This window comes from Mauremys mutica, chromosome 14 (assembly GCF_020497125.1).
Source record: "Mauremys mutica isolate MM-2020 ecotype Southern chromosome 14, ASM2049712v1, whole genome shotgun sequence".
Classification (NCBI taxonomy): Eukaryota; Metazoa; Chordata; order Testudines; family Geoemydidae; genus Mauremys; species Mauremys mutica.
Genome location: NC_059085.1, coordinates 24,664,740 through 24,736,828, shown reverse-complemented (window position 1 = coordinate 24,736,828; position 72,089 = coordinate 24,664,740). Strand labels below are relative to the sequence as shown.

General features: G+C 39.8%; 1 protein-coding gene and 1 long non-coding RNA gene across 3 annotated transcripts in view; both read right to left on the bottom strand.

Moving 5' to 3' along the window:
* Nucleotides 1-16,272: 16,272 nt before the first annotated feature.
* LOC123349552 lies at nt 16,273-58,855 on the bottom strand. The gene is made up of 3 exons (XR_006573581.1): nt 58,806-58,855; nt 32,618-32,729; nt 16,273-16,342 (listed from the first exon to the last, which is right to left on the bottom strand). It is a non-coding gene; the product is annotated as an uncharacterized LOC123349552 (long non-coding RNA).
* Nucleotides 58,856-62,593: 3,738 nt separating this feature from the next.
* URI1 (URI1 prefoldin like chaperone) overlaps nt 62,594-72,089 on the bottom strand; it is a 60,372-nt gene continuing 50,876 nt past the window's right edge. For both annotated transcript variants that reach the window (XM_044986996.1, XM_044986997.1), the window contains 4 exons: nt 70,439-70,700; nt 68,723-68,865; nt 66,272-66,530; nt 62,594-63,403 (listed from right to left, as the gene is read on the bottom strand). In XM_044986996.1, coding sequence (XP_044842931.1) covers nt 63,218-63,403; nt 66,272-66,530; nt 68,723-68,865; nt 70,439-70,700 — 850 coding nt within the window. In that variant the 3' untranslated portion in view covers nt 62,594-63,217. The remainder of the gene's footprint in view (nt 63,404-66,271; nt 66,531-68,722; nt 68,866-70,438; nt 70,701-72,089) is intronic.

Below are 72,089 nucleotides of genomic sequence, written 5' to 3'. Positions count from 1 at the left end.
AAAGTTAGATACAGTTGCAGCACTCTATCTGCTAAAATCTACATGGAAGCTCTTCCAACACAATGATTAGGGCCCTACCAAATTCAGGGTCCATTTTGGTCAATTTCATGGTCATAGGATTTTAAAAATCATAAATTTCATGATTTCAGCTATTTAAATCTGAAATTTCACAATGTTGTAACTGTAGGGGTCCAGACCCAAAAAGGAATTTGGGGGGGGTCAAGGTTATTGTAGGGGGTGTTGCAGTATTGCTACCCTTACTTCTGTGCTGCTGCTGCTGGTGGGGCGCCGCCTTCAGAGCTGGGCGCCCAACCAACACCCACCGCTCTGGCCACCCAGCTCTGAAGGCAGCACAGAAGCAAGGGTAGCAATACCGAGACCCCCACACACTAAAATAACCTTGTGACCCCCCTGCAACTCCCTTTTGAATCAGGACCCCCAATTTGAGAAACGCTGGTCTCGTCTGAGAGATCTGCATAGTATAGGGTGAAAGCTCACAAAAGACCAGATTTCACGGTCCATGATGGTAGGGCCCTGACAATGATGTCTATTGTCTTATAACTTATGTATACCTCCACTGGGAGTGGCAATACTCATGTGAGAGTAAGAGGTTTAAGGAAAGAGACGGGACAGCAGAAGTTCAGCTTCGACTTGAAAACCCCTATTCAGGTGATACGGAGAGAGGGTGATGCACAGACGGGGACACTCCCCTCACACCCCTTCGACGGTGTGCCGTATCAGCCCCTGCTTATGCCAAAAAAGTGATGGTGTAGAAGGAGCAGGGCTTATGGTCTCCAATAAACACATAAGGCCAAGGATTACAGGTATGAGGTGCCAAACCCTATGGATTTAGGTATTATACATGTAACTGCTCCAGATCTCACATCAATGGCAGCATGACTAGTTTAACTGCCACATCATCCTTGGTCTCCCAGCAGCCACCACACACATACTGCAGCCAAAAAGGTGACCAAGCATGTAAAGAGAATTAGCACTGAGTGAGTCAGAATTAACTTCCAGAGCAAACTGCAGTGAAAGTTATGCCCCTTTGCCACAAGAGAATGCTCTAGAAATAAGCTGCCCCCTTGCTAGCCTCTCTGAACTCCATTAACCACACAGAACAACAAAGGAACAGATGTCCCATGCTGCTGCCTGGCTGGAGCATGCCCTATAGTCACTGCTTCCCCATGGAGAGGGCTCCTGCCCCCTTCTGCATGAATAGGATCATAGGGCCCAAATATCATTACAGTTAGTGGAATATTATTGCACACAGCACCATCCTTTTCATCAACCAAATTTTGGTTCCTAGGTTAACATTAACAAAAAATATCAGCAGTGGAGACAGCATACACAACTTTTAAGTACTATAACCGGTTTCAATAAAATCTGTTTCCTTCAGACCATGTACAGAGCAAGTGGTACACACCCCAGGAGGCACAGCTCCCCCAGCTTCCCAGCGTGAGGGACCAGGGCTGAGTGTCTCTCCCTGTCCCTTATACAAAGGCCAGTGACAATAACCTATAATGAGTATATTAACCACTTCCAGATTATGGTGGGGAAAGCCTCTCTCAGTTCTGAGCCCCTGATGCAAATTTATTTGAAATTATCTTTCCCAGGACATATTGCACAATCTTCAGTTCCTGAAAGGAATTTGCTTCTAACCAGCCATAACAAAGACAATATGTTCTGGGGAGTCCAGGGGCTGCATCCTTCTAGAGACCCAAAATGTCTTAGAGAATTTTCAGAAAATGACCCCAAAGCCCTTTCCATAGGGATTTTAAACCATCCTCCAGATGGTTTAAACTCACTCTCCGAATTCTGAAAGTCCATGTAAGTAAACAGTCAGGCAGGACCATGGCCAGGTCTCCTCCTTTGGGGTCCTATGGGAAACATCCTATAGATTTTAATGGGGTGAAACCAACAGGGAGCTGTAAAAATTATTCTAAAATCTTACAGAATCTAACAGAGAACCTTTCCCATAGAATTTATGAAGCATTCTATGGATTTCAATAGCAAGGATAGAATTCTCTTGAGTTGACTGTTATTGTCACTGGCCTTTGTACAAGGGGCGGGAGACAGACATTCAACGCCACTCCTTCACATCTATACTAGGGCCAGACACAACCTAGCCAAACCTTTATTAAGAACTGTAGCTTTCTGTTTCATTACATGGGCTTGTGTATTGCAGTAATCGATCCTGCCTGGCCATCAAGCATGGTAAAGGGTTACCACTATTCATTTGAGAACTTAACAGGAGGAAACAAGAATGGGTGACTATTCTTCATTCTTATAAATACCATAATAAAGCAACCCTTCTCCAGGGAGAGAGGACAGGAAGTCCAGCACCATGAAAGGCACAGTACATTCCCTACAGCATTTCCCCAGCAAACTCTACCACAGGTAGTTGCCACAAATCAGAGGAACACTGGGTGCAGAAGTAACTTAGCATTCCAAGTGCATTTCCCCCCATTACATATATTGCAATGGGCTTCCTTCCCACCCAGCCGGGTTGCAGGTGGTTGGGGTTTGAGAGAGAGACTGTGGGGAAGGGAGCTGAATGAGTGGTGGGAGGCACTGCCAGTCTCCAGCTCTAGGTGAGGCAGGTGCTGCCATGGGAGAGCTCTGGCTGCATTAAAACTTTTTAGAAAGTGTGATCTGGCCACATTCCGCCACACCCCCCTGCTGCTACAATATTAACCACGTTTGGAGTAGAATCTGCCGGGGACACAGATGATTAATAAAGGGATACTGAGCCTTTCACCCCTAGGGGGTCAGTTCAAGTGCACCCAGGCAAGTAGCAATGGAAGTCACAGCTGTGGCTGTTTGGAGGCCTGTATGCAACAAGGTGGTAGGTATCATGAAGCCATGATTATGCTGGCAGTCCCGGCAGATGGGCCCAGGACTGACTGGAGGCAGCTATTCCTTTTCTCTGCTAGCAGTGTTTCCCCTCCAGGTTACATATGAATCATATTGGAGGCGGGGAGGGGAAGTGTGGGGAATATATACAGCTACTGATCAGAACATATTTACTCTGTGGAGTAATACAAGAACCCGGTCTTCAATGCTATTAAGCCAGCACCTTCCATACCTGCTATATAAATTAACACCTCAAAGGAAAAAGGAAATTTCCCATTATACCATAACAGGGCCCCATATAACACAAACCATAGAATTCCTAATACAGGGATAGGCAACCTATGGCACGGGTGCCGAAGGCGACACGCGAGCTGATTTTCAGTGGCGCTCACACTGCCCAGGTCCTGGCCACTGGTGTGGGGGGCTCTGCATTTTAATTTAATTTTAAATGAAGCTTCTTAAACATTTTAAAAACCTTATTTACTTTACATACAACAATAGGTTAGTTATATATTATAGACTTATAGAAAGAGACCTTCTAAAAACGTTAAAATGTATTACTGGCTCGCAAAGCCTTAAATTAGAGTGAATAAATGAAGACTCGGCCCAGCACTTCTGAAAGGCTGCCGACTCCTGTCCTAGTAAGACCAAATGATCTAATGATCCCTTCAAGCCTTAAAAAAACGTATTAATGAATACATAGGGCAGGGATAAGAAAAGGGTTACAGTCAAGTAGAGAAATCATTCATGGCATATACAAAAGAGAGGAACAAACATGATTTTTCTGCAGATTGAAAGCCAACAAGACTCTTAGACTCAATATTATACAGTGATTGTTCTGGGCAAAGAAAGTCAGAAGATACAGGGCCAGCATTACTGAGGCCTACAGAGAAGCTAGTCCTCCATCTTCCACCCACCAGGAATCCCAGTTAAACATGCCCCCATTACAAAAGTTATGATGTAGGGTGATAAATCTGCATGAGAGTTGACTGTAAACTGCAGAGAGAGATCCATGATCTGAATAGTGTGTAAGTTGAGAGAGAGAGAGAGAGAGAGATGCATTCTATGGTATTATAAGGCAAATGAGCAATAACTATACTGTCAGAGTGGATTGGAATATATAAAGTTTGGGGATGGTAGCTACAGAATTAAACACAGATACACAGAAAACATGTTTCATTTCTAATACAGATCAAGAGAACATCAAATTCAATCCTAGTGTAAGCTGACGCAACACCACTAATTTCAATGCAGTTCCACCAGAGTTAATTTGCCCCAGTATCTCTAAGGCTATCAACTTGTTTGTTTACAGTATTAGTAGTATGTGTATGATCTAGTTAAGGAGAGAAATAATAAGATACTGGACTTAGGTTTATCTAGCCCTATTGCTACTGAATGGAAAAAAATAATGCAAAAAACAATATGTCTGATATAGGTAGGTACCAGATATTTGGGGTGATGGGTTCTTTACAAATGCCATAGAGCTGATAGCTGGAAACTTTGGATTAAATACTAATGTGTTTGTAAAAGCTTTCCTCCCTGCCACTTCATATTGTACTATACGCAGGACGTGGCAATGGTCAGGCCTCAGCTGAAGTACCGTGTCCAGTTCTGGGTGCCACACTTTAGGAAAGATGTGGTCAAATTGGAAAGTCCAGAGGAGAGCAACAGAAATGACAAAAGCTTTGCTAACCCTGATCTATTAGGAAACGTTGAAAACCTGGGCATGTTTAGTCTTGAGAAAAAGAGTGAGGGGAGACCTAATAACAGACTGTTATAAAAAGAGGACGGTGATGAATTGTTCTCCATGTCCCCTGAAGGTAGGACAAGAACTAATGGGCTTCATCTGCAGCAAGGGAGATGTAGGTTAGATATTAGGAAAAGCTTTCTAACTAAAAGCATAGTTAAGCTCTGGAATAGGCTTCCAAGGGAGGCTGTGGAATCCCCATCACTGGAAGTTCTTAAAAACAGGTTGGACAAACACCTGTCAGGGATGGTCTAGGTTGATTTGGTCCTGCCACAGTTCAGTGTACTGGATTGGACAACTTCAAGCTCCCTTCCAGACCCACATTTCTATGATTCTGCTTAGAGCATATGTAAAATATCTGGCTCTTTCAACAGAATATTAGAAAAGAGGTTTTATAACATCTTTATTTCTTTTAAAAGGAAATTAAATGGGGTCAAGTGAAGCTAGATTCCAGCTTAGAAATTGTGTTTCGGAACAACCAGAGGTGTGGGGGGGAGGGGAGAAACAAAGAGAATGATTACAAAAGTCAGATCTCAAAATGTTAATCAGATTCAGAAACATAAAACACGACAATTTAATGGTGTTTGGTTAAAACTGGAAAATTTTAAAGTTCTAAGTATCTTACATTGAATTCTAATACTTTTTTAATTATTAGATATAAAATGCTTACAATTTTCAGTGAAAATTAGACTTGGTAATTTATATTTCTTGTTTATACAGTACAATTTGCTGATGAAAAAATGTGCTAAACTTATTGATTCATGACCATAATTGTTTAATTATTTATCATTGCAGAATTATATTAGCATTTATAATAATGCAGATGTGCACAAAGGCTAAGAAGTCATATACAGCTTTTGTTTTGTGTTTGCTATGCTGAAATTAGGTTGATCCAGGTTGTGTGTGCATACTGCATTTTGTAAGTGTTGCAGTTTTGTGTTTCTCAGATTTATTGGAGATCTAGTGGGTCTAACCGATAGCTGCATTGAAAATGCTCTGATATCTAATAAAACATATAAATCCAAAGCTAGATGCATCTCAAAAGAAGTCCCCTCTGAGACTGATTCTTTGTTATCCCGATGTACATTAAATTCAGTGCAACACATGGACAGCTGTTTCATACCACTCACAGTAAAAGAACAGACCTTGTGTGTTTTATACAAGAGAAATCAATAAGGCTGCACACCACAAATAATTACAATAAGATACAGAAGACTTCAGCCACCTTAAGATGCTGGTTGAAGAAGAACATCAGAACTTTTGAAATGACAAACTCGTGCATTTCATTTTAATCTTAAGAGATCATAAACCCTGGAAGAGAACGACAGATGCCTCATTCCAGTCTCTCCTCCCCTTCTGTATGTGGAACCTATTTCCCCATGGAACTACAATAAGACTGACGTGCATCCCTTTCTCAAAAGCCACTAAAATAGCTTTGCCATGGAATTTGTAACACTAACTGTGGCTTTCCAGACTCACCCTCTGGAAGCATTGAGAGAGTCAAGGTTTCCCTTGCCCTGCCTCTTCTGTGCTCTTTTCACCTAACGCTATTTACTGGGGCTACCTTTTCATAATTAGAGTCTGTATCAAAACAGTTGTAAAACCCTTTAAGCAGCTTTTCTGAGGAATCAAATCTAAATGAAAAGGCAAAGTATGAAAATGCCCCTTCTTCTGCTATGCATAACTGATTTGCTCTGCACTTTATCCTCAGGGAGGTGCGGATTCCAAAGACAGTGAGCCATTCATAAAGGCAGTACCATACCAACAGAGAAAAGAACCGCATGAGTATTTTTAAATCTATGTATGTTAAGGGTCTCTAAAAGCAGCATCCTGACTGCTCTGGCCATTTAGACTGGATTGTTTATCACTATTCACAGAAGTGAGTATTTAACCTAACGACTCTTGCATCCCATCATACATCTTTCTGAAAGACACCATGGGCTAAGTGGGCAAGGTATATGTTTCTTTTGGTAGATTAACGTTAGTGACAGAGTAACACACATTAATGGCAATAATGATTATATAGTGCAGTAGAATAACATTCTTCCAACATACTGTACAAAAGACCCTTCGATTTCATTAATTAATAAAATGTACTAAAGAATACAAGACAATCGACGAAAGCACATTTTTGTTAAGTAGCTTCTGAGATGCTGATCAGTGGCTCATTAACTTTAAACGTATCAACCTGTTACTGTAACACTATTTATGCCATATAGAATAATGAGCAACAATAGGGAGCACAACACAGACCACAAAGAAAGACTATCATGTGTTATCCCCTCTACGTACAGTATGCACAAAAACCCTTTAGTTAGACTGTAAGACGTTTAGGAAAAGAAACACTGAGAGAGAGAGACAACAGGATGAATAGTGTACCACGTACACACTAGTGTTGAGAAAGGGGAAAGAGATGCTGATAAGGATATACCACTCCTTCTGCTGTGCAGCCCTCACACTGAACTGCATACTGTGCTTTTAAAGCACTCTACATTTATTAACATATTAACCCTCATAACATCCCAGAGGTGCCGGATGGTATGTGTCCTCATTTTACAGATGAAGAAACAGGCAGAAGAAAGTATCTTGTTTGAAGCCATGGAGAAAGTCAGTGTCAGACCTAGGATTTAAAACTCAGGTGCTCCTGGCTCCTAGCATCATGCTCGTTCCACTAAAGCACACTGTTTCTCTGAATGTCCATTACTAGACCTAATTCTTGAATCTGACTAGCTAAAACCAAAACAGATATTAATAAAAGAATTTAAATGAAACTGAATACAGTGAAACAAAAACTAGCACCTGTTGGGTAGATGTCTGCATTTCCCACTTTTCTGTCTCACACCCAATTTGGTGGTTACATCAGCCAGTGGCATCTGTGCAATTTAAGCTGTTACATAAAATGAGTAGGTATTATTATTAAATTTCTATAGCATTTCCATCAGTAACTGAATCCTCGCAATACCCCTGTGAGGTAGGTAACTATGATGGCTGTTTTACAAATGGGGAAACAAAGTCACAGAAAGGCCATATAATGTTCTCAAATTCACACTGGAAATCTATGGAAGAGCAAAGAAGAGAACCCAGGTCCCAGTACTGACTCCCAGTATTACCCTTCAACAACCATATTGCTTCCTCTTCAGAGATCACACTGTTGTATGATCTCTACTTATTTCCAGATTTGGAATACATTTTTGCTGACTTTTTGAATCTGCTGACAGTCACTCAGAGGCAGGGTGAATGGGTGTCTGGTTTTCGACCAGAACACCCAGTCGAAAAGGGACCCTGGTGGCTACGGTCAGCACCGCTGACTGGGCCGTTAAAAGTCCGGTCAGTGATGCTGCAGGGCTAAGGCAGGCTAGTCCCTACCTGTCCTGGCTCTGCGCTGTGCCCCGAAAGCAGCCAGCAGGTCCGGCTCCTAGGCAGGGGTGGGGGAGCGCAAAGAGGTTCTGCATGCTGCCTCCCGTCCTGAGTACCGGCTCCGCACTCCCATTGGACGGGAACTACGGCCAACGGGAGCTTCAGGGGGGCGGTGCCTGCTGTGCCTCTGCCTAGCAGCTGGACCTGCTGGCCACTTCCGGGGCACAACGTGGAGTCAGGACAGGCAGGCAGCCTGCCATATCCCCCCCACTGCACTGCTGACCAGGAGCCGCCGGAGGTAAGTCCACACCCCAACCCCGAGCCCCAATCTCCTGCCCCAGCCCTGAGCCCCCCCAAACCCAGAGCCCCCTCCTGCAGCCCAAACCCCTCATCCCCAGGCCCACCCTTTAGCCTGCACCCCCAGATGGAGCCCTCAACCCCCTCTACATCCCAACCCCCTGTCCCAGCCCAGTGAAAGTGAGTGAGGGAGGGGAGAGCGAGCCACTGAGGGAGGGAGAATGTTGTGAGTGGGGGGCAGGGCCTCGGGGAAAGGGTGGGGCAGGGAGAGTGGTCTCAGGGAAGGGGCGGGGCTAGGGTGTTCGGTTTTGTGCAATTAGAAACTTGGCAACCCTACTCAGAGGTAGTACATGCGTGTTATACTGTGCATTCAATTCTTTAGTGATTTCTACAGGGAAACAAAAACAGAGGGTGAGGGAGGAAGGTTGGCCCAGTTGTAAGGGTGGTTGGGAGACCCTAGTTCAAGTCCTTGCTCCACTCCAGACTTCCTGTGTGACTTTAGGCAAGTCAGATACCCTGAGAGTCTATGTCTACACAGGTTTCAGAGTAGCAGCCGTGTTAGTCTGTATCCGCAAAAAGAACAGGAGTACTTGTGGCACCTTAGAGACTAACAAATTTATTTGAGCATAAGCTTTCGTGGGCTACAGCCCCACTTCATCGGATGCATGTAGTGGAAAATACAGTAGGAAGATAGATAGATATATAGATAGATAGATAGATAGATATACACACACACACACACACAGAACATGAAACAATGGGTGTTACCACACACACTATAAGGAGAGTGATCAGTTAAGGTGAGCTATTATCAGCAGGAGAGAAAAAGAACTGTTTGTAGTGGTAATGAAAATGGCCAATACCAATGTGATCTAGTGATTAAAACCCTGTACTGGGACTTAGACGACATGGGTTCTATTCCTGGCTCTGCTATTGACCTCTATAAATGGAGGTATTGATATTGATCTCCTTTGTAAAGTGCTTTGAGATCTATGGCGGGTCAGAGAGTAATAGACTAAGGGGTAAGTGCTGAAGGATGTACTATAGGAGCCTTATGCAACTGGAGGATTCCTACCTATATCCAGTGCTTTATTCTGCTAGGTAATAGAGTCACTTTGTACCAGTAGACTGGCATTACACAGTCATACTTGATCAGAATTCTGCCCCATTAAGCTGGAGTAATTTATAGATCTAGATTTCCCACAAAAAAGCCCAAGTTTTCCACTTATTTCCTATTGGGAACCCTAAAAATTTTTTGTCTCTCGCTTTTTTAAAATTTATTTATTACCACAGTGTTTTGTTCACACAGTACATAGGCAGCTCCATGGTCCTAATCAAGTTCTTGTTACACTAGCTCAGATACTCAACCTTCAAAATGTCTGCAATTTTTGCATTCAATAGCACAATGTCAAACTGTTGTCCTTCTCCCCTACAACATAAAGACTGAAACATTTTCACCGGGGCCACTGGTGAGAATCATAAAATCGAGCCTGCCCTGGCCAGAAGAGACTGTCTGGAACCTTCATCCACGTCAGTTCAATGACAAACAAGGACAACCCTCCATCCCCACCACTTTCACAGTAAGTGCACTTGCCACACACAAAGCAACATTTTAAAATAACCCCTGCATGAACTGGGAACGGAGAAATTACCCACCCACACAGAGCAGAGGAGAAGCCAGCCTCCTCCATCTGCTTGTTGGCGCCACTATGGTTTGAAAAGCAATAAAGATGAGGGCAACATCCAGACCAGGGAATGGTTTTTAACTCAGCCGTCAACTGCATTGATCAAGTAAAAATAATCCATCAACATGGCTGCAAATAAAAACAAATGGATCAGGAATGTATCTCCTAACAGGGTGGGCCAAAGGTTGACATCCTTACTCAGGGCCCGACATAGTCATTCACAGCAGTGCAAATCCCTGTGAAATTGGAATGGAAGCAATTTCCACTCAGTTTGTACTGGTATAAGTGACTGCCCAACACTACAGGGCAACAATGAATCAGGCCCTCGGCTTTCACTCAATCACTGCTTGAACAAAACTCCCAGTGGAACGTGCAGGATTTAGCCCAATAGTCCTATCATCACCCCATGCCTCAAGAAGAAGTGAAACTAAGGAGATGGAAGAGAGAACCATTTAGTAGATCAAGCATAGTTTTGTCTGAGAATAAAAAGGGTAAAACATGAGCTATCTTCATCTTTATCCAGTATTTATACATTTATAGCCAAAAAGCAAGTAACAATATCTGAAATGTTCAAAGAATACTATCCCGGCACTTATCTGGTGTCACTTGAGATGAAGAAGATAATTGAAAGGATGATTGCATTGGGCTTGTTGTACTCCATTGATAACAAAGGTTTTAGAGAGCCCATTCAGTATGCTCAGCCATGATACAAGATGCCGGGAGAAAACACAGTATTTCTCCACAGTGACAGTACCTCAGATCTATGAAACATTAAAATGAAAGATAAAGAAGGCACTGAAAGCAGCAACACTGGGCACAGTTCACTTGACGACAAACATTTGGACATGTGTCTAGACACTGGAATACCTCTCAATCACTGTCCACTGGTAGCCCTATGTTCCCATGCAAAAATCTGCCCATAAATTAGCAGCACTTGTTATTTCTTCCTTTGATAAAGGGCACTCAACAAACAATTTGGCAAGAGCCAAACAGTCAGATTTCTGCATGGCTTAATTCTCAGGATCTTCCATTGGGGCTGGGTCACCTCTGATATCAGGTCCAACACAGAAAATGCCTGAAGTGATCACTTGTTTTGCTCTTATATTGATTAAACAATTCTTCCTTCATAACTAAGCACTAAGTTTTTGCAATACTGGCAAAATCTGTAACCATCTGTATAGCTCTCATGGCATTCTAAGCTAACTTGAGACCCTGAGCAATTTACCAGAACTGCAGCTTAAACAAGTATGAATTTTATGTGATCATTCATATATATATATATGAATGAATGCTCTTGCTGAAAAAAGAAATACATGAACACACATTAAAGCAGAGCTTTGATTCTGAACTCTTTATCCTGAACTCTGAACAATGGATACTTATGAATCATTTGTGCCGCATACTGAAGCCTTTTGAACTAGTAACAAGAGAAATCAGTTCTGCTAATGCATCGCTCATCCTGGAACTCTCACTCATCCAGATTTTAAAATTGAAATTTAGAAGAATAAGACCATGTTTTCGGAGGGACAGGGAAATAAAAGGATAATATGCTGGACAGTCGGGAATTGAATTTTAGACTGAATAGGATGGAGCAGTAAGTGGAAGATACATATACTCTGCTTTTCAAGATACACTGTTTAAGAAAAGTTTCTAAATGAAACAGGGATAAAACTTGACAGAACAGTTTGCATTGCTTCCTTTCACTAGTGATCTGTCATAGAGCAAGTCTATACTACAGCGCTACATTTCAGCTGTGCCATTCCAGAGCATTTGGTGAAGACGCACTACGCCGACGGGAGAGCACTCTCCTGTCAGCATTATTACTCCACCTTGGCGAGAAGGGCAACAGTAGCATTTAGAGTGACCAGATAGCCCAATTTTATAGGGACAATCCCAATTTTGGGGTCTTTTTCTTATATAGGCTGTCTGGTCACCCAACTAGCATTAAATGGAGCAGGCAGGGCAGAAGCAGCATTGTTATAGCAGAAGTTCTCATTTGTGATGCCAAACCTCTCTTAGATGCTAAAGTGTCTATTCTCCAACAGCAGGACAATTTTTTTTAATGTAGATTGGGTACATATCAGTGGATTGATTCCTGCATTTAACAACTATATATATATATATACACACACACACACACACACACACACACACACACACACATTTATTTCAATTTCATATTAGTGAATCGGGTCCTGATTCAATGCTAACCAAAAACCTTTGAAATAACTGAAAGCTTTCTCATCCAGTTCTGTGTCACCACTCTGAAATTAGTACTGAAATTAAATGGCTCAACAGCGCTAAGACGTTCCCCAACTACTCCAGCAAGCAGTCACTCACCTCTAAGGTTAACAGGATAAAGGCTGGATAAAGAAACTACTCATTATACCAGCTCCACAAAGAAGCAATTATGAGACTTTATAAAGTGGTTTCAAATATATTTTTCAAACTAGGACTCAGACAAATATTAGTGGCAGCAAATTATAGTACTTAGCAGAATTATCACCCAGTAAAGAGATTCTTTTAATCTATAAAAAATATCAACAAAAGATGTAAATATGGACTCCTCAATGGGTGGCATATCTTGAAAAAAATATACATCTAATCTCACAGTGTGTTACCTCCAGTACCTGGAGAGAAGGTTAACAATTCAGAGCTGTTTCCTACAGCTGTAGAATATAGTTTGATGTAGCTATCAGAGATTTAAAATCTATTGTATAATCATAGGGCACATGCAAGGAACCTGGGGACACACTTTTATATGGTAAAGTGTTGGAATGCTGTTTTTCATTTTAATCAATATTACTCCCTATTTTTAACAAATTATATTTCATTCTGTGGCCTTTTGGTTCTAATTTTTCCCATCATAAACAGCAACAGCGTTTTCACCACCATGAATACAATTTGCAGGCTGCGTATTACCATTACACATTCATTTATCTCCACATATAATATGCAAGTGGGAGAAAACCAAAGCTAACCCTTACAGTAACTGGAGACCAGTAGCCAGATTCTGCTTTCATTTGCACCACTTTAAATCTAGAGTAAATCAACTGGTGTCAACAGATCAAATTCTGCTCTCACTTATATAGGTATGAATCTGGAGCAAGTCCATTAGTTTCTATGGCTTTATGGCCTGATGTGCTGAGTACCCAGAGTTCCAGTTCAAGTCACTGAAAGCTGCAGATGCTCAGCACCTCTGAACGTCAGGCTGTTACTCCAGATATATATTGGTGTAACTGAGGAAAGGTTTTGATCACTCTAGCAGATATACCATACACAAAAATAAGCCTGGGAAGGCAGTGGAAATGCTAGAGGTCAAAGTCCCTCACTGGTTTTGTCTCACAATTGTTCTAAGTAGAGTGGTTCCTAACAGTCTCACAACTGGACACCATCACTCATTAAACATGACAAACTGCTGTCACAGGCAAGAAACATTTCTGTGGTTACTTGACATTTCTTTCTCCACACGTGATGACTTTTCAGTTCCTCCTTTAGTCAAAGAAGCATTGCACTTTTTTTTTAAGCTCCTTCCATTAAAATCTTATGCAAACACTTTTCTAGATGACACCCCAGTGTCATCATGAGCCCAACACCAAATCATGTATTCTGGTATGCAAAGGAAGTATAGTTCCAAGATGATGTCAATTATTGCAGATGCTTTCTGCCAGTCATGCTACTGCCTTTGCAAAGGAACCTAACCGATACCACATTCTCAATTATTTTTACCTATAGACAGTATGTAGACATCTAACTTAAATGTTCAAAATCCATCATGTTAACTAAACTTTCATAGATGGTTTAACCCGCCCTTCTTCAGTCATTTTAACTATTGAGGGGTGAACCCCAAAAGGTTTGGAGTCCAGGTTCAGTTTAAATACCACAAAATCTGGATTCTTATGCAAAATTCTCAGAACATTTTAAGTGAAGAAAATTAGGAAGAAAATCATAAGAGAACAATTTATCCAGAGATTTCCAGTGCCTTCTGCTTCTAGCCAGGCTGGAAATACAAAAACAACCTCTCTCACTTTATTTGAATACTTCTGGATTCCAGCAGGGATAGACCCATAAGAATGCACTGAAAAATGCCTTAGTTCTGGTTGTACTATATTTGCAGTATTACTATTCCCAAATGTTTCCAGTAGCACCTAGTTACTTTGCAGATCACATAACTAGGAAAACTGCTTGGCCCAATGGGTGATATAATTCTATCCAGTATGCTTTTCCAAGCATATTGTATCCCTTTGTTTTCCCCACATTGTGTCTCCATTTTTAAAACCCATCTTGCTGAACCTGGAAAACTGTCCTCCCTCTACTTCACCAGAGGGATGTATATTACCCCTATGTTTGCAGTTCTGATTATTGACTCCAAGGTGAAACAGCTATTGAAACTGCACAACTGGAGAATCTACATTCTCTGAAGACCTCACACCTTTGTTTCCTATTGGAAGAGTGGATGTTTTACTAGCTCAATTCAAGACCTCAGATGAAGGAGACAAAAACAGGAACTGTAACTTAAGCCCAGCCCTTGCCCATGCTGAGGATACCAAGAGTTGCATGATTTAGTGACTCTTCTGTCTGCTTTTTATCTATATTTATGTGTCTTTCTGTTATGAACATCACACATTAAAGTGAACAGACAACAAGTGCCGCTCATCTAACTCCACCAAGGAAGCAGATTCCAAGCTGGACTTCTACAAACCTTATTTACTCTATTGGTTAAATAATGATATCTAAACGGGGCTGATTTAACTGACTCTGGCAGTTCTCAGAGTAAATTTAATTATACTTTGCACTTATTACAGTTTTCCTTTGTGTGCCTCTTGCTTCCCAGGAACTCTGAAACACAGACTTAAGTCTGTTATAGAATACATCCCCACACCTATAGTGGTGACATGTGTTAACAGATGGCATTGCGAGCACGTCGCAGCAGATCAACACAAGTTGTCAGTTTTGGTGGCCGCAGTTTTCCCTAAAGTTATCACAGTCCAACACAGTAAGGCGTGGAGTAATCACAGGCCCTTTCCTGTTGTCTGGGAAGAACATGACTAAGCACTGTAGCTTTTTATAGCACTAAACATTGAACTTTCTAGAAATGCCTTTATATGCATAGAGTGCATTTATTCTGTGAGTCTGTTAAGTAATCGAATGTGTTTTGGATGACACTGCACAACCATAAACATGGTGAAATCTTTTCCAAGCACAGATCCTTTATGGGGGCTCTACAATCAACAGCATCCAGCATATGCATTAGTCAAAGAATATGTATGTGTAAATTGTAAAATTGCACAAGACAATGAGAGTTAATGATGTTCAGCCAAAGAAAAGAGAAAGATATACTGGGGACAATAGGGGGAATTAATGAAGAAACTGGGTTAGAATACTGTGCATCTCATACTTCTATGGCTGTGCAAATCTCTCTGGGTTTGGATTGCATGGATTATAGGAACTGAACCTGGCAGAGTTTTCTTCCACGGGGCTTGGTTTGGTCAGCACAGAGATACTGATTTATGTAGCACCTGAGCCTCTATGAACTCCATGCCCACTATTGCTCTGAGCTCCTGCTGGCAACTTGGCAGGGTAAATCAGGCTTTCTTCAATAAAGACTATTGCTAAGATTAGGGTAGACGCTGCCCCTGCTTACAGCTCCTAAGGGGTCTGTGGAAGGAAAGAACAAACTTGCTGACTAAGACCAAGGGGATCTGCAGTCAAAGACACTTATCCCATCCCAAAGATTTGGGAGGTCGGATGAGGAGAAGGAGCCAGCAGTGGAATGTTCTGCACTGTGCAAATCTGAGTAGCCGAGTTTACTGAGCTGATGCACCTCAAACCATCCCTATTTCAGCGTTCTGTGGGAATACAGCCCTACATCGAAGGAATCCGTGGACACTGACCACTCTTATGTGACAACACAGATTAATCTTTTGCAGCCCTCACATATGCCAGTTAAGCAGATCCTGAAAATCAAGTTCAGTCTCTTACCATCATTTAAGAGAGTCACACCCTGTTTCCAGTACTGCCAATCTCAAGCATTCAAAAATCATGAGTCAGCCCTCCAAGTAATCAGGGCTAGTGTAAAAATCATCAGATTTTTTAAAATAATAAATGTGGGGTTCTTTTGATTTGCTTTGGGGCGGGGGTTGTGTCTTTATGAAAGCTAGAAATGTTTTTTGTTTAAATGGAAGCTGAAATTCTTACACAATCAAGTGACTATAGGAGCTGGGGCTTTATGAAGACAACATCAAATAACATGAAACTCATAATAAATCACAAGAGTTGCCAACACCGTGTTCCATCCTTACCTCTCAGTGAATTCGTGTCATATCTTTAGTGCTCTTTAAATAACTTTCTGGAATTGAGCCTTGCTGGGAGAATCAGGCATCTGAGTCTCTTCCTTTCTCTGTAGAAGAGTTGAGAAAGTATTACTCATAACATGAGTGCAAAAGGCTGCCCTTGACAAGCCCAGCTTGGCCTGCAAAAGGGTGATAGAGACAAACTGATGGTTCTATACCCTCACAGCTGAATAGAGGTAGGAATCACTTTGAAAATCAGGCAGTCACCTTCATCAGAGGAAACCCAAATTTAAAGGGAAACCAGGGGTTCATGTTCTTTAGAAATAAAGAGTGCAGTGTCCCGTAGAAACACTGGAGATGAGCACAAGTGGCCACATGTGGATCTAGAGTCTAGTCAAGATTTCAAACATCCTGTCCCCTATACCTCCAAAAAGGGTCAGGGTAGGTTCAGATCTGGGGTTTTGGCTTAGCCCATTATTGTTATTTATTTATTACAGCCCCAACCCTGGGCTAAGCATTTATAGGGATTATAAAAACATGTGCCCACAAAATTTAAATCCTGATTGTGGGGCTCATACTCGCTTTCCCTAAACTTTGGTGCACTTGTTTCAGAGCCACTTGTAATGAAATATCTTTATGTTACTCACACCTCCAAGGCCTGTTTTCACATGGTTTTTGTAATACCAGTGGCTGTGTGCTGTATTTGACATTGATAGGACTGTGCACGTTGTAGCCAGTGAACTCACCTCGGCTGGGAGTTTGTTTGGGAAGATTCTTTCTTTGCAGCTTCCTGCTGGTCCAGGGGAAGTGCCCCCTTAGACAGGCTGAATTTAAAGCCAGTGTGTACCTAACTGAGGAAGACTCAAACAAAGAGTATCCTGGAAAATAGAGGATACAGGAAACAGCTCTTCCCAGCTCTACAAACAGTTCTTAACATTGAGCCCTGGCACCGCTAAGCTTGACTGTTCATAGCCCTGGCACCTCTGGGTTGCTGCATCAGTTATGAATGTAGAAAAATTACTTGAACCCCAGCACCTAATTACTTGAGCTCTGGCACTTCTTTCCTTACACATTAAGCACTGTCTCCTAACTTCCATTGAAATTAAAGAAAATTAGGAGCCTAAACACCTTTGTGGATCTGGGCCTTAGTAACTAAATTCCCATTTGATCCCAATGGGACCAGGCTTTGGTGAGAGAGAGAACTCTGACAGTACACCTTAACCAACAAACCAATAGCAGAGCTTCCTACAACCCCCCTGGTTCTCAGTCACCACTGGTGGGAATGTTCACAGTCATTATGGTCCCTTACTCATGCAAAACTCCCATTGACCTTAAATGTAAGGTTTGGGCTGATTTTTCTTGCGGTTTTTTTTTTCCTGTTTGTTTTTTACCGCTGCTCAAGCACTGAACATTGATGCTATTTTTTTTTTTTAAGAACTCATTGTCCTTATATTGATGCCTGAAATCAAGGTCACAAAGCAGTTCTTTTAAAATCCTCTACAATGAGGATTTTTTTTCTTTCCTTCTTTTTAGTAAGCCTTGTTTTTAGTTCATGTGCTTATATATACAGATTCTCTAATTTGCAGCTTTAATGTGGACTACAGATTTGCAACTTTAAATATGGCTAAGGTCCACATGTATCTCTTATTAGCTAGGATGTTATTGAACAGATAAAAAGTTAATGCTAATATGAAAATATGACTTGCATGAGAATACATAGTAGGAAATTTTTCAGGATATTTTTGAAGATTCCAAACTTGGCTCTTGATTCCCAGGATCCACCCATGCAAAGACTATGCTTACAGTCCTATTGCAGAACTGGGGCCTCAAGGTTCTGATTTCATAACTCAGTACAGTATATTGCTGCAAAACAACTTTAAAGGTTTATTTTCTTTTAAAATAGACAACATATTAGTCTGAATTAAGAGTTTAAAGCTTAGAAAATATCACCCTAAAATATATGATCTTCTTTCACTAAATTAGTCCTGAAAAGCATCCTAAAAATCCAGTGAGATGATCAGCAGATTTTAAAATCAGGCCACTTACTCAGGTAACGAAGGCCCTGGTCTTGCAACTCAACACAGATGGGCAGACCACAGCACCCACTCCGAGCACCGTTGAGGTGTCAAATAGCTCCACACAGGTCTGCTTGTGAGGATTCAGTTACAGGATCAATGCCTTAGTCAGATGCTTAGCTGGTGTCAATGGGTCTGGTTCAGCCTGGATTTAGGAACCTAAATGTTAGGCAGCCAATTTTGAAAAAAAAAATTCTATTTTAAGGTCCTTTATCAGGGGACTTGACGTCCTGGCATGGAATTGTACTTGATGCTCTAACAGGCCAATTTGTATTTAATTTTAAAATTACAAAATTGTCTTCATATTTTTCTTCAAAAAATGCTCCAAAGATAAACCTTTCAATGGTATGCTTCAGCCAGGGCAAAGTTTTATTTCCCAGTTATACAGCCACAAATAGAGAAAGTTTCCAGAAAAGCTGGTCCAATTCTAACTGTACCATCACACAGATGACTCTGGTAAAACTCTGCAGAACAGACACCACTTACCATTTCTCTCTCAGAACCATGGTAAAATACACGAAAGGTCATATACAAGATAGAATTTGACATAATAAGATTTCACTCCTATGTTAATGCACCTCAGATCAAGTCTGCAAAAGTGAAATAATAAATTTAGGAAAACAAGCAAAATGACCCTACTGGTTGGTTGGTTTTCTAGATACCATCTACATATTTTAGAAACGTACAACCTTCTAATCGAAATGAATAAACTACTCAACCATAAAGTTGCTATAGAAGATATGCTTGTTCTGATTGGAAAGGGCATCTGCTATCTGCAATATTGATAATACTTTTCAAATTTCATCTGCTTTTGTTTGCATTCTGTGTCGTCTGTTTAAACACACTGGGAATAATAATGAATCCCAGCATTATCTCCACTTTTTCAAGGCTGAACATATAACTTTATCACAAAAATAATTAAAATTCTTTGGCACTCTTGTATCTTTTCCATTAAATGTTATCAAGCAGTGACAATAAACTAACATCAGTCCAAGGCTGCCCATATGCTGCTTTTAAAAAGAATGCATTTGTCCCAGGGTGAGATACATGAATTTTGTGTTTACAGGGTCAAACAATTCTGAAGTTTTTTACAGTGTAAAGACTACAAATCTATACACACACACATGCAAGCAAGGATCATTAGGTAGGGATGGGACACCTATGAATTGTCTTGCTAAAATGTTCTTTGATAGGCAAACCTTAGTGGCTTAATAATTTGGAAAATTACAGATATAAATATTTTTCATAATAGTATTACACATTCAAACCCAAAGATGGATGTTCCAAAATGTTTTCAGAATGCATGTTCAATTAATCTCATGTGTATTAATGGATTTTCTGACAATTCATTAGGAAGTCGGTCTATATATAAGATTCATTTCAAAATAAAGTGGTAATAGTGTTTATTTTGTGTATATATTTACAGTGTTGCCACTTTATTATGAAATGAATAATTTTACGTCACCTTTTGTAAATCAGGTTTCTCTTTTTTTATTTGGGGCACATCAGGTTTAAATATAATATTTTATCTGTTCAGTTATTGTTCAGTATCAGTTAATAATCATCAGCTATTTTAGAAAGCAACCTCTGAGAGCTGACTTTCCACCCACACTGAATAATTTGCCAGCTAAAAACAATGTAGGTTTTAAAACACATCCCTGGAATACCTAACTCTGAAGTCTGCCTTTATAATTTTTATAACGTGCTAACTTCTGCTTAAAATGTAGTAAAGCAATGATGTTGATCTCATTTCAATACTATATACACAGTATTGCATAGTAATGCACTGGCTTTATAAGCCAGAAAACAGTACCAACTCACTAAAGAGATCCATCAGGATAATTGAAGAACTCATTTCAGAAGAACTCCCATATGAAGGCAGAAATGTTAAAAGATGTTAAATTTTCTTTTTGTGTACTGTTGGCTCGCCTGATAAGCAGAAGCAAGTTTATACAGCTCTGCAGCTAGTGTAGAATGCTTAAGCAAGAAATCCATAACTTTTAATATGATGAGATTGTCCTGCTAGGAGAGATGGATTTTTTCCAATATCACTGCTAACAAACAAGTAGAGTCTCCTGTATCAGCACATTTCTGTTTTCTACTCTGCAGCACACATGTGCTTCATTAGAAAACAACACATAGCTCAAAATTTTAGTTATATTGAAAACAAGTCATGTCCACCAGACTAGTTGATGGACAGGTATCTTAACTTATTTCTATAAGGAACAAACACATAATCTTATAATGATACAAGGTTAAAAAAACGATGAGAATGTATGAAGTTATCCAAGAGTTAGTGGAAATGTTGCTTACAAGAGTGACTGCACAATGGGCAGATACTGTCACACAATGTCTTATTATATGGTTTCAAACTCCTATTCACAGTCCCACTTGCTGCAGAAAACTCAAATATGTTTCAGATAGGTGCTAAATAAAAGACATTACTTTTCATCTGCTTTTTTGCTTAATGCTAATATAGTCACTTGTCAGTGGATGTAAAAGTAAAGGAGACAAGAGTTTATTTTTATACCTCACAGAACAGCAACTGGTGATTTCCCTTAGATCATTGCTTTTGTGTATGCAGACATTAAGCTTTTTTTCTTTTTATATTTTAGACATACTTTATTTTTTATTCAAAACACTCTTATGCCAACTCTGACACACTAATATTACCACAAAGGCAGGTGGGGTTTTAGTTTTAAAACTTTTCTGCAAAAGCCTTCATCATCTTAGATAGTACATATAATTAGCAATCATGCTGATATTATTCACTTCTTCAAAAGTTGGACTGAGGATACGAATTTTTGATGTACCTAAGAATTTACACAAGATGCATTTTACTGAGCAGTCAATATGTACGAGGACCTAACCAGAAGAAAATGTATGTGTCTTTTTTGATTATTGTAAACTAAAGATCAAAAGGGAGTTTTTGGTCTTCAAATGGCACTAAGTTTGCTGCACCCAGTTCCAAATTCCTTACTCAGAGCCACACTAGGCCCTAGACTAGCAATAACAATTGTGGGGCCAGGGTGATGTTACTCCAAGGAGAAAGAGCAAACAGGTACTTTCTTTCTGCATGACTTTTATTTTTAGAATCAGAGAAACAGCAATAGACTAAAAGGACAGAGTCTCCATAAACAAACACAGTGTACTTGACTCACTCTGCAGCAATCATCTTAAACTCACAAGGAATCCCCCACCAGAATGGCTAGGAAGCCTACTTCACTCTGAAAGGGACAGTATCGTGAACACACCCTTGTAGTTGCATGGCTAACCAAGCCAGGAAACCCTGAAGGCCAGATTCTTGGCTGCTTTACAACCTTCTTTGTGCCAGCTCAAAGGGACCGTGAAGCTGGTTTAACTGGCCAGCTGAGGTTTAGTCAATAGAGTTATTCTAGATTTACACCAGTGTAAATGAGAGTACAGTTCAGCCTACAGCTATTTTTTTTTGTTTGGTTTGAAGGCATAAATGAGACCCCCTTCAAAGGAAATTTACTGCTGAGTTGCTACTGGAGATGTGGGATCAGAGTGGACCAACTCCAAGAAAGTGTCCTGGCACAGTATTAGCCTAGACACATCACCAGTGGCAAAAGTTGAGCTTGCAAGAGCTGTTAAACTTAGATCATAGCACATGCTGAATTCTGCAAGTCTAATAACTAACAGACTGAGGCCCCGAACTGTTGTTATAATAGTCTCATAGATAAGCTGAGTCAGGCTTGTTTAATATTTGGAAGGGAGACCAATACAGGCTGCAAGAAGGAGTTGGTGGCTGCAGTTAGCAGCAGATAGGCAGCACTCTTCTCTTTGAGTGAGTACTTCACCAATGCTCAGCATGATCCTAGCAAGAGCTAGAAGGATTAAAGTGGAGTCTATTTAGGTTAATTCTCAGAAAGTTAAACCTTCTCCACCATGCTGTCTTTTTCCCCTTCTTCCTTTTCGTCACCTACCCTCCCTCTGGTGTTCTCAAGTATGTATTCCTACTCTATTCAATTAGCCTTAGGTACAGCACAGAGGACTCAGTTACCGTCAGTCATTATCCCAAGCACTTTTCATAAAAGTAAGGGTATTAGTCCCAGAGTCCTGGCAAAATTCCAGCTAAGCTAACGTATTTACATTCTACCCTTTCTACAGGTATCTTTTTAGTTTTAAATGGAGGAGTTATTCTTCATTTCTTCTCCTAAAATTGTTGTGGAGTATGGCTGGCACTGCTAAGTTCATTCTCCATTTCCTTCCAGTAGCTGATTAAATAGTCAGCACTGTGTTGTCAACTCTCATGATTTTATCACAAGTCTCATGAAATTTGGTGTTTTTCTTAATGTCCTGCTTCTGAAGTCATGGATTATGTGAGAATCACAGCTTGCTTGCTTGCTCTTTTTTTTTTTTTTTAATGTTGAGTTTCTAACTCATAGTTGTGGAGAAACACTTAAAAATGTGACTCTAAAGAACCCAATATTTATTGTATTTGACTGGTTTTTAATCCTATGATTTTTAAGACAATCTCATGTTTTTTGGGGCCTGACATACTTTTTCAATGCATGAAGTTGGCAGTATTGTCAGTGGCAAAGGAAAGCCAGGCCTATTAAGCAACTAATGCCCAGCTCCGGCCTGTGCCAGTCTTTCTAATCTTTCAAGGGCTGACTTCTGTCCTCAGTTATACCAATGAAATGGAAGACTTCTGTGGGGTTGTGTGAGTGTAACAGAGCAGAATTGGACCCATGTGTTCCAGAGTGAATGAAAGCATCATGCCAAATGCTGCCCACACGTACTCCCATGTATCAGTCACTTGACTTCAATGGATTTGTATGGGTGTGAGGAGATATATATAGACATAGATACACACACACACACACACAGGCCTCTCCCTCCCTCTCTCTCTCTGTAAGGTGGGACGCTGGCAGATCAGCTGCCCGCTCTTGCCAGAGCTTTAAGCCTCAGCCAAGCACTGACAATTTCATTGCTGGAAACCAGTCTGTTTCACCTGTGTTAGGATGGTTAGGGTGGGTATTGGGTTTATAACAATGCGTTATATGAAATGCTTGTAAATTCCTGCATGCATTAATCTCCCTTATAATATGTCTATCACATGCTATAATGTAATATTAAAGTTTTTGTTTTGTAACAGCAAAAACATTTGTTCTGAAGCTTTGAACCCAGTCTCCTGCCCATCAAGAAGGCCTATCAAAAATTAAATGGGCCATTGTGGGACATCACAATACAAAGATTTTGTTAATTACCCCCTAACACACATGAACAGGATACATGCAAAAGGGCTCATCCCATCATCTTGAATTCTGGAAGAAGGAAATAAAAATAGCTAACAAGAAAGTTTTTCATCTTTTATTGTTTGGATTCTCACAGGGCTGGAGCTATGAAACAGAGATACCCAGGGTCAGCCCTAAAAGACATTCAGAGCTGAAAGATTACTACAATTCTGTCACCTTTTGAAACCATAGACTGTAACTCATTTGGGTATATATGCTTGACTGCTTTAACCTTGTAATAACTCTCTCATGTCTTTTCTTAGTTAATAAATCCTGTTTACTGTCGGATTGGCTCCAAGTGTTGTCTTTGGTTTGAGATCGAATGTACAGATTGGTATAGGGTAAGTGACTGATCCCTTGGGACTGGAAGCAACCTGAATGTTTTTGGTCTTTGGTGTACAACCAACTATCACTAAGTCCAGCTTGCATGGATGGCAAGTTAGACTGGAATGACCAAGGGGACCATCTGTGACTTCATGGCATAGTGCTTTAGGAATTCACACTTTTTACTGGGTTGGTGAAATCTAATTATGGAACATAGAACCAGTTTGGGGTTTCTGCCCTGAGATTGGTACTCATGGTCATGAGCCATTCCAGACAGTGAGATATGAGGCCACCTCTGACAACCATTTTAAAATAGTCTCCTAAGGTTTCTGGCATATTTTTTACCATTTAGTAAGCTGAAAGATTTTTGCTTATTCATAGACTTATTGCTCAAGAGAGAGATCCAGTGCACACAGTCTAAAGCTAGGAGGATAGATGCACACAGTGACCTGGATTCTCAGCTCTGCTCAGTCCAGGATTCAAGTGGGGGAGCAAAAGTTGCTGCACAAAATCTTTGTGCTTCTCCGGTTCTCAAAGCTACTTATTTTTACTAGCTACTAATAAGCTCCAACAGGCCACTATGTTGGCAAGCCATGACTGCAGCACACAGCTCTTTGTTCACGTGCTGCACAATGGGCACCATCCCAATTTAAAAGAAAGACTTTCCACAAAAGACTTTCAGACCATTTTAATATTTTTACCATTTTCAAGACAGTGATTAGAAGGGGCACTGAGTTGTGTTGCTTGGGTGAAAAAAAAAACGTGGCCCCAGTGTTGAGTTTTGCCATTGACTTCAGTGGGACCAGGATTTCACCCCTTGTGTATATCCATTGAATCCAATGGAAATTGCATGAAAAGTATACATAAGAATCAGATCCTTTAAAAGTTCTCAGAAGATCCTCGTCAATTTTTTTAACTAAATTAAGGAAAACACACATTTCAGATGCCAGAACAGGCCTATATTAATTTTGACACTCAATTCGATTAGTTTTATTCATAGCTAATGCCAAATATTTCAGCTGGACATAGTGGCTCTGAGTCTCCTCTCATTATACTGATCTCATGGAGGTGAAACTCCTAAATATGTTGATCAGCCTTTGCAGTGATATGTAGATCTGATGTATTCCATTTGCAGCATTGTTTGCTGGGGTCCGTCTCATGGCAATTTCACAAACATTATTCCATCGTTCTCTCACCCAGGTTGCACGAGTCTCTCCCACCCCCACCAACCCAATATTGAAAGACAATCAGCAAATGAATGATTTCACATTTTCAGCCCATTAAAATATTTATTGCTGGTGTCAATAGAAAGTTTTTAAAAGATAAAATATATTTGTATATTGACTGCAAATCCTACATGGATGTAATGGCACCAGGCACTGTACCACATCATGAAATAAAAATTAAATTGTAGTTGGGCTTTTAAATCAACTCAATTAAAATAAAGAGATTCTTGGCTTGATATAGGGAAATATTTGTATTTCCAATTCTATTTGTTAATACATTGACATATGTGCTATTTTTTAAATGTAGCACTAAGTGCACTTTCTGTCAATGCCATAGATTTTTTAATAGACTGAGAAAATGCATTTCATTTCTTCTTATTTTCCTTCAATACATCATTTGGTTCTGCTTTTTTGCCTGCATGAAATTCATTTTCTAATGGAAATATTTGTTTTGTAAATCAAATATGTATTATGCACAAAATGCAAAGCACAAATTAAATTATGTTAATGAAATGAAAGAGATATGAAATGCATATTTCATGGACAAAACATAACCTCAGCAAACAACCATTTCTTGATAAAATCTTTAAACACAATCTCATTCTGTGACAGACATATTGTTAAAGCAGATAGCACCTCATTTAAATGGTTTCCTTTAATATTAGTGCTTAGTATATAATTGTAAATAACTTTTGGGATGAAAAACCAATAATGAAATATTGTCTTTAATAGTTTGCTATTGATGTCAGCATAAAATTTGGAGTAGTTGAATATTGGAAATTGGGAGTGCGCACACATATAGTCAAAAGCTGTAAATGATTGCATATTTAAATAGCGCTGAGTAAGGCAAAGATGTTATAGATATTAGTAATAGGCAGAAAATTATGCTGACCTAACATTATTTGACAAAACCTACTGTTTTAAATTATATATTGGTTACACTTAATGAATAATAGATTCTGTAGGTGTTGTTTCTCTAATCCTAATGCTGATGACACTATACATAGGAGACTTCTTAGTCATCCTTCTGACAATGAAAACAGGTAGAGATCACAAAGGGCAGAGCAATATGAAATCACATTATGAGTCTTAGTATTAGCCTTGTCTTCAGCAGGCCAACTACTTCCAAAGAGCAAAAACACCCCTTCTTGGTTCATTGAATATAATCACAAGAAAATATGAATTTAAACAAAACTGAGAATTTCATGTGGGTGTTTGTTTGCTTTGCTTTCCTAAGCAGAAGAGGCATTATATGGATTCCATCTATCTGTTGGGTTTTATCACTGTTCCATAATTGATTGGATTCTACCTGCTGGGTCTTATCTGCTCTCTCTCTCTCTCTCTCTCTCTCTCTCTCTTCATCCATCTCTCTATCTCAAGTATGCAGTAAATCAAGAACAGAGCTCTTGAAACAGGAGACAATCATAACTGACTTTAAGGGCAGCAACGAACCTATTAAAATCACCAAAGGGACAAGTGTCTCCTCTCCTTTATTCTATTTTTATAAACAATGCTACCAAAGAGAAAGAAGATAGTGTAAAATTTAAACAAAAAATGATGCCAAAACCAAGATGACCATTATGAAGCTGGAAGATACCTATAATCTGACAGGTGATGAGAAGACCAGAGGATTTATTTGAACATTCCTGCTCTATCTATGAACACAGGAAAGTTACACAATCAATACGGATCTGTTTCATTTATTAAGGGGAACATGTGTATTTGTTTTTACATTAAATATTAACAGAAAACCCTTAAGAGTCCAGTCCTGATTCTTGATAACTTTTTGGCATCTTCCTTTTTAGAAGGAGGAAGATAACTGGGCAAACTGTGACAAAACAACTCAAGCAATATCTAGAGACTTCAAGTTTCTCCAACCTTGGTCAATTTGGTGTTAGGTCTAGGTATAGCACAGAAACCATACTTAGTGTATCTGGCTAATGAGCTTCTCCGTGCAATGGACAAAAATAAGGTGCTTGTGCTGAGTCTCTTAGATGTGGCAACTTTGATATCATTGATCAGAAACTGCTGTTGACCTGCCAGAGATTCTCTGTTCCTTTCCTTTTGGGGAAAGCTCACCGAGTAATACAATGCAATTGCTCATCTATCCTGAAGATCCTCTTATGTGGTGTTCACAGGGCTCTCTCGGTTTCTCTTTTTGTTCAATATGTATATAGGGCCATTGGGATAATTGGTAAGGAAGTATAGTACACTGCAACTATAAAACATAATATCCAATTCTATATTTCCATGTCTCCCAACCCTGCTGCAGAATGATGTGTCCAGTGCCTATTGTAACCTGGGACATGGCTGAGACTCAACCCCGATAAAACTTAGATTATACTATAGGATGGGGGAAGGAACCATAAACAAAGACCAAAGTTATATGCATGATCCCAACTAAGGGAGTATGTTCTTTTGGCTTCATATATACACACACAACTTTGCAATTTCATTGGATCCCCAGCTGCTTATGGATATTCCATTCCTGTTGCTCTTCTCCTGTGCCCTTGGACCAGTCTTGAGCCCCCCAGGTTGGGAAATACTACCACAGATAGCTTGGGCCTAGACTATCTGAGACATTTGCCTCTCCCTTCAGCCGTTTTGACCATCTGAGAAGCTCAGGCTAAATATGCATCTGGTTACCTCAGTTTTCCAATCTGTAAACTGGGGGGAAGCTCTTTCATCCATAGATCTCAAAGTGGGTAAGAGTGCTCTTGTTACAATATTTACAACAGAAAAGGAGCCTGCTATTCTGAGTGAAGGGCCCTTGCCTCTGGAACGTGCTTTTTTCTTTTGGCTGCCAGAACCTTTATATCCCACTATAAGAGACATCTGTTCTCCTAGTCTTGACGGAGTTTGTTCTGAGGTGGATGGTGGAGAGGAATTTAGTTTGTTTTATTGCTGAGGAGATTTCTTGGGGGATAGCCTTCCTCTTGTTGTAAGTGTGTTGATAGCCTAAGAGGCCTACCTGCAGTTATAGGTAAGTTTGAGGCCTGGGGAGGCTGTCTGAGGGGATCCCGTTAGCTCTTTTTAACACATTTGATATAATGTAGCCATTTTAAAAAAATAGTACCTAAAGATTATTTACAGTAGCAATAAATATATAATAATAAACTCGGTAGTGCAATATCCACAATAGCAAAAAACTGTGACACTAAAAACTAGAACTGAGAGCTTAGAAACCTCCAATGAAAAGTAGGATTTTCTATTGTTATAACAAACTATTTATTAAATTTCACCTGCTGTGTTACATGCTGTCACAACTATCTCAATGGCATGACCAGTTAGGTACCATAGATGCAGCTTTCATTTTATGGTAGAGAAGGCTGCAGACTTTTATACACTACCCCCAGTAAACTGTCCAGGAAAGCTGATGATAATCCCAGAAATAGGTGAGGGATTATAAGCATCATGGGTACAATTCTGAGCAAGTTCTGTGAGGTGTGAAGAGGGAGAACAGGAACAAACCACCTGAATGTGATTAGCACTGAAGCCTTCAGTGACTTCTGGCATAACAAAAAATTAAACCAAATCAAACAGCACAACTGTGTGAATCTCAGACCAATTCCCAACTTCCTTTGAGCCAGGACATCACATTGTTTCTGCCATGAACTAAAAAACTTCCAAACATTTTCAGGATCTCCTGACTTGGCAATTTCCCTAGGATAACCCAGTAAATTGCTGGAGGGAAAAAGTCCCAAGTATGATAAAATACTGGAATTTAACAAGAGTCAAACGAGAGCCTAACGAGAGCCAAAAACTTCTCTGGAGGGAGAATCCAAAGAGAGATCTCCAAATATTTAGAGTCAGAGACATAGTATTACTCCAATATGTCAAAGTAGTCTCCTTGGCAGCTTACAAAGTTATTTGAACAGAACATAAAAATGAAGAGAACATTTGCTAAGGGAGGAAATATCAAAAACACCCTTAGAAGAAGTGTAATCTTCTGTTGTCCAACAATAACATTCCATCCCCAGATTTACTAACAGGGGCTGGGGGGTATGGTCACATACAGGAAAATCAGCTCCATGCTACATTTATATCTTTTGAGTAGAAACCATGGGATAAATTCTGTTCTGATTCAATGGAATTACAGGAGCTGTGGGGGTATAAATCAGAATAGATCTGGTCCCTTATGATTCTGTTGTGTTTCTGCTACTGATGGAGGAATAATGGATACCTAATTCTAAATTATGCTTCCTACACTTATTTCATAGGCAATACATTTTTTTAATCAATTTTCTAAAATGAATCTTTCCCTTTTGCATTATCAAATTTTGATCCTATATCATTTCCATACACACCCCAAGCCATTCTGGAGATCTTGTATACATCACTAGAGATTAATATTAGGTGTTTGTAAAAGGAGGATATTAGCTTCTCCCTTATATGTGTCAAAATTAATAACTTCTTTATCACAGATCAATATGAGATTCACAGATGTGGCTGGAAATAAAATGTATGGAAATATAATATCTCATTTGTAAGTATTCAGAAAAAACGAGAAGTGGTTTCATTATTGAAATTGAGATTGAAACTGTTCAAAAGGTCAAAAGACTTCGAGGGCTGAAAATATCTGCCATATGGACTTAGCCTTTCAAATAGAAAACAAATTGGAGGTCAACCCAGGGGAAAGGAGAGAAATGAATGTCTACAGATAGGGCAAAGAAGGAAGAGCTCAGGATCCTCTCCATATTGCATGCACACTTCCATCTGAAACCACAATAAGGCCAAAAAAAAAAAAAGGGGGGGGGGGGGCTGGACATAAATGCTTATACAGTGATTGATGTAAATATTTTCAGAACAAGGGATAGCAGTTATGTCTGGCAGATGTCCACCTCCTGCACTGCTGATCATACCTGGTACCTCCTGAGAGTCTACTGAGTGTAAAGTGGCAATTTTGCAGTGAGCGTATCTTGTGATCTTGGTCCAGCAGACATGATGTTGATTATATTTGTTAATGGACTGTATTGTTGCCTCCTAAAAATCAATGGTTTCAGGAACACTAGAAAACATAAGCCCTGCCTGAAGCTTCACAGAAATCTGGCAGTCTTTTGCCATTTGCAATAGAAAATAATTGACAGGAATCATATTATCTCAGTCCCAATAATAATGATTCTGCCAAAATTTTCAGTCCCAAAGTTAGGTTCCTCACTCTATGGTTAGGCATGTAAATGACTTTCATCTGATTGCCTAAACAGGGCTTTAGGAGGTTAACTTTAAACTGAGGTTTGTAATTTTGTGTCTTTGTTTTTATGGCTTTAGTGATTTTCATTTACCCATTTCATAAAACGGCACAAAGTAGTTCAATAGTATTTGCATTTCCCCCCTTTCAGTTTGGCAAGAATTATCCTCTAACGACTTTCAGTTCCAAGGCCCAATCTGAGATAGACTGAGTATCTCAGTCTTGCAATTGATTCCACGCTAGTGGACCCCTGAGCAGAACTCCAAGTCAGTCAGTGCTGTGGGAATCTGCCCACATGCAGCAAGTTGCAGGCTGGGGTATTAAAATACTAAAAGCTAATTAAGGGTAAGGAGAAATGTTGACACTACAAGTTATTTTCTTACATGTATTTTAAATGAGGTGTGAGAGATATTACTAATAAGGGAATATAACAGAGTTGAGGCAGCATACGTTATGAGTTGTGATGTGCGTGTATACACATACACAAAATGTTCATAAGACCCTAAATCTGTTAGGTGCCTAAGTCTCATTTTCAAAAGTGCCTAAATTACTTAGAAGCCACAGACACTGGGCTCTTAAGTTAATTGGGTTCTCTTCAATATTTTACCTTTTGTTGTCATTATCAAAGTTACAACAGTGATTCTTTTAACAGTGTATCATACTTGGTTCAATAATCGCTTCTTTGTAAACCCAGGTGAAGAGATCATTAAAAAAAATAAGCCTGCAACACATTCTAAAGAATTGTGCTGCTTTCATTTTATGCTTATAAGCATTTGAGGATCATGGGATAGAATGAATGAACAATACTTTATATAAAAATATTAAAATGTCCTCAGTTCATATCCCCATTTACCCAGAGGATTTCTCCCTTTTGCTTTTCTTTAATAGTTCCCTTAAGCTACCCTGGCTTTTCCTATTAACTGGTTCTGTCCAGTGGCGCTAAGCCTTAGGGTTCAGCAGTTAGATGCTGGTGACCGGGGCTTTGTGAGGCCAAGGGCCTGCTGAAGTAAAAATTAGTTTTTGTCCCCTTTTTTTCCTGAGCTCCTCAAACTTTAGCTGACCCATAGTAAAATCCCTTTTAACAAGGCTTAGTTCCTCGTTGAACAAGTTAAAACTTTGCAAAAATAAACAAGGGCCATTCTTTGCTTTTTCCAAGGCTTTGAAATCCTTTTTGAATAGGAAAGGGATAAGCACTTCACCCTACCTGAACAGAAAATGCCACAGAAAGAGAATAAAGGAAAGTTTGTCAATCAGCTAGGAAAAAGGAAATGTATTTAACATACAAACATCCAGGGAAGTACATTTTGTATCCCTTTATTTTTTCACTGAATGCCCTGTCCTGCACTGAAATCAATGGGACTTTTCCCCTTGCAAGGTCAGCCCTGTGTGTCTTTTTAGACTGAGAGGAAAACTGCACTTTGCCTCATGAGTCTAGAGATGAAGAGCCATAATCTGCCATGGCTAGTTGCTGAAAAATGTTGCATCTCACCCCATAGATAACTTTACATGATAAACCTTCCTGCTTGCACGTTGCCACAACAAAAACGGTCCAGTGCACAGGATCCTCAGACTGCCCATTTCCAAGGAAAGGTTGTGTGGTTTGAGGAAACAAGGCACAAAAACTAACTTAGGGCCTCCTGAGGAAAAGACTGAAGGCCAGAAGGGATGAAAAGCAGGTGGATCTGGGAGTTAGACAGGGAAGGGTAGGATGACCAGATGTCCTGATTTTATAGGGACAGTCTTGATATTTGTGGCTTTGTCTTATATGGGCGTCTATTACCCCCCACCCCTGTCCTGATTTTTCACACTTGCTGTCTGGTCACCCTAGGGAAGGGTGGGACAGTGTAATAAGCCCCAGAGGTATGGTCGTTCCCTTTCTGCTCATCACTCTGGGAGAGGAGCAGGCTGGCAGATCTCAGCTGCATCAACCCCACGCCTCAGTGAGCAAGTTGATGCTAATCCTGTTAACAATTGCTCATCTGCTTTTCTCTTTATCCCAGTTGCTATGTTTTTAAAACAGACCAAATTTCTGAACATTTAAACACAAAAATGGCAACACCTCCATTTCCAAGAACGGTGTGGCGATTTCAGAACAAAATTCACAACTTTAATGCCAACCAAGTCAATGCTTTAATGTTAGGTGGAAGCCCTGTGTAGGTTCACAGCACCAGATAGAGCCCAATCCATTAACACTGCAGTGGGCAACATTTTTCATTCTGAAGGTCCCCATTGAATAGAACCATTCTTCCTTCTGAGCATCATATAAACAAAGATACCTCTTAATAAAGGAAAGCACTTCCTGACCTACCTGGTCACGTTTCAGTCTGACGTGCTGTTTGTCATCTCTAAGTACTATTTTCCTAAACAATGAGTAGTGTTACTCCCTGGGGTTGCTCTCTGCTTCAATGGGGTGTGAATACCTGAAATATCCATGAGACAGTTTCAATGGTTATTCATACTCAGCTCCCAAAGTAGAAACACAAAGGATGCCATTTGACCCTATCCATGTCAAGATGATACCAAACATATATAACATTTCAAAAACCAGGGAAAATCTCTCCTCTGTGATCTAATCTAACTGAACATATAGAAACAAAAGCCCCCTCCTCCATCAACAAGCATAAAGTATTGAAGCAGGACTCAGAGAATTGATTAACCAGCACTAGCCAGCTCCCACTGGTAGGCACACGATCTATAGACTCCAATCCTAAAAAAAAAAAAATAATAATTTCACATGCATAAGTTTACTCACAGTGTAGAAACTTAACTATTTGCGTACATCTTCATAGGGTCAGGGCCTTAGCCAATGCAGTTGCATCCCCCGCCCCCTCCCTTTTCTTTTAAAAATGTTGCTTATCAAAAACGAGTTGGGGTGGGAAATACCAGGACAGGAATAAACGTGAACAGCTGTCAGTAACTGAAATGTATTTTCTGGATGTTCTAGAGCAGTGATACTCAGGCTGAGGCTCGCAAGCCACAAGTGGCTCTTTAATGTGTCTCCTGTGGGCTCTTTGCAGCACATGTTATTAAAACACTGTGATTTAATTATTAACCAGTCTAAGTTATTAACCAATCAGGATGCATTTATTATGTTATTAACCAACTGTAGCTAATAAAATAATAATATTTGGTCAGTCACTTTGCTGTGAGAATATATACATACATATAACATGTTGTGATCAGTGAAAACTATACGAGGGCTGAAAGATCAATCGATCGAGGTGATTCAAGTGTGTGTGTGTGTGTATATACACATATAGTAAATGAAACAATTAATTCACGCAATTGTTTGGTAATATTGATGGCTAATTTAGCTCCTGAACCACTGAGGTCTGAACATCACTGTTCTAGATGAAGGTTGCCAAACAGGGCTGGGCAGAGTGAAAAAACAAAAAACAAATAACAAAAAAACAACCACCCTGCAAATAGTCATCCGCACATTTAAATGAATTTACCGCAGCCGCCTTGGTTTCCCCCTTGTGTTTGCTTTCTGCAAACTTTGGAGCAATCAAGTTTTGCTGGGCAAATGTTTGCACAAGGCAAATTTCAAAGTTGCATGCAGAGACAATTAAAAAAAAAATACATGCCAGAAGTGCTTATATGCTGATCCAATGAGTGCCCAGGAATACCATTTGACTTACCTGGTCTGTCACAACTGACCTGCACACCTTGATTGACAAAGAACTCAAGTATTCACAGCAGATCAGGATCAAGCCACAAAGTTGGGGGGGGGGGTTAATTACAAAATTATCCATCAATAATTTCAAATAATAAATAAATTGGGAAGAATTGTGATCTGTCTCCAGATAGTCTATGAGCAGAGAGAGCAGCTAAATTTGTTGAATAAATTATTCATTATGGATTATTCGCTCAGCTCTACGGCAATAGTACTGACACTGTTTAATTTAATAGCAAATTAAGGGATCTTTCTCCTTACAAAAATGAGTGCATTGCTCCCAGTGACTTGACTCTTGAGGAAGCAATGCTGGAAACCTCTATGAACAGCTCCCCTTGTCCAAGGCTTCAATTAGACTTTGAGTAGTGAAGAGAAGAGTTTTCTGATTCACTATGTGACTGGGCAACAGTCCCATTGTGGGCACACAGAATTGCCCGGTGGTATGTACAGGGGTGTGAGTCTTTTTTAAACATCTGGAAACGAAGGACGTCCCACTAAGTTCAGCTAATGCACTGAAAAAAATTCAGGATTTTTTAAGACCTGAAATCCTCCAAACAAAGTGAGCCTCCCTTTACTTCCGATTTTGTTGGGGCCTGGACTGACTGGTATTCCCGATCTAAACATGTCCCACTCTCCTCTGTTCCTTACCCTTTTTCTGAGTAGTAGGATGAAAGATCTAGTAGACTTCCATACTCCTTGTATTCCTTCACCTCTGGCACCTTCAAGGGGTATTCAGCACTACCCTCCTACAAAAGAGCCTTAAACTCAAAGCAAGACTCAGGAACTGTGAAACTCTGCCAACCAAACCACTCCTAGCTGAATGACCTATGGGGGAGGGGTATATTTAATGTATTTTTCTTCTATATTTTCCCTGATACTGCGAATATTTTGTACTCAACCTGTTTATTTTATAGATCCTTTATAAATGAATACCTCTTTAGGAGTTTGCACCAAGAATTTTTGACGCTGAGAAACGTTGATCTTCAAAGTCTCCAAAGAATGGAATGGTTGCTGCATGGTACCATAATTTACTGGTACTGGCAGAATTCATTCTGTGGCTCAATTTAGCTATTATAGCATATTATTCTAATGTGACTGTCGCCATAGTATCTAGCTGCCATGAGGATGTTCACAAGCCAAGTGATGGCTCAAGTGATCAGAATAACCAGCCCATCTACACTCTTCCAGATATCTGTTTTCAGACATGCACAATTTTATCTAAATTGTCTCCATCTTCTCACTAAAACATGCATGAATGACTCCATGCAGAGAATATTCACAAGATATTTTGGAGCCAATGTATTTCCTAGGCCTTCATTTTTTACTGTGACTAGAATATATAAAGTTATAATAGGTAACGATAATAAAAATATTGGAAGAGACATGAAAACTTCATGCTTCAGGCCTTAAGCCTATTAGCTAACTATTAGAGATCAGGATTAGAAATCAGGATGAGACCTAATGTGGGGGGAAATTCTTACACCTTCTCTGAAGCATCTGGTGCTGGCCACTGTTAAGGATGGAATGTGAGACTAGATGGACCTCAGGTCTGATCCAATATCACCATTCCAATGTTCCTTAACTCATTGGTTTTCCAGCCAAAGTGAAGGCTTTTCCATTCGTTATTGAGAGGGATCATGCCACAGTGTCCTTTCACCATTGGGATTTGCCCAAAATAACCAAGAAAAATCTCATTACTCAACAAAGAGTACTCATTGACTACTGTACCAAGAATACAATAACCCTTCCTTATGCTGCACTGCAAATTGTCTCTTTAAATAAAGAGATGAGCTATCTTCATTTATCATACATAAGAGGGTCAGGTTCAACCTCTTTCTTAACAAGTCTTATAGAGAAAAGTGCAGTATACTTAAGATCTCTGGTTATGCTTGTCTTAAAAAAAAAAATAGAACTCATCCTCAGCGGGTATAAACTGGTTTAGCTCTATCGACACCAATGGTGTTATGTTGATTTATACTAGCTGAGGATCTAACCCCAAATCCCTAAATTCAAATTTACGAAGGTCCTAAGGAATAAATGACAAAAAATCATGTTTCTTATATGGGTTAAGGAGGGCTAGAAAGGTATAATAGCAACGTGAAGAGTATCAATGAGAGGATGCACTGGCAGCATTTTGACACCCATCCACAGATGCAAAACATCACATGCTGAAACTAACCTTATTCTGAACCAGATACAAATGCTTGGAGAAGCATACGCACACAGAGGGATCTCTGATCTAGCCTGATTTATTTCCTCCATGCTTTTGACACTGTGCTTTTTTAAAGTGTGGTTTCCACTGAGTAATGACCTGTGGGTAGCAGGTACAGTACACTCTTCCAGACAATCTGTTACAGCAGACAAGAAACAGATTTCTCAAACCAAACAGATTCAACTAAAAGGTAATGTATTTTCCACTGGCTATCTTGAACATTCATACTGCATTAAAACAGATACTTTCTGGGTGTTAATGCCCTTTACAAGTGCTCTAAAAAAAGAGAGGAGAAAACTGGAGTTAAAAAATCACAATGGAGAAATGGGACGAATAAGATACAGCAACTTGTTTCTGCAAAATAATTGTGCAGAAACAGGGTAAACAATTGTCATTAACCAAGTGCTCTCAGTGGCATTAGAGGAAAGGGTCAAGAGACTATTCATATAAAACTAGAGACTCCAGAATAGATTTCTACACCTTCTCTTGTGCATGCACACTTCACACACACTTCATACTCCTGTTTCTGATTTTCACATCATCCGCACACAGCATCACTCTGGTGAATGTTGTCTCTCTTTTTTAAATGTGTTGTTGGATAGATATGAGCAGGACTTTTTCAATCCTTTGCCAGTAAAGCTTCCATAAAACCTCTTTCTTGCAGTTTGGACCCTGCCTCTCAGAGCTTGTCTGAACTATCCTTTTTTCTGAGACATTCCCAACCCTTGCTATCAGCAGAGTGGCTCCACCAGTGGGTTCCAAAAGTGGCAGCACGATTGTAAACAAAACCCTGGCACCTGCCAGCATTTTAACAACCATGTCATCAAAACCAATTCTGAGCTATTGTACTTTCAGTTTGCCACATAAGTCTTTGCAGTCAATTCCTTCCAATTAATTTGGCATTCAGGGTTTATTGATGAATGTAGCATGGCAGTTTCACCAAATATGAAAGGTAAATATGAATGTGCTGACTGTTGCCTCTAAGGAGGAGAGAAGCCAGGAGCACAAGATTAGATTTTAAAAGTTGTGGCATGAAAAGATAAGGCCCCAATTTAACAAGATTCAGCACTTAAGCCAATGTTTAACTTTAAGCACGAGCGATTTGCGGAACCAGGGCCTTAGTGAATATTCCGATCCTCATTGCAATCAACTTTTTTGCTTTCATTACAACATGTTTGTGAAAACACGATGGGAAGACTTTAATGCCCAGTCTAGTTCACAAATCTCTCCAGTTTACTGCATTATGCTACAATATTCCTTATTATGCGTGCCTGGCCATTCCACCTTTTACATTTTGCTGAAGCTGTAAAATGATAGGATGAACATGGAAATGAATCAAACTAAATAAAAGCAATAGGGAATTCTTGTGACAGAATTGTAAATAAAACTAAAATCAGTGACTCTTGAATCCACTCAGCCATGCTAGAACGACTGTAAGAAGAAGGGAAGAATGGGACAAAGATTCTTGCAAGTTGTAGGCCGTCTCAGCGCTCCTTTGTTTGTGTCCCTTTCTTTCTATAATACATGTATTATATAATTTATATTCTGTACCTATCCATTAAAATACTGTATATACTCCAATAAATTCACATGCAAGTTACACTATTTTGCATCTAAACCTTCATACCATATAATCCGCCCTATAACCTTAAAATTGAAATGCCATGTCATATTTTCTACCTTCAGTAGCAAGTGTTATCTTACCTTACATTCTTTTTTATTATTGTACTTTCCTCTCTGCTTGATAAGCTGTCAATATTGTTTTGGCATGAGAAATTTCCATCTCATGCATCAGATGATCTCCATGACCTTTAAGCGAGTCACCAGTAAGATAATTTACTCACGGTGTTGTGACATAATAATATCTCTTCTGCCAGGTCATGTGACGTGCGATCATTACATGATTTTCACAGGATGGTTAAATTTTGCACAATTTTCCAAGGATTGAAAACCCTTGTTGAAAATTGGAATTAAGACGTTACTTATTATTTCACTTAATTATGAGGCGTTAAAAGAGGACCCTTGCCTAGAAAATTACTTCACACAACAAGAGCATCCAGAATTCTCATCTCACGTTTAAATCTATTTTTTATTATTTTATTTTTACTGTTCAGCCTTTTGTAAGGAATGTTTTAATACAATCGTCTTTGCAGTGTCTTATATTAGCAGGAGGATGTGATCACAAATATCAGGCTTTTGGCATCTTTTTGGCTCTCTGTGCATAACAAAAATGTCAAACAGATTTTAATGAAAGGCTGCATGCTTGTGGGTATTGACAGCCTGACACAGAATCCTAATTTTCAGATGTCTTGTTCTTACTGTTTTTAACACACAAATACTTGTATTGTAAGAGCAAAACACTAAAACCAGCCAGAGCCAGTATTTATACACTATCACTTTATTCTCATGGGGTCAGTTCAGCAACATGCCCAAATTCTGTGGTTTTTGGCCTGAGAGTTTCTGTGGCTCAGTTGCACTTATGTCTATTCCCAATTTAGAAACTAAATTATTTCTCTTCCTCACCCGCAGAGCCTGGACTCCTGCCTTTGCCTACACCCTTCAAACAACTGTGGAAGATGAAGATATGCAACCCACACACACACACACACACACACGATGCCCATGTATGGAAGATAGCCCACACAGATGACGTAAGGAGGACTGGTTAGAAAACAGCAAGCCTGACACATGCAGGAAGGCTCTCAGAGGCTGACTGACAGTACAATTGCTGTCAGTCACACTTAAAGGGAAACACACCAGTTTTCTACTACTGATAGGAATTCAGCCTGGCTCATTTCGGGTTATGATGGCCACTACGATGCTTAGCTGATTTCCTGTTCCTTGTTGTCTGGTTTTATATACTAATACCACAAGGTGGGATAGGAGGACACTCAGTATCTCAGAAATAAGCACTTCTTAGGCCCAGGCCTTCCTTTAGCCTGGGTTTCCCACAGAGTATAGGTGGCTGAAATATTGATCTCCTGCTGGAGAACCGTGAACCAAGTCAAAGTGCTGGCTCCACCGTGTGTGTGTGTGTGTGTGTGTGTGTGTGTGATAAACAGTCCTACCAACCCTAGACTACAAAGGTGGAATTCTCATTCCTGCTCCAGCTCCTTTGCACACCAAAAAAAAGGGTCAGACTATATTAAGAGGCCCTCAGAGCCCAATATCTGGTTGAGGGAGGATTCCCCCAGCACTGGCACCTCAGCAGACAGCTCTAATGATGCCCTCAGATGATCCCCTCACAAGCCCTGGTCTAGCAGGTGTGCCAAGAACAGAGCTGGAGACAGAAGAGCCATGTTGGAAGCGGGACTACAGGCCGCAGTGCTTTGGAGATTCCAGGCAGTGCTGCAGCCTACTGGGCAGCCTGGGAAGGTGGCCATAGTATACACAGGCTACCCTGGGCTGCCTAAGTCATGCCCCATGAGCAGTCATGTATGGGGACTGTGCCAAGAGAGCACCGCTTAGATTGCAGCGCAGAATATCACCACAGACTCTCTTGTGGATCTGGCGACAGGGGTAGATTGGCAGCTCTTTCCCAGGCAGTGGGGGAAATGTGCAAGGGCAGCCAATCAGAAATGCTGCAGGTGGCAGGCCCAGCTTTCCCTCTCCCCACAATTGCCAACCTAAGATTTTATGTGAGGAAAGAGGGAAGAGAGAACAGCTGGCCCCTTTTTTTCCCCCACAAGCAGGGAAAGGGGAGGAGAGAGCAGCAAGAGCCCTCTGCTCCCCCATCCCCTAATCTGAATTACGGGTCGGTTCTTCTCTGCTCCTCCCCTCTCCTTTTCGCCTCTACAATCCCAAGCCTAGAAGACAGACAGACAAGAGGCAAGCAACTTGACTCACTGCAGCTGCCCCATCCAGGTCTGCAAGTGAGTGGGGGTGTGTGGAAAGGAGCCCTCAGAGCAGCAGGTGTGTATAAATACTTAGCTAGATTGAGAAATGGATGGCTGGTCAAACAGAACACAGACTGGCCTCAGGGAATCTAAATTCTACTACTGGCTCCGTTTGAAATCTTGTGCCACTTAATCTAGGCCTCAGTTTCCCTAAATGAAAAATGGGGATTTTATCTTTGTCATGCACTTTGAGATCCTTGGATAAAAAGTACTTCCTATGTGCACATTTTTATTAATTACTGCTATTATTTTAATTTATTCTGCTTTTCCTTTTCATCCAAGACAGTGTCCTGTCCCACGTCTATGTTACCTTCATTTTCTGCCCTTCATTAATATGCCATCAAGCTAGATAGGACCTAGATATAGACCTAACAACTTCCCCTTTTTATTGTTTCCATGAACCCATTATAGAGAGTCATGACTTAAGAAAATTAGACATGCCCCCAGCTGGGCATCAGAAACCCAGGCTAGGATTTCTGTTTTCGAGGCAATCTAACAAAGTTTGTATCTCTGGCAAAATGAACATTGCAGCTCTACAAATAACACCAGAGAGCAGATCAATGTAATGCCCTATTGACAAAATCTGAGCTACAATGCCTAGGTTCTGTATTGTGTTCATGTATGTTGTTGATTCATAGCAGTTTTGTCAATAAAAAAAAACATTGCACAGTCTTATGCTATAACTGTCACCAAAAATTATTTATTACCAAGACAATAGCAAATTTTATGTGGACAGAGATCCCTCTGTGGTAAGACACACATCTAGAAAGAGGCAAATACATTCTTCTGACATGTACTGCATTGTCCAAAATACAGTCTAACTAATTATATTAAATATATATTACAAATGTATAGATAAGTGTCTGTGTGTATACAATGTGTATGGGTCACCAACACACATCCACATATACAATAATGTATATAAACATTTTTGAAAAAAAAAAAAAAAGACATTCAAATGCCCAAAAAGATAGGTCTAAAGGAAAGTAGAATCAAGAAGCATGAAGTTAAAACACTTATCAAACTTGGAAACCATTAATATAGCCTCTCATCAATTATATTTCTGAAACAATTATAAAAGGCTAAATACTGTAGCCTTTAATTGAGCAAATCTCCTCCTGAGGTCACTGGGAGGTTTGCTCAATTAAGAGCTGTAGAATTTGGCCCAAACTTAGCAATTTACATGTAGTTGTATCTATTTTTAAACTTCAGACTTTAATGTATGAGGTCTCTAGTGCCATTCTGATAAGAGCTATTGCCCTGTGTTGTACAATTCCACAGCTTCACACAAAACTGGTGAAATATTAAGATCTGAGTTCCCAAAAGAATTAGTTGTCTTTAGCTAAGCTATGTGACTGCATTGCAAAAAATAATTTTTGCTATACACTTCTCTATGTTAATACAGTGGCAAACAAAAAAAAACCCACAAACAAACAAACAGCAACAATCAGCCAGTACCTAACCTCCCATCTGCATCAAATAGTTTGGGTAAAAATATGAACCATGCGAGAAAAAAAAAAACACACTAAATATTTATTTCAAAATGTATTTGATTAAATTCACCAAAACACCCCACAAACTTCCAAAGAGGGGAAAAAACTTTTGATTTTTAAAAAAATGTTATATATTGCTGATAAACTCTGACCTTGGTATGCTATACAAAATTACTTCAGCCTTATGTTTCACAGATATTCCTCGAAAAACATCCATTGTTATGGCATTTCTTTGACTAAGGAGAAATAACAGGGGTTATACTTCAACTATACACAACAATCTTATTTCCTCTTAATATATAAATGTGCCAAACGTTACATATGTAAAGAACTCTGATAGAGCTTCTGGAACTGTTCTCTGCTTTCGATTGTTACAAACAATCATTTAGAGGGGTGGGGGGAAATCCCACAAAGGAGGATTTCAGCCTAGCACTAGCAATTCTCCTACTGCACAGCTTTTCTTTTATGCAGTTTTGTTTCAGTGATTTGAGCATGTTCTAATTTTGTCATTCAAGCCATCTGACTTTCACTGCTCTATACAAACAAAACCTAATTTAGTCTGAGATGTTTTAAGTCATAACAATGACGGATGGCCAAGGTTCAGGTGTGCTAGAATATTTAAACACCTAGTCTATATTTTCCTGATATAAAGACAGGCAGCTTTTTGTACTCTGATTAATTATGATTTTGTGTCTGAAAAAAATAGCTCTTTCTATTCTACATTATTAATTGGTTATTTAATTAGGAATTCTAGTAGCTTCAGATGTTGGGTAGCTAAAATTGTGCTTTGGTTTAAAAAAAAGAAAAAAAAAAAAAGACTAGCTCCATACTATTGCCTTTTTGTATCTTATGAAGGTCACAATAAGATGTGATTGTTTGGCACAGCAGCAGTGAATTATGCCACCCAGACAAGCTTTTAACCTATGTGCCTTCACTCTGAGTGAGACACACAGGGATGTGCTCTCTTTAAACAGTTCTCTATTGAAGAGGATTCAATCACCATAATGAATCTGAGGCCAGGCAGCAATCTTCTGCAGTGAAAGAATTTCTAAAAGATTGTAGAATTTGTAAAACGAACAGCTCACAGACTAAATGGCTGTGTGGGTGAATCAATTATTGCAGGGCTTGCAGTAGTCATAATATTTAGTACATACCATAGAGTGTTTCAGGTACAATAAGATATGCTAGTTTTTTCCCCACTCCTGCTCGAAAGTGGTATGTGCACAACCAACTTAGTCAGTCTTCAGAATCTAGTTAGAACTAGTATTAAGTCAATTAAAAAAAATCCATCTGCAGCTGAAGTGAATGTACCAGGATCTAAGGGACTCAAGATGCTATACAGTAATCATATTAAAATGTATGTCTGATGAGCTGCTCCTTAAGAAAACACATGATACATCATGAAACACGAAACACATCAAGGGCTGAAATATTTGTATAGGTATAGGAGCTCTTAATACAATAATTATTTTATTTTGACAGCACCATTTATAACCATCTCATCTGTGTCCAACTGCCCATATTTCCATTAATCAATGGCCTTAAAGACAACTGTCATTTCATTGTATTAGTACTTATGGGTTCATTGCAGGTAACTTAAAAGTTACAATGAGCAAGATATCCGTGGGCAAGAAATGGAACCTCAGACGGGATCAGATGTGTTATCTATAACATCCCCCCCACAAAAACAGGGTTCAGTCCGACCAGCCCTTGGGCATGGAGCTCACTTTGACTTTAATGGGAGATCTCCACATGAAGAGTTGTCAGAAATAGGCTTGAAATATTATGAACACAGGGCCAGATTTTGCCACCCTAACTTTGGAAGTAGCCCCATTAATGTGAATGGTACTGTTCATAGAGTAAGCTACTACTCACATGAGTAGAACCAGTAGAATCTATGCAGAGCCTATGGGATACCTTGAGGGGTCCAGGGAATCAGACTCCTCCCCACAATGCTGCAGAACCCTAGTGAGACTTCTTCACAGCCACTGCTATGGTCTATGAGCTGCTGACCCCGCACTCTGCCTAAACAGGGGGTCCCTTGGCCCATGGCCCTGCATATTTGCAGACTCTTTGGCTATGAGTCACGATACAGATGCTTCCTCTGTACTGTACAGTGCTCCAAAGCACTGGTGGGGGGGGGACATTTGTGGCCTCTCTCTGGCCTGCTGCACCCCATAATAGCAAAACTATGGAGGTTCTGCTCTGTTTAGGGCCATCAGGCCTGTAAGGATAACTAGAGAGAAATGGGGAAGGGCAGGATCTGCTTCAAGGGAGGAACTATTGTTGCCAAAAATGAGATGGTGTAACTGAAACATACGTCAAAAGTATTCGATAATAGTTCACAAGACAGTAATGGGGCTAGCCCTGAATTCATGTTTCCCTGGTTACATTTAGCAACATAAAAGAGGAGGAAAACCCTTGGTATAAGCTCTATAACATGGCAATGCTACCCTGTCAAATTTGGCCCAAACTGCCAAATATAATTTCAAATTGTGTACAACTACCCCTAAAAACCTGTTCAGCTAGATGGCAAATGGGGTGTTCCTTTAATAAAACTACAACATATTAAAAATTATTACAGCCTAGTCTTTTCAGGTTTTAGACAATGTAATGTGATTTATTCAAAGAAATGCTGATGATTAGACATTAAATGGCACTAAATATTCCACTTCCTCTGCGCTGCCTGATAAACTGGTTTCATTAACATTATAAAGTAACAAAAGTTTCCATTTCAGTCGGCCCATTCTGTTTTCTGCAGGATCTAGGTTGCAGCTGCACAGCACTATATTATAGGAACCTCATAGAATGATAACATCGGGCTTTCTGTGGAACTCTGTGGTTAAAGGGACAGTACATTTTGCAACATTCATACTGCAGCTCACATGCTCTGAGTTACCTGAACCAGTGGATATAGTGTTCTTAGATTTTCAGAAAGCCTTTGACAAGGTCCCTCATCAAAGGCTCTTAAACAAAGTAAACTGTCATGGGATAAGAGGGAAGGTCCTCTCATGGACTGGTAACTGGTTAAAAGATAGGAAACAAAGGGTAGGAATAAAACGGTCAGTTTTCAGAATTGAGAGAGGTAAATAGTGGTGTCCCCCAGGGGTCTGTACTGGGAATAGTCCTATTCAACATATTCATAAATGATCTGGAAAAAGGGGTAAACAGTGAGGTGGCAAAATTTGCAGATGATACAAACTACTCAAGATAGTTAAGTCCCAGGCAGACTGTGAAGAGCTACAAAAGGATCTCACAACACTGGATGACTAGGCAACAAAATGACAGATGAAATTCAGTGTTAATAAATGCAAAGTAATGCACATAGGAAAACATAATCCCAACTATACATATAAAATGATGGGGTCTAAATTATCTGTTACCACTCAAGAAAGAGATCTTGGAGTCATTGTGGATAGTTGTCTGAAAACATCCACTCAATGTGCAGCAGCAGTCAAAAAAGCAAACAGAATGGTGGAAAACATTACAAAAGAGATAGATAATAAGACAGAAAATATCATATCGCCTCTATATAAATCCATGGTACGCATCTTGAATAATGTGTGCAGATGTGGTTGCACATCTCAAAAAAGATATATTGGAATTGGAAAAGGTTCAGAAAAGGGCAGTGAAAATGAGTAGGGGTATAGAACGGCTTCCATTTGAGGAGAGATTAATAAGACGCAGACTTTTCAGTTTGGAAAAGAGATGACTAAGGGGAGATATGGTAGAGGTCTATAAAATTATGACTCGTTTGGAGAAAGTAAATAAAGAAGTGTTATTTACTCCTCATAACACAAGAACTAGGGGTCACCAAATGAAATTAATAGACAGTAGGTTTAAAACAAACAAAAGGAAGTATTTTTTCACACAACGCACAGTCAACCTGTGGAACTCCTTACCAGAGGATGTTGTGAAAGCCAAGACTATAACAGGCTTTAAAAAAGAACTAGATAGGAGGATGGCAAGGATGGTGTCCCTAGCCTCTGTTTGCCAGAAGCTAGAAATGGGTGACAAGAGATGGATCACTTGATTATCTGTTCTTTCCCTCTGGGGCACCTGGCATTGGCCACTGTTGGAAGACAGGATACTGGGCTGATGAGTCTTTGGTCTGACCCAGTATGGCCGTTCTTATGTCTTCCAAGCATGTGGCTATATGATGATTACAGCTTAGGGGCATCATTTTCAGGGAGCACTGTGGCCAGAGGATAGTGCACTAAATTGGGACTCAAAAGCCCTCGGTTCTATTCCTGGCTCTGCTCAATCTTACCCATCAGCAATCTGTAGGCCTCAGTCTCCCCACCTGTTAAAGGACACTGACCTTGTAAAGTGCTTTGAGATCTGTTGAAAAAAAAGTGTTATATATGTGCTACATAGTGTTATTTGACCTGCCCTTACTGTATATTTGCTTCTTTAGATGGAAGCTTCCCCCATCCAATGAAAAACTTGGAAAAGGTACATATTTTCCTACCATTCAGCTGTTCACTTTCTGCTCCCTCTGCCTGATACAGCAGCTCCAGTCAGCCACCCTGAGTGAAAGACCTACGCACCAACTTAGTCTCATTTGTAGAGGCCTATACTGGCTCTCACAGAAATGGTGAATTTCACCCACCCAGGATAGTACAAAGGCTAGTATGGAGTGCAGCAGTACAACAGAAGGGACACACACTGGATCAGGAGCTAGAGATGGGAGTAAATGTTTTTGGAGGGAAGTGTTCTGCAATTCAGATTCCTGGGGCATTGCACAGACATGTGAGAAAGGAAATTCAGAGTAAAATAAATGTACTTTCATCCCAACTCTCTCATTCACAGCTGTTAACTGAAGGGCCACACTCTTTCAGATGATGAGTCCTTCTGAAGGCAGCTGCTCTGCTCAACGCACGTGTCCACATTCCAGTAGGGGGATCAAAGGCAGAAGCAGTTCCTGACCAAGCAGTGAAACACAGAGCTGGAAGGAGGGCTCCGTGAAACACTGTTCGATTAGGAAAGACATGTTCCAGAGCTGACATTAAACTGAGGTCCCTCCAGCCCATCTGTGGAGAGTGTCCAAATGAAAGCTCAAAGGTCCCATTGTGCTGCGATCAGAGAGTAGGCATGACCTGAGTGTCCTGGCTAATACTCCCTTTCTTTATAAAATGCTGTCTACTCTCCTGTGAGAGCTATATGATGGCTCCTCAAATCCTTAGAATCCTCCTCCTCACAATCTCTGTTCTGTTAATCTAGCAAGTGATTACTTTGTAAAGCAGCGCGAGATCTCTTCTGTATATGAAAGGGCCTATGTCAAACAAACTCTTTCCAACATCAACCAACACAGCAGCAGAGTTTTCAATCCAGGATTAGAGCACAGGAGAAGTATGAGGAGGGTTCTTTCTTTCCTCAGATCTTTCAATCTTTTCTGTCTACCTATATATCTCTCTACTTCCAGATTATAAAGTATGAACTTCAGGGGCATGTGGTCAGTAATGCCAGCTCTCATGATTTCATCACATGTCTCACAGCATTATGTGTTTTACATACAGCCCTGTCTCCTGGAGAATCTCAACTTTCGTTAAAAAAATAGATATAAAAATAAGGAAATTTTAAGCCTTCATAGTTTTTGAGAAAAGATTGAGTGTGTGTCCTGAGTGCTCCCTTAAGGTTCAGAGACCAGAAGGCAAAAGAAAAAGAACCCCAAAGCTACACATATAGTTTTTAAATCTAATGATTTTATGCTAATCTCCTGGTTTTTGGGGTCCTAATTTACGGTTTCTGAAGGTTTGTGGTTAACACTGCACGTTTTATGGGCCACAGTCTAGCACATGACATGAGGATGTCCTACTCTGAAATCTCCAGAACCAGAATACAGTGATGTGGTCACCTTCCCGAGGAGTTGGCAAACATCAGAGACTCTCCATAGTCTGCCCTCACTCCCAAACAAACCTTCTCGGAGACCTCAAACTGGTAGAATTGCTACACCTCCACTTAGAGAAATAAGAAAATTACGGAGTTGGGCTCGATTCTAATTGGGTCTCCTATCTGAAAGGATTTCTTCCCCATTCCGTTTTCTTTTGTATGATGTTTAAATACTTTCCACTCAAATCTCTGAGACTTCAGCTCAGCACAACAGGGTGTTTAGAGATGTTTGTCTCCTGGGTCCAGCAAAATCATCAAAATTTCCCTGACATTCCCTCTATGTTCCCCTCCCCCAAGAGAGTTTTCTTTAGCCATGAAGTCTCTCACTATTAAATCATCTCTCTCAGCTTTAACTGTGTGTTAATGTTTTGTCCTGACTAGAAACTGCTATATTTGTCAAGGATACCTTACTGATTCAGCTTTGTCAGCCCTGTAGAAGAATTGGGATTTGGAGATACAATGGATCTGTATAATTTCCAAATTCAGTCAGTCATTCTGTTTGCTCCCTCTGAGTCTCAAATTGGTGGAATTATAGTTAATTCCCCTTTCAGACCCTTATTTAAGACTCTGTCCTCAGGGCCTGAAGCACTATAACACCAAGATCAATATTTGCTTGCAACACCCAAACTCCTTTACTACTCTCCGGATCAACTCTGGCTCTCAGCATCCCTTCCTTTGTATCTAATCAGGTTTGCTTTCTTTTCGACAAGAACACTGAAACTTTTTCAGCCTGACTCCAGGAAGGGTCCAGTTCACATGTACTCTTTAGCAAATGGTCTGGCAAGTAATAAAACATGGTTCTTTTTATTCAGGTAAGGTTGCCTAGGCATAGGGCTCATATTCGGATTTCAGACCCTCATAAATTCAGAGCAAATGCATTGACACCAGGGAAGTCACTCTGGATTTCCACAGCTTGACATGAGATCAGAATATGACCCATAGGTGTTTTTGCAGCCTTTTCAGTTGCCAAGGAATCCTCAGTTTTCACTGGGCCTCTTGCAGGGGGAAAGTGTCATATTTTAGGTGGGGAGGGGTTAATCTAATCAGCATTCGTCATTTACTGTAAACAAGAAAACAAGCTTATTTAGAATATGTGGCATGTCGATTCAATGGAGCACATCATCTTGCAGTCATTCAGATGTAAATCTGGAATAAATCCAACCAAGTCAGTGAAGTTACTCCAGATTTACACATGTGTATCTGAGAGCAAGATTTGGACCAGTGTCTTGTAAAATAAATGTCAATCACTATTTCCTTTCCCTCCTCTGACACTCTCTCTCTCCAAGTTCCTTTACATTTCACAGCAATCTCAACAAAGTGGCATTTGCTCACAGAAAATCTAGCAGTAACTAGCCAGTGGGATCTTCTCTTTTTCCTCATGCATTTCAAGACTCCTACTAATTCCTCCATGCACGCATATGTATAGATATTTAGATAGCTTGATATTAATGTTTAGGTAACGTTGTGGCTTTTCTCTTGATTGCAAGGCATCGCAGGGCTGCTGATGAGGTTTGCTGTTGACATTTCTGCATTAGCTGGCTTTTGTCAATCCTGGCAGGCTAAGAAATTCTATCTTAAGGGCTGTTCTTTATTAAATTTGCAAGATACAAAACTGTGACTGACAAATAGTCTCTTTTCTTTTGTGCATGTATAAATAATAAATCTGCATCTCTAAAAATAACAATTAAAATATTGCTCAAATTTAAAACGGGGAAAGGTAACAATTTTCAGACAGCTTTATAAAGATTACAGGAACATGTAAATAAGTTAGGAACCACTGTTTTTCCAATAACTTTTGATAGCTATCAATACTCAAAGCTTTTGGGGGGACAGGGACGTAGGGGAAGAGAATTTATATGCCTAGCTGTTGTGTGTTTTACCAAACTTTGGCACAGTCTTTTATATAACTCCTTTATGTGGTATCTGTGACATAATTCCTATTTTTTCCACCAACCATTATATATGATAAATAAAACAATGCACTGAAAACACTGAAATCTCTCATCAATGTCTTTGTGAAAAGGGCCCAAATAAATGAGTCTTGGAATCAAAGGCAGATTACATGACTGACCATGTATCATCCTCTATGTATTGAACATAGTCTTTGTAAAGATAGAGCGGTAATAAAAAGTGGTATTGTGTGCTGTGAAAGGCTGTGTGGGTCTGTGCATGACTAATCTGTCTTTCTGCATTATTTTATTCAATCTTCTCTGACTTTATGCCTTTGACATTTTTGCTACACTCAGTAAATTTGAGTGAATAGGCAATTTTAAAGAATTTTTATAGGGCTTCAGAGAAGTCATACGCAGACTGTATCTTTGTTCAGATTTAACAGTTTAAATATTTCCTTTGTCTAGGATGCAGAGTAATCTTTAGGCAAAAGTAAAGAGGGGGAGGAGGCTAAGGGGGACAGGAAATGCCTAACCTTCCTTAAGATTTTTGCAACATTTGTTCAAAACCTTTACATACAGAAAGCCATCAAGAACCCAATTCTGCAAGATGCTAAGCACCCTGAGCTTCCATTGACTTCACTGGGACTTGAGAGTGATAAGCATCTGGCAGGAAGTGCAGAATTGGGCCCTTAGTACTTGTTTTCCCCCCAATAACCTGGGTTTCACAGAACTTTTGTGATTACAAAAAGGGTCTGGGGCTTCCTCCTCTGAAGATGAAGGGATCCAAGAGTGACAGCTCCCTCTAGAAATTTCATCTGCTTCCTCCTTGAGTTTTCTGAAGGGCTATTCTGAATTTAGACTTAAATATGATGTTCTTGCGTCAGCCAATTTCTCTGACAAGATATTGCAAGGGTTGCTGTTTCTTAGTAAATAATGACTTTATTGCATCTCTTTAATGAACTGATAACGTGATACACAGTAAATTATCTAAATCTATAACATTACTGCAGATAAGCAGCGTGGTTTTAGTAATTTATACCACAGAGAGACATGCATTATAAAAATAGGAAAATTATTTCCTTTGTTAAATTGTGCAGAAGTCTTTACCTGAGGAACACCAGACAGATTAATCTCAGGAGATCCATTCACTTGTATTTAAGCTGTTGAACTGTTAGCTGTTTTTCTCAGAATAGTTGGGGGAAAAAATCTTTTTTGCAATGCAGAAATGACACTATGGGTATTACTCCAGTTCATACAAGTTCTTAAAATAAGTACTGAGCTATTTTGAGGTAACCTGAAGCCTTGTTTAAACTTAAATTCAAATCTGAAAGAACTGTACATTTGCTGTGATGGAAATTAAAATGCATTGTGTAAGTCACTCATGACATCTTCCTTTTTGGTAAACTTAAGGAATATGCAGGACCATGACAGCATGAAGCTGATGGGTCCAATTTAATTGGCTCCAGCTGGGTAGTATCACTGGACTTGGATGGTACAGATCTGACTGGGATAAAGGCATGGATTCGGGTGGACTGAACTCACTGGAACTCAACCCTAATAAGACTGTTATGTTGGCACTGGCGGTTGAGGGAAATCAACTGGATAAAATGGTGGAGTTGATACTGGCTCCCTCCATTAGGGGCATCTGTCCATGTTTTATTGCTCAGGTTCACACCCTGCTGGCCATCCTGAATCCCCAGGAACAGCCAAGTAGCAGCAACAGCCCAAGAGTGCTTACTATTTGCCCGTGGACACAGAAGTTGAAATTTTTCTTTCAGATGCAGGCCTTGGCCACCTTGAGATTAGATTATCACAACATACTTTACATGGGCTACAAGTTAAAGCCACTCAATAATGTCAACTGCTGCACTCGTGAAGTGGTGCTTCCAAAAGGGAGCTTGTGACACCCATGGTCTGCACTCGGGTCCTGTTTACTCTTGGGAAGTTGAGCTGTTGATTTCAAACTATAAAGCCAGTGGGTTACCTTGTGTGATACCATGGCAACTGAGGTCATCTCAGGTGCTCAAGCTGACACAAGAGGGGCCAGAGGCAGGGCATTGGCAGCAAGAGGGGCCAGAGGCAGGGCATTGGCATATCTGTTCTCCCAGGCCTTTCCTGGGTACGTGGCGGGGACCTGGGTAAACTGATGGGAGAGGATAGCAGGTACATCCTGGTTGTGGAATCCTGGTTGTAGTGGGTTTTGAGAAGCTGGGAGGGTTGATCCTAGGGTGACCAGACAGCAAGTGTGAAAAATCGGGATGGGGGAGGGGTGGTAATAGGAGCCTATATAAGAAAAAGACCCAAAAATTGGGACTGTCCCTATAAAATCAGGACAGCTGGTCACCCTAGTTGATCCTTGGTCCCATGGTCTGGTTCTAATTGTTAATTTTGATTGCTGTTTTATAGTAGCTGCCTGTGGACCCAGAACAAGGGAAGGATGCATATGTACAAAGTGAAATAAATACATTCTGCTCTCAGTTGCTCCAGTATAAATGGGAGCAGAATTGACTCAGTATCTACTGCTGCCAAACTGTATTTAGGCCAGAAAATTCAGTAACACATGGCTAGTAAAAGTTCTGCTAGTACGTGTAAAAAGTTCTGTATACTACTGGTCTGGGCCTGTGCCCATTGAACTTAATATGAGGTTTGTCACTGCCTTCAATGGGAGCAGAAGCAGACTCTTACTTTCCCAATGTAAACTACTAAGGGCCCAGTCGTGCCACCCTAACTCCTGTGAGTAGCTCTTTACCTCAGAGGGATGCTCACATGAGAAGACGTCACAGGATCAGGTGCTTAGTTTTCACTGTGTGGGAATCAGGGCACAACTCCAGAGAGTTAGGATCACGTACATCTCACCTCTTCTATAGAATTTTTCATAGCCAAGTACTTTAACAGGGCTATCACAGGGATTTATGTAGCTAAAAACAAAGTTCCGCTAGCTTTTATACCAGAAAGTCTACAATACCATTAAAGAGATCCACATGCAAAAACAAGACGACAATCTAAAATCCTCCAAGGATATTTTATTTTAAGGCAAGGAGCCTCCAACAGCATATACGTCGTGCTTCTAACATTAGCGTCTCACAAATAGAACACAATCTCTCTAGATGTAAGCATGCCTCAGCATCTTACTTCAAAAATGTAATGGGTAAAAATTCCACATCTCTATGCTAGATTGCATCGTGAATTCTCTCTGCTTTGCACAGCAGAGACAGACCAACACTACTTTTCATCATTGCACAATACTTGATGTGAGTTTCTTAAAATGAAAGCTTAGTAAGCCTAAAAATGTAGGATAATATGATTCATTTATAGATCTCTGATAATAGATGTGGTTTCTAGTACTGTTACCACATCAAGGATTAATCCTGTTCCTGCAGGAAGAATACATTACCTTCCTCTTTAAGAACCATTATCATAAAGCAAGATAAACAACAAACACCACCTATGATTAGCTATGTGGAGCAGTTCCCATTGATTTATAATGCTAAACATTGAGGGTTTGATCAAGCCGAAAGTCCCTTTTTGCTAATGTTATTGGAATGGCCCTCTCTTAACATATAAAGAACAACTCTGTTTTTTGTTTTGCTTATTTTAATGTTTTACAACTTAAAGGGATTCTTCCCAATATTAGCTATAACAACCCCAAAATGCCATTTGCATTTTTATAACCTTCTTACTTAAAAGTGAAAGAGTAGAAGGAAAGACCCAGTGATAGTGTTCACTGCATGCTTTAATCCCAGCCTGAGCTTTTTATGCTTGAGAGCACCTTATGATGCTGTAACTAACCTCAAACCTGGAGCAGCAGGAGGGCAACAAACCTCAGAATACAGCAATGTCATGCTTTACAGGCATACTCTCTGCAACAGCATGAATGAAGAAAAAAATTGGTTGCCTAGGAAACACTCTAGTCTTGGTAATTATTACTGTAACTGTCTGCACACCCCACCTATAACAGAAATGAATAATAAATTATAATCACTGACTGGCAGCTTTCTGTTGTTGCTTTTGCTCGGCACTGCTACCTACTGGCATGCAAAATTAATTACATACAAACAGTAAGGGCCATGGTACAAATATATACACACGTATATGCTGTTTTCCCCTCTTATTCGCAATGTGGTTCAAGTAAATTGCTTCTTCATCAGTAAAGTACAGATGGAAAGCGCCGTGTGTCCATCTAAACAATGTAAAAAATATAGGAGAAAAATCTAAATGAACTTGTTTATTCAAATGAGATTTCATGTTACACTAGCTGGACAAAAAACAAAAGAAATTACATTTGCTGCATAATAGCATTATATTTGGCCGTTAAGCTATTTAACAGTATAAAGTATACAGTATAAAGTATAACAGTATAAAGTATACTGCTCAAAATGTCTATAAATAAAATACCGTCTGGTAGTTTTGATCAATTAAATTACATAATTAACAAAGATGCTCCATTTATCTTAGGTTGTCTAATTTGCAGTACAGTGTTAAAGTACTTCTATTGGAAGACTAGTTTGTTTAGAAATTAGAACACTCATAGTGATTTACTGGATTTGATTTAAAAGACACAGCGGGAGTTGGCAAAATTCACATATCATGGGGTTAATGTGGGTTAGAATGGAGCTATTTGTAATACAAAAATATTGCATACCAAATACGCACATCTGATTTCTTTTAATCCTAGCTCATCTTTTGCAACATAAATCACTTTGTTCAAATGAACAGCTAAAACAGCTGTTTTTAGGCACTATTGAAACACAGAAATCTGCTGCTTTAGATTCTCTAAGAAAGTAAAGTACTGATTGCAACTAGTCTTAAAATACATATAATGAAATAAACCCAGTTGACCTCTAAATGCTTTTTACTTGGTTCCACCAATCCACATGAATGGTTATTCCCACTTTGGTTCTATCAGTTAGACAGAGGCAGCCAGTTGGCTTCCTAGAGTTTCATTGTTCTTTCTTCCCCCACTGTATTCTTCAGCTCAGACACTTAGGGTATGTCTACATTGTAGCTGGGAGCAAACCTCCCAGCTCAGGCAGACACACACACTCAGATGTCCATTGTGCCACAAATAGCAAAATGGACATCTGGGCTCAGGCAGGAGCTCAGGCTCTGGAGCTCAGGGGGTTAGGTGGGCTTCAGTGCCTGAGATTCCACCCAGGCCAGAACGTCCACACTGCTATTTTTAGCACACCAGCTCCAGCCCCACAGTAGCATGACTCTGTCCACCTGGCCCAGGAGACTTGCTCCCAGCTGCAGTGTAGAGGTGTCTTTAGTTTGAGGGGTAAAACAGAAGTGTCAAGTAATCCCAAATAAGTGGCAACCTCTCTCCCTGAGCCTGTGGGGAAGGGGTAATACAGTAAAAATGAATATTCTGCCTAGGTTCCTGCATATTCTAAGTGGCCTACCTGTATATATGCCTCCATTTTATTTTAGAAAATTGAATATTTATTATTAGAGACTTTCTGTGGTAGGCAGGGATGTTGACCAGCCCATCACTTAAAAAAACCACTAGCTCACTACAGCCAAAAGGGGGTTTGAGCTCCCAGTCCCACAATTACTATTATGTTTTTAATCACATCACACATGTCAAATTGGTTCCTGCATGGTAGCACCCTTAACACGGCTGCTACTCTGGAAACTGAACTGATATTCATGCATCCAATTCCTCCTGCGGATCTGCGTAGTTACTCTTCTTCGCCAATGGAAAGACATAAGGTGCCTACGGTAGTGGCTGCACAAAAAGTCTGGGCTATCCTAGGTAACAGGTACCAATTTCATCCTTGCCATCATGCAAAAGCACCTGCCTGGGGTAACCCAGACTTGCAAATTGGGACCCAAACTATAATTTGGAAGAACTGGCTGAGCAAGGGCATCATATGGATTTTTAGTTAGTTGAGGATGAGGGTTTTCTCTCTTTTCTAACACTAAAGCAACAACATTACCTCCCATCCTTAGAGAAGCAGCAATACCTACAACTAGAACACTTGCTAATGTTTGAACCAGATGCCCCAGGACTGCTAGAGGCCTCAGAACTACTGGGTACCTTGGAAATGCTTCGTAACCTCTCTAGACCCCTGTCCACTATGTATGCTTATGCTAATGAAGACGAACTCCACTGGTCTGGAGTTCTTTGTGAATGTGTGGGAAGGAGGATTATTATGGCCCTTAAAAGAACCCCAATGGCAGAGCTTCTGTGGAGCACCACAAAAGATTCTATTAAAATTGTAGTGGATGTCCCAGAGGTTGTACAAGATGGCGGCCTTGTCCTCTAAAGTTTACTGGGGGCTCTAATGAAGAGAATGAAACATTGATGCAAATCCTGTGGGACTGTCCAACAGTCATGCAGCTGTGGAAAGAGGTGGGCACAAAAGTGAAAAAATAGTGCTTGGCTTCAGTAACCAAATCTCAGCTGAAAATTGTAGCTGAGATCGTATACCTGCCACACTGGGTTTAACTCCACTACAAAGATGTTAGTTCTTGAGAGACACATCAGTTACCAAACACACGATCTGACAAAAAAGGAGGAGTAAGCTTATGCCCAGATTAGAGCAGTGATATTCAGACCTGTTTGAGTTAGCAGGTCTTGGGAGACAGCCCCGTCCTTGCTTACAGACAGCCCCCACAACCTGAAGCAAATTCTCACCAGCAACCACAGACCACATAACAAAAACACTAATCCAGGAACCTATCTTTGCAACAAAGCCCATTGCCAACTCTGTCCACATATCTATTCAGGTGACATCATCATAGGACCTAATCACATCAGCCACGCCATCAGGGGCTCATTCACCTGCACATCTACCAATGTGATATATGCCATCATGTGCCAACAATGCCCCTCTGCCATGTACATTGGCCAAACCAGACAGACAGTCTCTACGTAAAAGAATAAATGGACACAAATCAGACATCAAGAATTATAACATTCAAAAACCAGTCCGAGAACACTTCAATCTCCCTGGGCACTCAATTACAGACCTAAAAGTTGCAATATACAACAAAAAAAACTTCAAAAAGAGACTCCAACAAGAGACTGCTTAATTGGAATTAATTTGCAAAATGGACACCATTAAATTAGGCTTGAATAAAGACTGGGAGTAGATGGGTCATTACACAAAGTAAAACTATTTCCCCATGCTTATTTCCCCCCCACCCCACCCCACACACACACAGTTCCTCACAACTTCTTGTCAACTGCTGCAAATGGACCATTTTGATTACCACTACAAAAAGTTTCTCTCGCCTCTGCTGGTAATAGCTCACCTTAACTGATCACTCTTGTTAGAGTGTGTATGGTAACACCCATTGTTTCGTGGTGTGTGTGTGTGTATATAATATCTTCCTACTGTATTTTCCACTGTATGCATCCGATGAAGTGGGCTGTAGCCCACGAAAGCTTATGCTCAAATAAATTAGTCTCTAAGGTGCTACAAGTACTCCTGTTCTTTTTGCGGATACAGACTAACACGGCTGATACTCTGAAACCAGAGAAAGAAAGAATTTCTTATCGACATAGAGAGCAATTATATGAATGCCAAGAGATTTGGACCCCATTTCTTGATATATGAGCTATCGCAGCATTCTTTATGCAAATAAGATGCCAGACTTCCATTCCACTGGATCTCTGCTTTTCTTCTCCCTACCACCCCCACTCCCACCCTTCAGTCACCACCTTCCCTTTTTGCCTATTTGTGTATGTCTATTTATATATTGTTACCCCCATACCAACATCTTATGTCTGTGTAATATTATCTGGCTTTGTATTGGCTGGTTTCACAGCTTTGACAAGTTGTAAAGTTGCATAATGTTATTGGATATCCTGTGACATGTGCAGTATTTGGTAACATATACAACTGTAAATTGTTTACTTTTTGTATTTTTTAGTGTTTGCTTCATTATGAAAATTAAACACACAAAAGAAAATGTTAAGTAACCCCCAGCTTAGCTCTAAATTAATCATACAAGGAAAGGTATGTGGTTTAGTGAAAAGTCTCAGAAAAGATTTAAGAGTAACAATTATTCCACAACTGACACTGCCGCACCAGTCCAGACTGACAGAATATCCACACACGTGTTTTCTTTGAATTTTTCATTGTTATTTAAATTTTTTCTTTGTAAACATTTGAAATTGGAGCAGTGTTGTTGGTTTTGATTGGTGAGGTAGGTCGCACATTATTGTTTCTATTCCTGGATTGGATGAGCATACAACAGTCCCAACCCAATTGCTTGTGAGTGAGGATTTAAAGTTCAGTTTCCTTCTGTGATTTGGTGAATGTGATTTTGAAATTCACCTTCTCTGAACAAATTTGTCAGGAAAACGGTGGGAAACTCTCCAATATCGATGGAAGACCAACGCAAAAAGAGTATGAATATGTCTGAAATTAAATCATTTGCAAATGTGGCAAGTAATTTAGGAAACTTTAGCCAACCACTAAGTCACATGAAGCATCACACTGTGACTAAAACTGTTTTGTTAATCAATCAGAAGGCATGTAAATCAGAAACATCTACAGCTGCAACCCAAACAAGCTCACTGAGACCCTGTCTGGATTTAGAAAATAATGTGTGTTTAACAGAAGTATTGGTAAGTGATTAGCAACTCTGTTGGCAAGTGTGTTAGCCATGTCAGTTACCATGTTTTGAAACATTACTTAGCACCTACAGTAGATAAAGACATTGATATTTAAAACATGTTAGCTTGTCAGAGTCCATCTTTGTGTCCTCCCTAACCTAACCTAGGACCCTAGGTTGACCATGACCCACTACCATGTTTTCAAACACTACAATCCTTGTCTGCACTAGGTGCTGCTAATTAACACACTTGCTAAACACACCTCATTTGCCTAGCCAGGAGGGAGTCTGAGAGTTAGCTTCATACCTAGTTTATGCCCAGGATGCAGGACTTCTAGTGGTTAAAAGATGGCCTTGAGGGTGGAGGGGCAGGGTAAAGGTGACAGGAACACAAGATGGCTGCAGCCTTCTGCCTGAAAATGGTTGGAATCCCTAGTCTTTTATGCCTGGACTCCTAGAATGATCTCATCTCTTCTTTTCCCTCTCCCTATGAGCACCCAGCTAGCCAGGTGTCCTGTATCCCCCTCTTCAGAAGGCCTCAATATGGCCACCTCACAATGCACTGAACTTATTCTCCAGTTTCAGACACCTGGGTAGATATATGCTTTCCTGAATTGCCTATCAGATACAACTCTGATTCTCCACTGGCACAAAGCTGCCTCATCCTCAGATAAGCTTTATTCTAAAAGTGTCACTTTGTGCCCATATCCTGCTCCCAACCCCCCATCACTATTCCCTTAGGCTGTCTCCCACAGTTTCCCCAGTTGATGGTATCCAAACCCTCCAAGGAAACAATAAGTAACAAATAAGCCCTTCTACCAATCAATTGTTGTTCTGATAAATGCCTTTAAAACATTTGCTACTCACCCACTCTTGGCCTTACTCAGCTACCTTTAACTGGCTTCTGTGTATTTGTGTTCCCACAAGGTCACATGACTATGCCCCCATTGGCTCCTCTCCTTTCATACAGCCATTGAAAAAAACTCACCAGCCAATCCCAATTAGCAGCAGGCTCTGACAGCTGTTTTTGGCTTCTATTTAAGTCAGGGCTTCCTGACAAACACTCAGCACAGAGTAGCTCAGACTGTCTTCTTGCAGCAGGAAAAAGAAAAAAAAAACAATCAAGAAATCAAAAAATAAATAGATTAAATGTTACCCTCATTATTATTTAAGTGGAAAATAAAATCTGATGATAGCAGAAAAGAAAAAGATGTTCTTACTGATAGATTAATTTAATATCAAGAAACTTGAAGGCATAGAAACATGGGCAATACTACTACAGGTAGGGAACATTTTCTCTACTCCCTGCCTTTAATAAAACATGTATTTCTGCTGGTCCCAAACATCAAGCCTTCTGCTCCACTATTGCATTAAAAACAAAGGTGTTTTAATCCTTCACCAAGCGTAGCCCTTGAGACTCCCACATTTTTTTCTCTCTCTAAAACTTCTAGTCACATCTTCATGCAGGTGTATTTTTTGCATTTACATTTGAGAACAGGCTTCATATGTGATACCACCATCATTGCTATTACACAATCTATTGCTTAAGTCCCTGTAAGGAGACAAGAGACATAAGAGCAACTAAATATGGGAAACTCCTTGCACACATGAAACACACTGTAAGTTGCAAGAGAGGCAGACATACATAAGCCCCAGTATAGGAAAGTACCCAAATATGTGCTTAACTTTAAGCATTTGCTTAAGTCTATTTTTCTTCAGGAACCCATTGACTTCAGCCGAGGACTTAAGCACACATTGAAGTGCATTCCTGAATAAGGATGCTTTCCTGAATAAGAGCCATAGGGCATTCCAACCAAGATGCACTTGTCCTGTGTTGACTAGGGGAGTGGAGGAGTATTTTTAAGTGGTACAGAATAAAAACATGTAAAGAAGTAACTGTGATTTTAAAATGATCAAGGGGAGTTTGGCTTGCTTCAAAATAACTAGGAGTGGTAAGTATTTTAGGAGGTATATAAATAAATCTTTTAAAAGGTCTCTCTCTCTCCTTTTCTTTCTAATTACCTGTCTGGGCGTCTTGGATCTCAACCTTTTGATATCTAAAATAGGTATGCATGGAACTATATTTTACAGTTGCACTGTTCTGGTTGCAAAATAGCTTCTACTTTTTTAGGACATAATTTCATTTTGTTTAGCCAAGAATTCATTAAAGAAGCTATAAATAATCTTCTTTAAATATTTAGCCATGCATAGAGGATGGACTGGCATTGATGGCTTATTTTAGTACTACAGCAATATGCTTTTTTTTTTAAATTGCATTTTAGCATGAATCAAGTTAATCATTAATACTTTCAATGTGATCCTCAGTATCAGCTTTAAATGAGTCTGTTTTAAAACGTAGATTGTCCCCTCCCATAAGGAAACCTGCAAGAGAAACCAGGCAGGGAGAAAAAATACTCAACATTCCCTTTAATTCTTTGGTCAGAGAGGCAGGATTTCCCCCTGCCTCCCAGGGAAAAGTGCTGTTTAGCCATCAAGCTGTGTGGATCTTTGGGAATCAGCCACAGGTCAGGGGAAGATCTGCAAATGACCAATACCTCCTATGCTGCCTCTTGGCCCTCAGTCAGCATTACTCCAAGAGTCAGATCCTCCATTACTTTCAATGGAGCTGTGACAATTTACACCAGCTGAAGATCTGCCCCCAACACTTTCCTTATGGGCAGCAGCCATTGAAGTGGCTCATTCCCAGCAGCACTGGCAGTGAGGACTATGCATGCCACAGCAGCCTTCATCTTCCTTACGCATGTAGCTCCTGGAATCCCACATAGACATCTACTTCATAGATTCCCAAGGCCAGAAGGGGCCACTGTGATCATCTAGTCTGACCAGTATAGTACAGGCCACAGAACTTCCCCAAAATAATTCATAGAGCAGAACTTGTGGAAAAATGTCCAATCTTGATTTAAAACTAGTCAGTGATGGGGAATCCACCACGACTCTTGGTAAATAGTTCCAATGGTTAATTACTTTCACCATTAAAAATGTATGCCTTACTTGCAGTCTGAATTTGTCTAGCTTCAACTGCCAGCCATTTGATTGTATTATACCTTTTCTCTGCTAGATTGAAGAGCCCATTAAATATTTGTTCCCCATGTAGATACTTAAAGACTGTAATCAAGTCACCCATTTTCTCTATTAACATAAATAGAGCTCCTCAAGTTTGTCACTATAAGGCATGTTTTCTAATCCTTTAATCATTCTCATGGTGGTTCTTCTTCATCAACATCCTTCTTGAATTGTGGACACCATAACTGGATGCGGTATTCCAGCAGCAGTTACACCAGCACCAAATACAGAGATTATTTTATCTCTTTACTCCTACTTGAGATTCCTGTTTATGCACCCCAGGATTGCATTAGCTCTTTTGGGCAGAGCATCACACTGGGAGCTCATATTCAGCTGATGATCTACCAGGACGACCCCCAAATCTTTTTGTGAGTCACTGCTTCCCAGGATAGAGTCCCCCCAATCCTGGAGTATGGCCTACATTTTTTGTTCTTAGTTGTATACATCTATATTTAGCCACAGCTATTTAGAACACCTATTGTTTGCTTCTGCCCACTTTACCAAGCAATCCAGACCACTCTGAATTAGTGACCAGTCCTCTTCATTATTTACCACTTCCCCAATTTTTGGGTCACCTAAAAACTTTATCATGGATGATTTTATGGTTACTCAGTTACGGTGGACACCCACACTGATTTAGGCACAAGATGGGATAAGAGCCCTCCTTTAGCTCTGGCACACTAAAAAGGTCTGGTGAATAAGAGGTCATATGCACTCTTACTCACTTTGTTTGTATACATAGTTGCTCTTTAAACATGATCATACATTTTCTTTGTTAATTAAACATCTGCAAAAACAACTGTTTGCAATCTAGGCGAGCTGTTGGGTTGATTCTGGGCAGTTTTAGCAAGGAAGTTGCATTTTAAAGCCAACTTAAAGATAAATAATGAGTTTTGTTTTTTTATTAAAGAAAATGTAAGGACAAAACTTTAAAAACAGGAAGAGATGTCTCCAGTCTCCCAAACTGGCTTCCTGGGTGAGGCAGTGGACAGTTTACACCACAGGAACAGAGACAAACCCGAGAGCGTAGAATGCAAGAGCTGGCTAGACCCTGGCCCAAAATACTTTTCTGGGAGTAGTGTTAGTAGACTTGCTGTCCAAATGAGATGGCCAAGGCCTGGAAAGTCAGATTCTGGTGGGAACAAGAACTGTGCAGGGTGATGGAAGGAATGTCACCTGGGTAACCACATGGTTAAATCCACAGAATCATGGGCCAGAGACCAATCATGTCTTGCTGCAGCAAGACATTTTGCCTTAGTTCTCGGTGCCTTAGTCTGGTTAAGTTTTGAAATAAAATTGCAGCCATTAAGACATTTATCCTTAGCAGCCACCTTCTCTGGGCATTTCCATGACAATTAAAATATTTGACTGTATAAAAGAACTGGGGATTTTGTAAACATAGTCTGGGTCTATGCTCCTCTCTCTATGTGCATGTAATTGCCACTGAAATTAATGGGTGTTTGCTACACCAAGAGGGAAGAGAATAGACTGTGTGTCTATGCAATAGTGAGGCATTTCAAAGAACCATCTCTTTCCACATTTTGTTTTAAATGAATAAATCAACAAAAAAACAAAATTCACAGCTTTGTTTTTACTTGAAAAGTTTAATTTTACAAAATACCATTTTCCATGAAAGAAACTTCCCTGCAATGTACATGAACACAGCATTCTGTTTTAGAGATCTGTACAGTAAGATATCAGAGGTTTAATAGAAGGAAAAAAAAAACGAATTTTAGCAGGTACCTACAACAATGTGGATACAAGAGTGTCTTAAAATGCTAAAGCAAGTAATGAAATATAATTGTTGAATCAATTTGAAAAGTTTCTTTAAAACTGTCCAGATGGTAAGTAGGACATCACAGCTGATACAAAACTACCTGTATATTTAGGTTTAAACATAAAACCAATGGCATATGAAGAGAAAAGTTATTCCAAGTGCTGTTATAAGGCAAACATATACAAAGGTGCTGACCACATACAGGGAAATTGACAAAATAAACTGAATATTGAAGTGTTCAAATGTTTACTTCTTTTTTTTTTAATATCACCAATAGAGGTCTATTAAGATAAACAATGCCAAATTAACATAAGATACCTTTTTACTAACTAGGTGTAATGCACATAGTTTTACATAATCTCAACAAATGTGAAACTAAGCGTTAATATTCAAACTTTCATTGTGTAGGCAGCAGGGCCTAGTTTGTCTGTTGCATTCTGGCAGCTTTGAATTTTGAAATCCTCTTTGTAGTTTCTTCTGATGCCTCAGATAGAACTTCCTCTGATTTTCGCTCCGGAATGGTAGGCAGGACAGGGTGAGCAATGCTTGGGTGTGGTATTAAGGGAGACAAAGGCTCTTTTTCTATAACAGTTCCAGAAAAAGCCTACAAGAGAAAAGAAAACTCAGAATGAGCTAATAAAATGCAGATGTGAAGCTTTGCCCATAAGGTCATTACCCCATATTAGCCTTATTAGGATTGTTATTTCTTTTAATCGAAAGTAAAGAAATATCTTTAAATCAATGGTAGTTCCTTGAATAAGTAACCAAATTGTAATTAACCTCAAAATATAGCTTGTTCAAAGAAATCTGAATGAAAGATAGTGTTTTAAAAGTACTACTTAATCACATTCATAACTGAATAAATGATCTGAAAAAACTGCTTCCCACTGATACATGTTCAAGAAAATAAAATAGATGATGCAACAGGCAATTTCATCTTGGATAACAAATGGGGAAAAATTTCAGATTTTAGGTCTGTCAGCATTTCACATCATATGTCATATTTTCATGGCTTAATATCTTGGCCTTTTCTAATTGCATCAAGATGGCACCTGGAATACAAATTTACCTATATTTTGTTGGTTCTTATTTTTTCTTTCTTACCAAAAATGATCAAAAGTTGGTCAAGGCAGTTTATACTTAAGAGAACAACAAAAGACTTCCAATTCTTTTCTTCCTTTATAAATTCAAACTAAAACCATACATGCTTAATATTTTAAAATTACAATTTCCATTACAGCTTTTTTGCTATATTAAGAAAAAGAAACAGCTAGGATATTTACAATTTGAAAAGCAGCTAAGAAGAAACGCTTTTTCATAAATGCTTTTAGTATCAGCCATGGGTTTACAGTATGCATAACACTGTGCTTATGCAATATAAAATACTACATTTTCAAAAAGTCACATTATGTGCCAAAAATTAAAAATGGTTCAGGGCATTTCAGAAAAAAGATACACTAATTTACACCCATGATTTGGTCATTATATTGGGCGGGAGGGAATAGATACCAGATTTATTGTATCTGCTCTTTTAAGAGTTACTCTGTTGCCAAGAAAAACACAGCAAAACAAAATAGTAACTCTTCTTGCAGTACCTGCAAAAAAGCAATGTTTTTCGTGCTGTACTCCAACAGCTAAACTAAGCCCAAAGCTGTGCCTGTTCAGCTGATTTGTTCAATAACACCAGTGTCATTTTTATAAAAAGGTAAATAAAATACAGCCACTGATGTTCTGCTGCATTAGGAAAAAAGAAAAAATCAGTACATGGCAAATGTTGCCAGAAAAATAATATACTTCAAACAACCATAAAAACAACTGAAAGCATAACAACAATATATTTTTTTTAAAAGTGAATGTCCCTTTAGTTCTGACTGAAGCATTTTGCTCAGTGTGATATAATTACTTAAAAAATACAGTGATACTGCAGATAATCATGCCCTATTCAGAGAATGGACTGATACAGGAATGATTTGTTATTGCAAAGCTGATAATAGCTCACCTGAACTAATCACTCTCCTTATAATGTGTATGGTAACACCCATTGTTTCATGTTCTCTGTGTATACATATATCTTCCTACTGTATTTTCCATTGCATACATCCCATGAAGTGAGCTGTAGCCCATGAAAGCTTATGCTCAAATAAATTTGTTAGTCTCTAAGGTACTCCTGTTCTTTTTGCAGATACAGACTAACACGGCTGCTACTCTGAAACCTATTGTTTTACAGTGATCAAAAGTGTACTAGATGCTTGACATACAGAAGAGACAGTCTCTGCCCCAAAGAGATTACAATCTATAGTGCTAACCCTGTAAAAGAATCCATGCCAGCAGATCCTTTATGTCTCCACTGAATATCTTTAAAGTCAATGGGACTCCATGCAGGCATAAGGGCTGCCACATGGATCCCTCAGCAGCATAGGGTCTAAACAAATATAACAAAGTGGATATAAAGAAAAACAAAAGGGGCATGAGGGTTGCAACAACAGGACCACGTGGCTGTTGACCGAGTAAAGCATGCAATAGGGCTTCCATGAGTCTACTTTTTCTTAAAAATAACTATTTTTCCAGAAGAAACCATTTCCCTTTGAAGATGCCTTCTGTCTACAGAACTTCTGAAAATTCTAACTTTTAAAAAATTACTGTAATTTTCCATAACAAAAACAGAAGTAAAATATTAACCCCATGCATGGCATAGCAGCAGCCACATCTCATTTCTGAACATTCTCAATGGTTTTCGCAGCTACTCATCAAGCACATACACTAGTGACGTACAATCTCTTTCATTTATGATAAGAAATTACCCAAGACTTTCCAAAGACTTGGAAATATATTTGGTTCGGATCTTCGATGGCATCTTGCCAGAAAGAGAAGGTTCTTCTTAAAGGCCGGAATGTGAGAAGTTAAGCTCTATGTCCACTGGACAACTTCCTCCCTCCTCCTATCATGGGACTCTGTAAACACTCTGATGAGCCCACTGACACCATTTGTTTTAAAATATAAAATAAGCCCTGGAGGTTCTCCAGAATCAATGTGTTAGCATATTAAGAGCCTACAGTATACACAAAATCACCTTCCCTCCCTCAGATTAGCAATTATTAAGTGGGAATCTTGCATGATCCAGGATTTTGTTATCCTGTGGTGCACCTCAGAACTTAAATTATGGGGAAGTCCCAGAGTGTCACTAAATTCGAAAGCCATGAAGTCAATGTGCTCAGTAGAAGGGATACTGTCTACTGCTACACAAAAGTGGCAAATAGTCAGCTCAGCTGGTTATCCCACAATGAGAGGAAAAGGATAAGTGCAGGGAGAAGAATGGGCCTCCTGGCAGTCTCTCGCCAAAGATGAGAGAGGTAGGGAGAGCTGGAAAATTAGTTAAAAAGAAATTAAATAAACTGATGGTAAAGGCAACTACACTATCCAGCATTTTCCTTTTTATCCATGCCAACAATCAATAATTAATCAAAAAAAGTACCTCAATTGTCCCTGATAAGGTTGAAAGTTTTTTTGGAAGATGCTCCTGCCCCTCCTCCTCTTCCTCCTCCAAGATCCCTTCACTGTTGTCACTGTAAGTAGCTTCATCATAGCTAATACTCCTCAGAACTCCTCGTCTGTCATCAAACTCAGCAGCACTGCTCTCACTGGTATCACTACAAACACTATTCTCTCTGCTTCGAGACTTCAAAATTGATTTACGAGGGACATATTCTCCATTCACAACATCAACAAAGACTCTATAAAGGAAAATGTTAGCTTTAATAAACTATTTCAGGATCAGATGACAAATTTACAGTGATCTCACTTTGTCTTTTGTACAAATTAATTACAATTTGCATTTCTAACTTTTCAACTGCTGTGTTACAATACTGTACCTTTAAAAGATACAATAAAGCATTTTCTTTACTAATGAACATGGAGTAATTCTGCAACCCAAACACTGTCACACCTCTATTAAAGGATTAGCTGGTATACTCCCCTTTTTGAAGAATGTGTATAGCTCTTAGACACTTGACAGAACAGCTTGATTTGCAAAATGTAAAGAAAAATTATAGTCATAAGATGATTTTGAGGTTTTTATTTCCAGAAACCAAATAGAATGTTGTGATAACAGAAGGTTTTCTAGTGTGAAATCATTTTCAGATGTAGAATATAAAAACAAGTGCTTGAAACATTTACTCGCACAGGACAAGGAAGTTTTCTCAGGAAAGTGCCATAATTTTCTGCAGAATCTACACTTTCACTAAAAATAAGATAAGTTTTTAGTTCATAGGTTCTGAAGAAACTTTCCAAACATGAACAGTGTGAACTGTCAGAGTCCTCTTCCCGAGTCTACAGATACTGTTCCCATCCCTCTGTTGCTGCTCATAGCTTTCCCAAACTGTAATGATAATTGACCAGCGTCTTGTTATTTTCCACTGCTGCTCTTAGAAACCCTATGGGTAGCTATAAAACCAACTGGAATCAGGTCCATTTAGTACTGCTGCAGCTTGCCAGTGGAAGAGGAGGGTACTAAAACTATTCACTAGCGAGGAGAATTAAAAAACAGGTGAGGTACATTAGGAGACACCTCAACAATACTACCTCACTATAGCTGCGGGATCTGGGAACAAGCAGTGAGCTGTGGGGTTTAATAGTGCAGCACTGAAATCAATGAAAGCTTTGCCGCTGACTTAACTGGGAGCAGAAGCAGGCTCATAGAGGAAAAAGTACAACAGCTCTCTTTCAAGAGCTAGAAAGTGGGATTTTTAGTTTGTTTCCTTATGGGTTTCACATTTTCTACTCACTTACTAGCCTAAGACTACAAAACATACAGATCCTGATCAGGGTTCAAAGACAGCACCATGAATCCCTAAACTTTCTCTTGTCCCAGCAGTTGTACAGCTGTGACTAGGCAGTGGGCTAGACTTTTCACCTCATTGTTGCCTCTGAACAGGTTTTCAAAGGTATTTAGGCATGTGAAGACGTAGATTAGGTACTTACTAGGCACCTGAGGCTTTTGAAAATTCTAACTCTCGCTGATTGCAATAGGATCTAGGTGCTTTTGAAAACCCAATAGGTGCCTGTCTGCACCTTTAGACACCTAAATACCTTTAAAAATCTGGCCCCATGTCTCAATCTTACTTTTGTCCCATGTGCAGTCCTTTAGCTATGGGAGGTCTGGTCAATTTTTCTTGCCCTTTGAAGGAGGGGGAGGAGTGAATGGATAAGGAGTAAACAGATAAGGTGTGTGTCTGTGAGCAGATGGGGAAGAGAAAGACTGGAATTAAAATCTGGAAAAGATGGAAAAGGAGAAAAAGAGAAATTTTGTAGGGAGGGAAGAAATGAGAAAGAATATACCAGAGAGGAGGTAAAGCACGTGCTTGACTGGAGGGAGAGAGTAAGAAAAGAGGAAGGAGACAATAACAACTCAGATAGATACCTCAAGGGAAAGAAACAATGGAGTGAAGCTAGAAAGAGAAAGAAAGCATAATGTGATGGACATGATCAGTTATATTTAAAAAATATTTAAAAGGAAGTTGATTGACAATATGTTTAAACAATTTGCAATGAGCCATTTCCTTCCTTTAAGTTGCAGAAGATATGGCATGATGCAGTGGGGTAAATTTTAAAAGCACTGCTAAAAGGAATTATGATCAGCTCATAGTTTGAGAAAATGTAACTCTCAGCAAAGCAGCATGCAATAGCTATGAAGTGTGGCAGTTTAAATGTGTGACAACCATGCAGGAGACACAAGTGTTCACTTTTTAAGATGTACAGCCAGTTCCAAATGCTTCTTTTGGGAGACACTGGGCAGCTCCATATTTGGGTAAGATTTCAAAGATGCTGCAGGATGCTTCAAAGAGGACACGCTTGAACACAAAAGAAGGCCTTATTTTTCAAGCGTGCTATGGGAAAAGGAGGGCAACCATCTCTACACATTACATACCGGTAAATGTCTGCTGGTGTTTTGATGTTAGGCAGTTCTGGAACCAAGTGTCCATTGCCATTGCTATTCTTCCTTTTACGTTTGGCCTCTTCTTTCTTTTCGCTAAATTTCAAAGTAGTATTTTTTCCTGTGTTTATTCTTACCTGGAAATTAAAACACAAATTGGTCTAGAGTATAAAAATCAAGCAGTCACGAGGGCATGGATCAAGTCACTTCATGAATTCTTCATATCCAAGCAGTTGGGGGGCTAAACAACAAAATGTATTGACAGTGATGTTCTCAGTGCTCACTGTCTCGATATTATGTGCAAAATTCATGTGCATTAGCACTTAGTGTAAAGAAATAGCTTCTTGCACCAGGATGGGGATAGCTCGGTGGTTTGAGCATTGGCCTGCTAAACCCAGGGTTGTGAGCTCAATCCTTAAGGGGGCCGTTTGGGGATTTAGTTGGAGATTAGTCCTGCTTTGAGCACGGGGTTGGACTAGATGACCTCCTGAGGTCCCTTCCAACCCTGCTATTCTATGATTGGGTAAGAATAAACAACCTGATTACACATCCTAAACCATTAATTCCGAGTAAGAGCTTAGTTTCCCCTGAATGCAATGTCTCCCTTGAATGTAAAAGGCATTTTTAGAACACCTGGGCCAGGGATGCTACCTTTTAGAAATATGTGACATAGTACTGGTAGTGTGAAAACTTTAATATCACTTTTTGGTATCATTTTAGAGAATTCATGACTGAATTGGGGGGTTTCAAAACACAGAGCAGCAAAAGAAACCTTCTGAAATAAAAAGCCAAATTAAACTTTGTCTAGTCAGGGTCCTAAATACAAGACTAGCCATGGAACTTATTGTCAAGGTTTCACATGAATATTTGACATAACACCTTGAATTCTGCGATAGCTTTTACATTTTACAATATTGCATGTCTAAAATAAATATAAAATGCATTTTCAGAAGAAAAAAAAGATTCTAGGGCTGTAAGTAGCACAAACAGTTAGAATTCTGCTGCAGTAACATTTTAGATGTGCTATTAGAAGTATAATCTATGGTTAGGTTCCAATGACAGATAAACTGGTAGCTACTACTGTTTCTGTCAGATGAGAAAATCCTAGATATTAAAGATGCTAGAGACCTATTAGGACATCTAGTGCACTCCCTCACTCCCGCACCCAACCCCACCAAAGCAGTACATCTACTATTGTTTTGTCCATTACTTTTTAAACTCCCAAGATACGGGATCTTCCACCATTTTCCTTGAGAAATTGTTCCCAATTATAATGTAGACATATTTCTGACTTATTTCTTCATGAGAGAGTCTTCTTTTCACACTTCCTTTAGCGTTTAACTTCAGCTCTGGCAGGCTGGATGACTCCCTCAAGAATACATTGCTGCTGCCTCTTCATTTGACTATAAGAGTTGCTCTAGATAACACATCACTCACTCTCCCCATAGGATAAGGATGCTGCTTTCGTTGTGGTCCCTGCCTCTTTAAACCTAGTAAACAAGGAATTGGCTACAGCTCTGAACTCTGACACCATCTTACCTATGTGAGGTAGGTCCTTTTTTTGACTCATTAAAGCAATGGTATACTTTATCGTCCGGCGCTATGGGGTTCACTATTTTCAATAAAGCATGTAGTATATATACTATCTACATTAGATGGAGATAAATACATAAAAAGTAATAGTACAACATAAAAAGTAATAGTACAAACCCTTTTAGGTTCAACAGTATGAGAGAAAAATATAGTTGGTACAAAATGATCAACTCCTAAATCATCTTCATCATCACTGTGATAATGACTTCGGCCATTAACTTGGCCACTGAACAATTCTGAATTTGTTACTTCTTTCTGTACATTGTCCTGAGTAGTAGAGTCTTCCACTCTGTGTACCACATTCAGATCTGTCTTATCTTCTTTCTCCTCTTCAGAGGAGGTTGTATCTTCTCCATTTGCCTCAATTGTATCAGGTGTCCTACAAATTGCAAAAAATACTTAAGGAAAGAAAACTAATCAACACATATCATAACCTAACATGATAATTTACAGAATAACATATGAAGCCACTGAATAATTTCCTTTACCTATGAGATGAGATTTTCTGGAAGAGGTTAGGGAAGAAGGGCCAAACCCTACTTGCTTAAGCAGTCCCATTGATTTCAAGCAGGATTGCATATGGACAGATAAAGGAGAAGATAAACATCCAGATAATAAAATGTGGCCAAAGGCAGTTTAACACGATAAAGGGAACGGTGGAGAAGTGGAATTAATTTCTGACATGCAGCAGTCGTTTTTTGGAGTACAATCTGGAAGCGCATTCAGAGTGAGGCGATTGGGGCACACTTTGAAATTATAAATAACATAAAAGAATGCAGAAATCTCTTCCACCTCAGAACTGAAATAGAGAATTTCCCTGGTGTATCTTAGTAAAACCAACTTAAATAAAAATCTTTGTGGGGAGTGGGATAGCTCAGTGGTTTGAGCATTGGCCTGCTAAACCCAGGGTTGTGAGTTCAATCCTTGAGGGGGCCATTTGGGGATTGGTCCTGCTTTGAGCAGGGGGTTGGACTAGGTGATCTCCTGAGGTCCCTTCCAACCCTAATAATCTATGAACAATATCATGCATGATATAATTTTTTTAAGAGCCAGACTGTGGAGCCCTTACTCATAATGGAACCACTTCAATAAGGAAATGTTTATCAATGCAAACAAGAGAGCCACAATCTGGTCCTAAATCATAATTTTTGCTTTAGGACCAAAACAGCTCTAAGGATGGTCATTCACCATTAAAAGAGCTGTTTACTCAGGAGTTGTACACAACATTGCAGATATACGAAAGGTCCCACTATAATACTAGCTTACCCATCTTGTACACTTCGGGCCAAAGTCTCTCTTGCAACTAAGCTCTAATCAGTGCAAGAGACAGATGAGGGTGTCAGGGAGCTGGTTACAGCTCCGTGATCAAGGGCCTTTCTGCAGTAGCCCCAGGGCCAGTGAAAGCAGCTAGAGAGCTGCTCTAACTCACACCCTGGCACAGGTCTCAAATGGCCCCTATGCCATTGGAGGATGGGAGTAGTGGAACCCTACTGTGCAATGCTCCAAACGCCTTTCCATGTTGTGCCCTCTATGACAGGCACAGGAGGGAGGCAGCAGTTGCAGGAGCTGCCTCTGCCATTGGGTAGTTTCCCTATGCCAGGATTATGAGGGGATTCTTTCCTGGACATTTACGTAAAGATTCCAGCTCCTCTGCACCACTCAGGGGCTGGATTCCAGTAGAAAATCTGGCCCTTTATGTTCCAACCTTCTACACCCTACCCTCAAATGAGAGTCCAAGTTAATTATTTTAGTTCTATTTATCTGTGTG